This window comes from Cornus florida, unplaced genomic scaffold (assembly GCF_030987335.1).
Source record: "Cornus florida cultivar Cherokee Brave unplaced genomic scaffold, ASM3098733v1 CherokeeBrave_3.0.0_Hap2_Chr11, whole genome shotgun sequence".
Classification (NCBI taxonomy): Eukaryota; Viridiplantae; Streptophyta; class Magnoliopsida; order Cornales; family Cornaceae; genus Cornus; species Cornus florida.
In genome coordinates, this window is record NW_026775581.1 from 5,827,447 (window position 1) to 5,899,535 (window position 72,089).

The 72,089-nt window shown below is 36.1% G+C and overlaps 4 protein-coding genes across 7 annotated transcripts; 2 read left to right on the plus strand and 2 right to left on the minus strand.

The window, feature by feature from the left end:
- Positions 1-3,500: 3,500 nt before the first annotated feature.
- LOC132283387 (putative ribosome biogenesis protein C8F11.04) lies at positions 3,501-5,150 on the minus strand. The gene has a single exon (XM_059785328.1). The coding sequence runs from the start codon at positions 5,068-5,070 to the stop codon at positions 3,751-3,753; it is 1,320 nt and encodes a 439-aa protein (XP_059641311.1). The 5' UTR covers positions 5,071-5,150; the 3' UTR covers positions 3,501-3,750.
- Positions 5,151-6,578: 1,428 nt separating this feature from the next.
- LOC132285602 (uncharacterized) lies at positions 6,579-9,217 on the plus strand. 2 transcript variants are annotated; one of them, XM_059787791.1, is made up of 2 exons: positions 6,579-7,501; positions 8,746-9,217. In XM_059787791.1, the coding sequence occupies exons 1-2, from the start codon at positions 6,794-6,796 to the stop codon at positions 8,839-8,841; spliced, it is 804 nt and encodes a 267-aa protein (XP_059643774.1). In that variant the 5' UTR covers positions 6,579-6,793; the 3' UTR covers positions 8,842-9,217. The 2 variants fall into 2 exon arrangements, with proteins under 2 accessions (XP_059643774.1, XP_059643775.1); XM_059787792.1 differs by lacking the exon at positions 8,746-9,217 and adding an exon at positions 7,670-7,765 and having other exon boundaries at positions 6,581-7,501.
- Positions 9,218-10,577: 1,360 nt separating this feature from the next.
- LOC132285601 (26S proteasome non-ATPase regulatory subunit 8 homolog A-like) lies at positions 10,578-20,726 on the minus strand. The gene is made up of 6 exons (XM_059787790.1): positions 20,532-20,726; positions 19,207-19,285; positions 16,684-16,786; positions 13,714-13,977; positions 11,377-11,488; positions 10,578-11,062 (listed from the first exon to the last, which is right to left on the minus strand). Exons 1-6 carry the CDS (start codon positions 20,634-20,636, stop codon positions 10,922-10,924), a joined length of 804 nt encoding a protein of 267 aa, XP_059643773.1. The 5' UTR covers positions 20,637-20,726; the 3' UTR covers positions 10,578-10,921.
- A 44,340-nt stretch (positions 20,727-65,066) lies between these two features.
- Positions 65,067-68,812, plus strand: LOC132283034 (protein IQ-domain 26-like). Of its 3 annotated transcripts, none has more exons than XM_059784905.1 (4): positions 65,067-65,450; positions 66,577-67,036; positions 67,703-67,909; positions 67,996-68,812. In XM_059784905.1, the coding sequence occupies exons 2-4, from the start codon at positions 66,635-66,637 to the stop codon at positions 68,590-68,592; spliced, it is 1,206 nt and encodes a 401-aa protein (XP_059640888.1). In that variant the 5' UTR covers positions 65,067-65,450; positions 66,577-66,634; the 3' UTR covers positions 68,593-68,812. The 3 variants fall into 3 exon arrangements, with proteins under 3 accessions (XP_059640888.1, XP_059640887.1, XP_059640889.1); XM_059784904.1 differs by having other exon boundaries at positions 65,068-65,736; XM_059784906.1 differs by lacking the exon at positions 65,067-65,450 and adding an exon at positions 65,743-65,963.
- Positions 68,813-72,089: the final 3,277 nt, after the last annotated feature.

Genomic DNA, 72,089 nt, shown 5'->3' on the forward strand with positions numbered 1-72,089 from the left:
TACTCACTTGCACAGTAACATTCACATGCTGTGTCTTTCTACCCCCAACACTCCTATCGATTTTTCATGTCATCAACGGTCACATTTCCGTACAAAACAATTGACCTTAAAGCTGTTCTCGAATTTGAAGCTACCAGAGTTGTCATTCTTAACTATTTACCAAAAAAAAAAAATTTTGTCATTCTTAACTCTCATCACATTGTCGTTGAAAGAAGGTGATTGTCAGGTGACACGTGCGAAGTTTTGATGGAAACTGAGCTCCAGTTAGCTTTCGGGGAATTGATTCGCTAAGGCTATTCAGAAAACCAATATTGCTATGCTGTGCAACACAATAGCCACCAGGACGTACACCAAACACTCGAAAACAAAAATAAAGACAGAACTTAAGAATGGTCCATAACCTTAATTCTCTGCATATGTCGGTGTCAACACAGCTGATAGAACACCATTGACTAAAGATTAATCCACAGGATGGTTTTTAAATCCATCGGAAAAGGCAATCCACATACCCTTCCTTTCCCCATACTGGCTGATTTCAACATCTCATTCCAGTTATCAGGCCAGGTTCTAATGTTGTTTTTTATGCAAGGGATAAACCACCTTATCTCATAAGCAGGTTGCACAATTGACACCTTAAATCATGTACTGGGGAGAGAGCAATAATTATGAGCATGTGCAAATAATTGAAATGATAATGCTGGACTTACAAAATAGACATCTCGAGGCGCTAATAAAAATCATAACTGCTGATGATAATGAAGAAAACAAGCAAGTGTTGAAGCGAAATTTTCCATGCTACAATAGGAGAAGAAGATTTCAAGTTATGACATCACATGAGAACTTATGGCCATTGGAAGGATTAAAAAATAACTCATACTAACAAACAAATAAGTTGAGCTAAAGCCGATATCAACTGCTAGTTTCCCCTGATATTCTAAGTACAATGATAACAAACGGTCATATAAAACATAGGACCATGGGTTATGTAATATAAAGCTTTTTTGAGCAAATCTGTGACCTGCTCCAGCAACCATCAAGTTACAAGGTTTCCACCTACTGAACTGGAACTTGATGAATTGTTTCTCTTGCATCTTTATTTTCTTCTTCTCAACTAATCTTTCAAAATAAAGTTCTTTCTCTAGATTCACTTTAAAACAGAGAAATGAAGATTTTTTTTTTTTTTTAATGATATTTGTGTCAGCAGTGATTCCCAAATAATTGTGTCATTGTTTACAAGTATAAAAATTTGTTATCAGTAAGCCGCATGCATGACTATGCCTCCTAATGTTGCACCCACGATTTAACCTTTTAAAACTGCATAGAAAATCAATGTCTACTTGGATGCTAAATCCACAAAGTGAATGAACAACAGCGAGATCACCTCTTATCCATGACAAGTGGATGAGAAAAATTTTATAAAGAGAATTGGATGAAAATTTATATATCAATATTCATGTTATGCTTCTTAATTGACCAATTGGAATGCTAAATCTAAAGTTCGATAAAAGTACAACAATTCCATAAATAACAGTTATACATCTTAAGTAATCAAGCCTTCCAGTGATGCCTTAGCATAGAAAGTGTGAGTAATCATGAAAGAACCTTTCAAACTGCCCATTGTAAGCAAACTTGCAAAGTACGATATTCAATGTTATACCAAATTTTAATACAAGAATGCAGTAACTAAACCTGAACCTAACTTCCCCAAGAAGCACAATGAAATATAAGTTTTGATTCACAACTACCAGACATTTAAAATCACTCACAAACATGCAAGTCAAAATACCAAAGACAAGCTGACCAGTGAACGCCAAACTCTTGAATGTTAATAAAACTAACATGGAGACCATAACATAAATATCAAACTCTTTATGCTGTTCCATTTATAAATTCATAACTAAAATTATGGCTATCAGATTGTCCAATCTGCTGTCTAAATTGATAGCTTTCGAGCAGGCTGCTTTCATCAAGGGCAGAAAGATACAAAGTAATATCATTACTGCTCATGACATGTTGAAGGGCTTTGGCAAGCAAATCCAGAAATTCTTCTATGGCTTTCACAATAGATCTGGATAAAGCTTATGATGGAGATCAACGGCATCTTTAAAGGTGTATAAAAGGCGCCAGAAGGAGGATTCTAAAGATTCGATCTGGCATAGGCTACATAATATGGGTCCACATGGAGTTCCGAATAATTTGGAGATTTTGTCAACTTTTAGTTACTTTAACTATGCTATGTGGGAGTGGTTTTTCTCAATCTGCAATTGGGAGAGGTTTAATCTGCTGAGATCTTTCCAAGATTTGATCAATTGGTTTGTCAACTTCACTGATCATTTTCATATGAGAATTAAATTAACTAGAGGCTTCTTCAAATTCAATGCAATATTGTGGCAGATTTGGAGGGAGAGAAACCTAATAATACATGAAGACAAGTGCAGAGCTATTGCAGCTATTGGTAGAGAGATACGCGCTGAATGTCTTCAGTTTCTAGGATTATGTCTTGAAGATTTTCGTGTAATTTTTGGTTGACATTTTTGTTTTGGCTATTTCTTTCTTAGATAGCCTCCTTTCAGTTTGAGTTTGTCCTCTTTTCCACATTCAGGAGAAAACTTTAAAAAATAATAATAATAATAATCATAATAATAATAATAAAATAAAAGAGGAAGAGGAAGAAAAGCAAAGCAAATTTTTCATGGCTACTGAGAAGACTAAATGGGAGAAAATATCAACTTATGACAACACAAGGAAGAAATTATGGCAATTGGAAGAGCGAACAAAAATAACCAGCACTAAAAAACAAATAAGTTGAGCTAAAGCCGATATCAAGTGCTAGTTTCCCCTGACATTCTAAGTATAATGAATTAATGATAACAATCAGCCTACACTATTAAGCAAAAACCTAGGGCCATGGATTATGTAAGATGAAGCTTAAAGTGATCCTTCACTTTCTCAACTAATCCTTCAAAATAAAGTTCTTTGTCTATATCCACTTTAAAAGTATAGAGGAATGTTGTTTTTTAATGATGTTTGCATCAGCAGTGATTCCCAAATAATCGTGTCAATGTTTACCCGTCTAAAAATTTGTCATCAGTAAGCCGCATTCCTTCAGTCATGTCTCCATGCCTCCTAAATTCCTAATGTATAGCCCACGGTTTAACTTCTAAAACTGCATAGAAATTCAATGCCTACTCCGATGCTAAAGTGAATGAACAAAAGCGAGATCACCTCTTATCCATGAGAAGTGGATGGAAATTTATATATGAATATTCATGTTATGCTTCTTAAATGACCGATTGGAATGCTAAATCTACAAGTTCTGTGTGTAGTATAACAATTCCATGAATAACAGTTAAACATCTGCAGTAATCAAGCCTTCTAGTGATGCCTTTGCAAAGAAAAGCATTAGTAACCATGAAAGAACCTTTCAAACTGCCATTGTAGGCAAACTGGCAAAGTATGATATTCACTATCATATCAAATTTTCACACAACTACTGGACATTTTAAAGCACAAACAAACATGAAAGTAAAAATACCAAATAAGAGTTGACTAGTGAACGTCAAACTCTTGAATGTTAATAAGCTAACATGAAAATCAAACATAAATACCAAAATTAATATAATTAATTTAAAATTTGCAGAAGTACACCAAGAAACTACGAAACCTGAAGCTTAAAGTGCTGTGAAATCCCTATGGAATGTCACTTTGAGGCCTTGAGCTTACAAAAGTCAGCTGATTGAAAGACTGCCTTCAAACTGACTGTTTCTTCTTACTACTTTTCTTCACCTTCGCCTTCACTGTCTCATCCTTCAACTTGCCAAGTCCACTCTTCTTCTTCTTCTTCTTCTTCTCTTTCCTTCCACCAGACTCTTCTCCATCTTCCAAAATCAACAAACCACCTTTCTTATGTTCTTTCCCATCTCCATTCTCTACTTTAGCCAATTTCTTCGATGGTTTCAACTCACTAAGAACCTGACCCTTTGTTTTATAATCTCTCTTCTTTCTCTTCTTACCTTCAGAATCAGCACTACCCAATTCATCATCCCCACTCTGCTCACTCTCATAGTCATCTTTCTCATCGTCATCGCCGCCCAATTCTTGTTCTTGATCAATGTCAATAGCATCCATATACCGAACTTCATGAATCCTCCCCTTCTTAGAAGAAGAACCCTTCTTCTTACCTCCCAATTTCTCATCTTTCTTACTACTGTCCTCCTTGATTTCTTCCAACTCAACACCAACACTCTCTTCCTTCTCAGGCAATAAACCCTCTATTTTCAACTTCATATCAGGCAATGCTTGGTATATCGGCAATGCCAACGACTCCGAAAACTTCAAGTGAAGCGACCTCAAACCCGCCAATTTCTTGGGAACAACCTCCTCAACAGCCCCATCAATGGCTGCAATTACATTCTCAACAATCTCTCCTCTCTCCATCGAAACCTTCCCGACCCTCACAACACTACAAGTCCCCGTCCTCAAGTACAGCAACGCTGACGAACACCCCTTCTCAATTTGCTCCTTCCAGTTGTTGTGCGTCAAGTCCACCGGCACCGGAATCTTCTTTTTCTTGAAGAATTGCTTCCCCAGCAGCTTGGGAAGCAGCGGAACCACCCGCTTGTCGGCGAAGAACATGTCGTAGGAGTCGCAGAGCTTGCGCTTGGCCTCAAAGGGTTTGTAGTCGGACTTGAGCTTGGAGAGCTTGACGACTTTGCTGATCGGAATGTCCTCGGATTTGATCTTCTTCTTGGCGTCGTCGGAGGTGAGCTTTTTGGGGTTGTGTGGTCGGTCGTCGATGATGAGACAGAGCTCGGAGGTGGACGACTCGTGGAGAGGGTGTGGGAGGGGGATTTTGTAGGCGTTGGTTCGAGACTTCGGCGGGATTTTCTTGAGGGTTAGGACAAGGTACATGAAATCGTCTTGTTCTAAGAGTTGGGGCTTTTGGGTCTTCGATTTCGAGTCTTTCCATTTGAGAAGAGCATTCACTGCTCTTTCAACTGTTGCTGGAGTAACCCTAGAGCTAGCCGATGACTGAGGATGACGAAGAGCTCTACCAGTTGATAACGCCATGGTAGAGAGAGAGAGAGAGAGAGAGAGAGAGAATAGGCGACTGCTCTGTGTATTGCTAGGGTTCCGTGTATTTCAATTATGAATGGTTGGGCAGAGGACTGAAGAAGAGCGTTAGGTCTAACCTGAAGTGGGTTGGGCCAGGGCTAGACCCTATATTTGAAGGCCTAAATTTACTTAAGGCCCAAGTCCAGGACACTCATAATGTTTTAACTTTTAAACTAAAATGGGCTGGGCCACTGCTAGACCATACGTTTGAAAGTTTACTTTCATATTCATTTGGATTTTAATGGACCCAGGCCCAGGTTTCGGTTCGGGTTCAAAGTTCCCCGGTCTAATTTTTACGAACCGTTACGGTTCGATTATGTTCTGTTTTTACCTAGAATCAAATTGAACCGGACAGTGTGCTCATTGATACATTTTTCCCACTTGTTGAGAGATTAGCTGTCTACTTTGTTCAATTTGCGTTTGCTTTCTACTTAACTATTGTGTTTAAGAGCCAGAATGGTGGCTTAGAATTTGGCTAATTTAATTTCGGCTATCTACATTGCACAACACTTATCAACTGAACCAAGCATGTTATATCAATTAATTACTTCTTTGCTTATTGCAGAAAACAGAGTATTATGAAAAAGTGCAATTGGATTGGACTGAAGGGTGTAGAGTTAGTCCAGACAAGAGAAATTTACTACTTCTAAGATGCAAAATAAGGTAATAATATTATAGATAGCTCACTTTGTCTTGTTGAGATGAGATGAATGAGGTAGTTGTTATTATCAAATATAATAGTAACATTTTATTAAAGGACATTATTGTAAAATTAATAATAAGAGTGTTTAAAAAAATATTGTTAGCAAACAAATTAAAAAATATTTTATATAATATATTACCAAATAACTAACATGTTTTTTACTAACAACAATTTTTTAACAGTAACCCAAACACGCCTTGAATAAAAGGTCTAAACTGAAGTGGGCTGGGGAAGGACTAGACCATACATTTGAAGGCTCAAAGTTTTCTTTCATCTTGATTTGGATTTACGTTGACCCAGGCCCAAGTCTAGGATACTCTTAACTTTAACAGTCTAAACTAAAGTGGATTGGTCCAGTAGTAGGGCTAGACCATAGTTTGAAGGCCCAAACTGTACTTACCAGGCCCAGGCCCAGGCCCAGTCTGGAGCATACCCTGAGTACTCTCGCTCCCTCCTCCTCTGTTTCAATTTCAAAAAGACTCTTCAAAGTTCAACTCTTTTTTCTTCAATTCTAAGTTTCCCATCTCCCCTTTGTGTAAGAGAGAGAAATCTAGAGAGAGAAACGTATCCGAGCTTTCATGCTATCACACAACAACCAGTCATGCCTTCGATTTCAAAGAAGAGGCAAAAATCTGCCAAGAAACATACTAATAAACATATTACAACTACCACTCAATCTCCACCTACCTTTCAACTCCAAATAGGTTGGTTTTTTTCACTTGTCATTCTCATCTATAGACTATATATCATCAATTATATTTCACTTTTGGTCTCTCTCTCTCATTTGAACTTCCTCTTTTGATTTTTCTTATTGGGTATCTGCCAATTTTATGACTCATAAATTTTTTAATCATCCCTACAGTACCTGATGATCAGAAACTTTTTCAACACAGAGCGAACAGTTTAGATATCAAATCTCTGAAAGCTCAGAAACATCATCTGTCAGGTCAGTTTTTTCTTTCAAATCATAAAGAAATGGATGAATCTGAAAAAATTCACAATTTAGAAGACACGCACAAAGTGGAATTGGAATCTGAAGGGCGAATTATAGTGGTTGAGGGTGATGTTGCTGATGAAAACTCCGAGACGGTGAAAGAAACCCATGATGACAATTATGATGAGTCTACTGAGCCTGTTGTTGTGGATGCAGAGGAACCCAAGGAGGAGGAGAAAAGGGTTTTGCATTCAACTGAGCCTCCTGTTGAGTCATTGTCTGAAAAGTGTTCGACGAAAGTTCCAACAGAAGATGTTGTTGAATCAGAATCTAAAGAAATTGAGGTCAATGAGGCTGCTTCACCTGTTGCGAGTAATGGGGTTTTGGCACCTCTTGACATGGATGTGGTGTCAAAGGGAATTGAGCCGCCTTTGGATGAGAGTGAGACTAATGGGGTTCCTTCTGATATTGTAAAGAATTTGGTGCCAAAAGGAGTTGAGTCGTCTACAGATGAGAACAACGAGTGTGAGGCCTCTAATGGTGTATCGGATTCGATACCAGAGGAGGTGTTTGAGGAAACAGAATTGCCGGATTCAGATGGGAATGCAAGCTCAAGGGAGTTACCAGTTGCTGTTGAAAATGCTGCTAACATATTGCAGCCAGCTGATGACATTCCTGGTGTCCATGCTGATAATGGCGGTGAGAATTGCAATGCATCTGAAGGTCATGACAAAAACACAAACAAACAGGTTGGTGAATTTGATTTGGTTCTTCCTGGAAAGAATATATGCATTATGAAAACATTTTATGTTCTTTTTCCGTGTATTTTTATTATTTTCGGCAACATTTTTTAGCTTGTGCAATTATATGGGATTGGTTGATTTATTGGCTTCTTTATGTTTTGAACCATTTAACAGCCTTACATATCTTTGATTCCAAGTCCTGTACAACGGACTTCTTGGAGGGGTTGCTGTGGATTGTTTGAAGTTCTGAGACGTTCCAATTGCTAAATGGTAATTGTTGAAGGATTTATATATTTAAGTTACACCCTCTCTAGCAGTTTAAGCTTTTAGGGTAGATGGTTGTCAACATGGTATCAGAGTAGACAAGGTCCTCTGTTCAAACCTCTCCCTGATTTTAGAATAGATGGTTGTTAGCAGTAATGAAACTCAATTGGGTAACAATTTTCCTAGATATGTAACTGATGTTATGTCCCAAGCCTCTTTGTTATTTAGGAGATACACACTTCTTTCCAAGTAGTGCTGACGTGTAGATTCTGTTATCCTTTCTTAGAACATCTTTGCTCAATATCCGAGTGACAATCTTATCAGAGATTAATAGCCTGGATAATACTTTTGATTGTTTCTTCCAGTTTGAAATCACATCACTCATCTCTATTTTGTCTGTTATATTAAATTGGATTGACGTAGTTAGTGAAGAAACTATTAAAAACTGGTTTTATTTTTAAGTATTTTGGTGGCTGAAGACCTTTGTTGTTCATTATAATCTGCTGTCAGACTTATCAACCTTAGGTTTTCGAATAGTCTGCATGGAAATTTTAGAATTGTAGTGCTCATTGCTACATTTTTCCCACTGCAAAAATGTTCATGCATTGTTGAAAGATTAGCTAAATTTTAGTGTAATTTTGACTCATTTGGATGATATGTTTTATTATACAATTGAAGATATTTGGAGGGCCCATCCTGTGGCAAATCCTACATGACTGGACCACACAAATCTACTTTGTTCGATTTGCATCTGCTTTCTACACAACTATAGTGTTTAAGAACTAGAATGTTGGCTCAGAATTCAAGTTGCTGGACTGAACTTTTTGCTACAACGAAAAGATTTGACAAGCTATTTCATTTTTTGGCCATACTACATTGTAGGACACTCAACTACAACACTAATCAACTGAATCAAGCATGTTATCAATCAATGTGAAGCCCCTATGTTTAAATTTAGTAATTAATTACTTCTTTGCATATTGCAGAAAACAGAGTATTATGAAGAAGAACAATTGGATCTGAAGGGTGTTGGAGTTAGTCAGACGAGAAATTTACTAATTTTAAGATGCAAAATATGGTAAAACTTGTGTTCCACCGGTTTTAATATGTTCTCCATACGTATTTAATATTGTTGAAGAGGTTTGTCCTAATGAGTTGTGTTGAAATTGTGCTTAAGGCAGTACGTCTTTGGGAAGAGCCTTCTCTGTCTACTGGTCTTATTACAATATATTTTATGTGGTTTTTGAGTGTGATTATTCTGAATTTGTTAGAACAATTGCAATTGGGAGTAGTATTTTAGGGGAAGAGATTTCTGCTGTACTTATTACTATATTTTATGTGCTTTTCAAGAGTGATTATTCTGAATTTGTTAGAACGATTGTAATTGAGAGTTTGTTGGCCTAAGTACTATAGTTTCTTGTCATTGTTACAATATTAGCATCCTTGTGTTGTGTTGTATTTATTCTCTTCTATGCATTACTATGAACAGGGGTTCAAACTAATCAAATTTAATCCCAGGCTGTTTAGATATGTTAGTATGGTGTCATTTGTTTACGGAGCAAAAAATAATGACATGGATCACTGTCCGAAAGTGAGAATTTGTTAGAGAGTTGGTGATGCATATTCCCGCGCCACAATTGCTTACATTCACATCTGTTGAGGATGATGGTCTCAAGAACAGATACTAAACACGCCATTTTTGCTCCAAACTCTATACAACGATCGTACAATCACTTTAGCCATTGCCATAACCATTTCCACCACTAATGCTATAACCACCACCATTACCGACACCATCAAGAAGGCATGATCTTAGTATCCATGTTAGAATTTGTAATGTTGATGCATAAAACAAATAACCCGAGAGCCTAGACTATGCAGGGGTGGTCTTTCTGCCTTCTCTGGCTCCAAACTCTATGCAACGATCATACAATCACTTTAGCCATTGCCATAACCATTTATTGTCACTACTCTCAATCATATTCCAGCAACTGCTCCTGTTGACGACGCTGCCACTACTGGCCGGCAACTGCAGCTTGAATCCCTTCTCTCCATCTTCCATAACAACTAACTGCCTTGCCGCCATTTACACCTTCAATTGTCTTCTACTTTATACCCCATTTCTACCCCACTAATCATATTTCAGCTTATCCCAATTCCTTGTGTTATTGAGCAATCTGGGATTCCATCACCTTAGCCTTCTGCTCCGATCTCTTCAAAAGTGTTTGATGTTCATTCTTCACAATTTCCATTTTTTCTGTCTCCTTAAACGAACTCACAAACGTTGTCCATAACCACAGAACTAAATCCCCTAGCGAGACCCAACTTCTTGACTCTCACTCTTAGGGAAGTGGAAGTCTGTGACCTTATTTATGCCCGAGAACTGCAATACAAAGTACTTCACCAACAAAGCCAATGAAGATAAGCAGATTGGAGAGGTATGGATTTGAATAAGTTTCTTCTTCCCACCAACAGTTTGTTGTACAGTCATTTATGGTGCAGACTTATTTTATTTGTTTCCAATTACAATGAATGACAAAAACTGAAAATCTTTCAACACCGAAAAAGAGTCTTAAATACTTGTTGATGCATGCAAGACTGGAATTTGAATTAGGATCTATTGTAATGCACATGAACACGAGGGGTGTGAATATTCCCACCTGCAAAGTGAACTCCACACCATCTCCACCCTCCCCGTGGGTTGGGTACATCCTGCCATCCATCCGCGGGTTGAAGGATCAATGGACCGTAATACATTATTGTGAATTTAGAATAATTAAAATATAAGCTACTAGCAAAATCCACCAGACCCCTCTCATCAGTGGGTAAGAAATTCATATTGTCAGACTTCCAGCCATTTTCATCATATGGTTTACCTGTTAACATTGAGGAATACAATATATCCAAAGTTCCAAACGCAACACGCGTGATACAACCACCATTTTTTGATTAAAAAAAAAAATTAACTGCAAGCTGTTACTTTAATTTTGAGTTCATTCCTACTCAATGCTGTGAAACGAATTAAAATACTATCTCCACAAGCAATGAGAGAGCCAAGACACACAAGGTCCAAATGTTTGCTTCCAATGGAAACTAAACTAGAATTCAAAAAATGATCCCGACAACATTTTCCTTTCATCGGACTTGAGTTTTGTATTAGTCTCACACAATCCGCTCCAACTCCCTTGCGTAGCTGAGTGTCTGATTAATGAGCTGCAAAGATGGTATCTCCTTGCAAGGGGCGGATTCTTTTGCTTTCTGGAAAAATACAAACCCATTCTTTATCTCCCACTCGGGATGCTCCTGCAAAATTGCAAAGAAAATATTATTATTATTTTTTAAGCCATGAAGGATCCCTTTATCAGAAGTTTGCAATGATAATATCCTATTGGAATTTAAAGAATCCATAGAATAAGAATAGTGCACAATTCTAAAACCTCCCCAACGTACTTGAATTGCCTTTGTTCTCACAGTATTTGCCTCTTCCAACTACATATATGCTTTTTTTTTAGTTTTCAGAAATGGCTAGTAATTCATAGCTGGCTATTATTTTCAATGCTAAATAATTATTCAGCTTAGATGTATCAAAAAGTTCAAGCAACTGCACGAAAATATACCTCCTTGATATATTCAAAAAGTTCTTGGTCAGAAGAGAACAGCAACATTTGTCGAGCATCATTAATAGAAAGAGAGTCGTAAGCCTTTTCGCTGCACCCGGCTATTTCATCTCTACAATTACAAAATGAACTATTAATAAGCACACAAAAATTGCCACAGTTTAAGAGTTTGAATGATGTCATAAGGAGAGAATGTTTCTTTCAACTAACAACGTACAACCCAAGTGTTTAAGGCACACAGTTCATGCTTATTTCTCTAATTAAGATTTAATTTAGAGTCAAGATTGAAACCACCCACTTCAAACTCAAGCATGGAAATATAACACATACAAAATGAGGTAAGACAAATGCTATGGAAGACACTCTTAGAACAACCGGTACTACTAAACAAATAGAAGACAAGCACGTGGAAGCAGTTCCATTTGGCGATTGATTCCAATATTGACCTGGTTTAGCTCAAGATAGTGTATTTGGGGCTAATACAATGTATTGTAGGTACTAGTTGGAGAAATTTAAAAGTTGGGTGAAATACCCCGACCTCCCTGAAGTTTGGCCAAATATCTCCCCGCAGAAACTATTGTCAAAATAGTCCCCAACACCCCTTGAGGTTTGTCCCAATTTCTCTGACCAGGCCTGACGGCAGAGTTAAATGTGTCAATGGAATATTTTATTAATGCCCAAACTACCCTAAGTGAGAGAAAATAACTCAAATAACCTTGTTCGCATACCAAATAACCATTTCTTGTCAAAACAAAGTATTAAACAAATAATTCATATAATTCATCAAAATAGACATTGGCTAATAATAATTCATCAACAAACCACTTGTTCAAAAAAAATTTGTCGTCAATTGCCCACAAAAAAATATTTTCTCTGCAAAAACAATCCAAAAGGGTAGATATAAGAAAGGCTAGTTTTGTCCAATTAAATTTGGTTGAAATGGTTATTTGGTATTTTAACAAGGTCATTTGAGTCATTTTCTCTCACTTAAGGGTAGTTCAGGTATTTAGAAAATATTACATTGATTAACGTTAGGGGTGGTTAGAGAATTTGGACAAACCCCAAGGGGTGTCGGGGTTTATTTTGACAAATCTCAGGGGAGGTCAAGGGGCATTTTGACAATAGTTTTAGGTAAGAGATAGTTGGACAAACCTCAAGGGAGGTAAGGGTATTTCACCCTAAAAATTTCATGGTTTGTAAGGATGAAAGGAAAGGATAAGGTTTTGGGGTTTGAATTAGGCAAAGGAATATTGATGTTTCAAGGTTGTTCTGGACTGTGAACAGTACCCACAAACAATAATCAAGCACTGGTTGCATTTCTTTAATGCCCTAGGCTTAAATGATTGAATATGGGAAGAGATCGGGCCCTATTCTTTTTCTTTTTCCCTTAAAGAGCAATTTTGCTGGAATCTATGTCAAAGGTTCCTGAAATTTCTGCACAGCGCCTACTCCCTACTCGTATTTTGGGTATTATATATATATACTTTGTTGTGGTGGTGGTGTGGTGGGGGGGGTGTGAGGTGGGTTTTGGGTGGGGGATGAGAGAGAGAGCATGGGCCTAGAGCTGAATAGACAAAAAGAATGCTTGTAGCTGACCTAGGTAGATTCAAACCTCATTAGACATCTTTTAAAATGACAGTTGATTGTTGTATACAGAAAATTCTTGCCATATACAAAATTAAAGTAGCAAATGTGAGAAAGGAAGTATAATAACCAAGTACCAACACAATTAACATGGACTTGACTTGGCACAATTTTTAATGAAAAAGTCGTATCACTACCAAAAAAAAAAAATATATATATATATATATATATATACGCGATTAGGTAGTGTTATGACTAGTCGCTCGACTGTCTCCTTTACATGAAGCTAGGAGGAGTGGCCCCAACACAGACCCAACACTTGACTTTTTTTCATAAAAGTAACTGAAGCTTAGTAGTCCAAGGTATACCATTGCACTGAGTGTAACATACAAAGATCGTTCTTCTTTCAAGTGCCCATGAAAAGATTGATATTAATGCCAAACGTTTGATTCATGTAGGATATCGCCCAACTCCCCGCTAAGTTTAACTGTTGCCTGCAACTGTCCACTAACTACTACTCTTGCTACTCTTCTGTAGTTCTTGGGAGAATCTAAAGTTGTGGTACCATAGAAAACTCCTACCCCAAATAATTAAATAAGTCAAAAACACGCAAAACAGTAGCAAAGGTGCTGGTTTAATGTAACATATCTTTCAACTGTTCTCAAATCCTTTCAATTTTATTTTTTTTATTTTTTTATTTTGGGAATGTAAATCCTTTCAATAATTGCCATAAGTTGAAGTGAAACAATTTACCTCACTGTCTTTGCCAGCAAATCCATGAAATAAACATAAGTTTCATGGGGTACCGTCTGTCTAGCAGTCAACACTCGATTGTAAGCTCCTTCCATGAAGGATTGTTCCAGTTCTACAGCATGCTTAATACAAGGATTCTCCAGAGCAGCAGTGGATAGCAATTCCAGTTCGGTGTGAAATTCAGCAATTCTATTCTGCACAAGGAGTCTCAGAAGGTTGAGACCTAAGATCGGGTACTCCTGACGGGATGGTAGAAGACGACCACTGCTTCATCAAAGGAATCAGAAGTCATAAGCACTGCCTTTAAAATTTAAAAGGTGAGCAAGTCATACAAGAGAACTGGTAGCAGAAAAATATTAGCAGCAGGCTATTAAATGAGTAAAGATTTCATATATAAACATGATCCCTATAAGTTGTATTTGTACTTTCAAAGAGGACTTGCAGATAAAGCCACGTTGACATACCTAATTCATCAGTGAACCATATGAGATAATATGCAAATTCTGAGAATTTTCAAACACAAGCGATTGGAAAAATATATATTTATGTTGAGGTGCTTTTACCTATCTACAATTGTTTTGTTGAACATTTGTCAATGTGGTATGCTTCCAAAAGTGGCAGACACATGGTACACCATACATGCCTAAACATTCATCATATGCCAAAATCACATACACTCTTCAAGCTAAGTTAACAACTGCCATATATTCAGTATAGCACTTACATTCGTTCATAATTTAGGTAAGTTATATCAAAATCAGCATTCATGTGAAAGACAGAGAGGATATAACTTGAAAAAGAAGGCAGTTGACAACATGGTATTCTTCTCAGTTCTCACATAAGCAAATCGGTATTAAGTCTATTTTGGTCTCTATATTACGCATAAATACTATATTACTTTAAAGAACAAAATGAACACATTAAATAAAATGAATATTCACTCATTTGAAGTAATAATATAATAAAATATAATAATTGAATATATTTTTTAGGTGCACGTCGAAGCAAAAGTGTCAGACACATATCTCATACCCATGTCCGAATAATATGTGTCGGACACGGGTACTTCACCTACTTTGGAAGAGTCCATGTAACATAGGTATTTACTATGCATGCAGCATGGACAAATGAAAGTAGGGGTGCTGTTCTTGCCTAACCAATCTAACCAGTCTATGAAAGACACAGGTTATAACTTGAGGAACAAGGCAGTTAACAATATGGTATTCTTCTCACATAAGTAAATCAGGGTATTTGCTATGCATGCAGCATGGACAAATGAAAGTAGAGGTGCTGTTCTTGCCTAACCAGTCTACCTCAGCATGTAAAAGATGAAATTTGAAGAGAAAACCTGTTGTTGGAACAAAATTGAGTCCTATAACAATTGAATGTTAATATGATATCCAGCTCAAATTGGAACGGTCACGTCAAGCAACTGTATCACATAAATTTCTGCACCGGTCTATCCCAGGAAAGGAAAAGAAGGGGCACGGACCAGTGGCTGATCCAGGAACCTTTTCTTGTGAAGGCCAATATACATATAACATAACTCAAAAACAAAATAACTAAGAACTTGTCCCGAGTCCTGTTTCAAGGAAAAGAAGGGGCATGGACCAGTGGCTGATCCAGGAACCTTTTCTTGGGGAGGCCAATATACATATAACATAACTCAAAAACAAAATAAATAATAACTTGTCCCGAGTATTTGGGATCAGCTACCAGAGTCCTGTTTCAGTCAAACTATACCCTACCATATCTTTCTTTTTTCAGAAAAGTATTCTACCATACCATTTTACTATGTTGATACATGTTAATTTTGGTTTTTCCTTCCCCTAACATTACTCCAATGTGGATTACTACAACACTGTTCTTCGTTAGTGTAGTTATTGGTTTACTATAGGCAACGTTACACATGCCAAATCATTTTAGTCAATTTTCTCTTATTTAATCTCCAACTGGTGCCACTTCAAACCATTTAGTAAACATATTAAAATAATTGTTTCTAACTTCCCCCTTATTATTTCATCATACAGTAATCTACACATTTGCATTTCAACCATTTACTTTTTAGCCACCATCATTCTAGTGTATAAGGCATTGTTGGTCGAATAACCATTTTATACCTTCTATTTTGAGAGGTATACGTTGGCACACGATATTGATAGAAGAAGTCTTGCATTGCCCAGTGGCTCGTGATTGCTGGTGTTGGTTTTGGGCTTGTTTGGGGTTCAGTGGGTTACACCCAGGTCTTCCAGAGGGTTAGTTGAGGCTTGGAGAGGTTGTATAGTTGGGGCCCAAGTTCTTGATTTCTGGAGGGTCACGCCTTTGTGCTTCTAGTGGTGTTTATGGCTTGAAAGAAATAGGAGATCCTTTGAAAGAAAGGAGACTCCTATTGGTGCGCTTAAGTTTTCCATCATTAGTACTCTTTTTTGTTGGGTTCTAGGGAGAAATTGTAAATCAATGGAGGTATTTGGCCTTGGGCTGCTTTTGAGGGATGCGTTCCCCTTTTGATCGCCTTTTTAATAAAATCTTACTTATCAAAAAATAAATAAATAATAGCTCCAACCAAATCTTAATTTTTTACAAGTATTGAAACATCATATTTAGATGCGAAATTGCGAGGAATTCAAAATTTTCAAATGATAAATGAGATTAGAATCTAAAAAAAAAAAAAAAAAAATCCAAATGAGGCAAGAGTATGTAGAAAAGGATAGAAGAAATTCCAAAGTTAGAGCATTGAGGTGCATCTGATAACTTGTATTGATTTGGAAGGGGACCAATTCTCGCTCTTAGGGAGGACCGTGACAACTCCTTCCTCCACCAAACCCCGAAATAAGATCCACCATTTAGCATGGAAAGAGTGTTGTTGTTTATTATATGGCTCCAAGTCAAGCAAACCATGGGAATGGGCATTCCAGCCTCCAACCCATACCTTACTTGGAAATGACTGAGTTAAAGACAAGGAAATTTTACCCTGCATCTGTATAGTAAGGTTTCAGCTGAAAGAAGTCCCTCTCAAAGGCATCCTGATCTTCAATCTTCACACTTAGAACAACTGCATGCTCATATATATCCCCTGAAAATTGTCATGATAAGAGGAATCAGAAATGGAAACAACTTTGCGGAAAATGAAAGTGACTGCACCAGATATAATACATAAAACCTCAAATTGGAAGCTCATTGTAAGTCTTGGCTCATGCACTTTACAATGCATAATGAGATACCCTGTTATGCAAACTATTGTTCAACCTAACTTGTTATAGAGTTAACTTAATAAATAAAATAATTTATTTACCATCATTCCCCGAGGTTTGATATTCCAAAATAGTTAAAACACATACTTTGAATCCATGCCAGGGGTTCACACCCAAGCCCAAAGGAACAAAAAGCAACCCAACAACGTCAGTTATTGAAAGGACGTTGATTATCATTAATGCCAAAAAAAAAAAAAAAAATTTAAGGGTTAATTTCACTAACACCCCCTCAGGTTTGGCCAAATATCACCTTGAAACACCTTTCGAAAATAACTACCACTTAAGTCCAATTTTACTTTTCCGTTGTTGACACCGTTAAAAACGTGTGAAAAGACAACTTTGTCCCTAATTTTTTATATTCATTTTAATCCAAAATATCAGCAAACTTTATTGACAAAATTGCCCCATTAGTTTCTCTATCTAAAATTGATACACTCCTCTTCTGCACACCCGTGCCCCCGCCATCCCACCTCCACAAGGACCACCACCACCACTATATTAAACCACCTGCACCACCATCATCCCCACCCCTACAACCACTCTATGTTTAGGCAAAAAAAACCACTGCATGTATACTTTACAATATATATAAATATAATATATATATATATATATATATATATATATAGACACACATACATATCATTGTGAAATCTGAAGTTGAAGATTGGAGTATACGGAAGCAGAAAATGGGCATCGAGCAACTTACAGATAAAACTTTTCTAAGCGAGCCTACCAACTCCATCATGTTATAACAATAAAATAAAATTGGATGCCCACTGATGATAAACATGAATTAATTGCATATAAACTATGAACTAATCACTTTTGAATTGATTAAAGATATATTGTCAGATGGGCAAACTTTGTTTAATTTTGATTCTGATAGGTGAACAACTTTGTTTAATTTAAAGAGGCCCTTCAAATCTTCAACCCTAATTTGATCAAGCACTTACACAGAAAACATGCCCTCCTAATCAAGTTCAAATCATTACATGTTGCACTAATTGTATAAATGAAAGCCTACCAATTGATGAGTAACAGATAAAAAAAATCAAACAGATTATTAAATGCGACGGAACAATGTTCTGCAAGTGTGGATCTGCCAAACGCAATCGGGGGAGGAAAAAGAGGATGCTGGGAAGCGGCGGAGCTCCGCCGCCTAAGGGGTGGTGATGCTTCTTTTAAGTGTGAAGTGTGGACATGTCAGACCCTGTTAGTGGTGGTAATTGATTGGGGCATTGGTACTTTGATCGGCACAATTGTAGCTTGGTTTACAAAGTTGCTAGTTGGGAGGTGGAGGAGGAGGTTCGCCGGAGAAGAGGGGTTCGCCGACGAGTGGTGGCGCTGTGATGGGTTTTAACTTTGAACAATTGATTCACACAATCTCTCTAAATATATATATCATCACTACATATATACACACGCGCGCGTATATATATATATATATATATTAGTCTGGGTGGTTGTTGAAGATAAGTTATAGAGAGTGAGTGAGTAGAGAGAGTGGTAACTGGTGGCGGTCGGCGGCACTAGTGGTGGCGAGGGAGGGAGAAGAGGCTACATGATGTGTGTGTGTGTGTGTGTGTGTACATATTCATATATATAGATACTATATTCATATCATATATATAAATAATATAATTGTAAATTTGTAAAATATTTACGGTATTTTAGTCTTTTTATTTAATTATGTAAGTTAGAGAGCTCTTTTGACAAAGTTAAAGGTATATTTAAGTCATTTTATGAGCTCTGACACATGTGCAGGTTACGATTGGGGTGTGAGTGAAGGACGGAACAAACGTTTGCACTATGAGTGATAGAAATTTTCGAAAGTTTTTTCAATGTGATATTTGGCCAAACCTAAGAAACCCTTTCTTTAAACATAAAAGAAAATTTATGCCCCACCCGTTTAAATAACAGATTACTACTAACACTTTCCACTTCAGATCATTGGCAATTAGAAATATGAAAGAGAAATGTAACAGTTTTAGATTTCTAAGCATGTCCCACGGCAACAGAAGTACATAATCAATTACCATACAAGAAATAAGTTAAGAGGCACAAAAGAAGAGAAGACATAGATGGGTATGCATCTCTCTGTCTGAGACAAAGCCCAATACAGTAAGAAGCATGTGAATTGACAAAAAACAAGGTTCATCAACAAAAGCACAACAAAAAGAAAAAGGAAAAAACATAAAAGGAAAACAAACGATATATCTTATAGAGTCAAAAATCATACTTGCTATTGTCAACTCATTGATTGCATTAGGTGTTTCTTCAAACAATGGTGGAAGGCTTTTAAACTCTGTCAGTAAGACCTGCAAAATGAATTGAAGATCACTCGCAGCATATGCTGATATCAAGGACTTAAAATAATAACAATGAACTTGTAAACAAGAACTTCAGTTGTGTCAGCTTATTTTTATTCGCACCAAATTCAAAGTTGGCCAAAACTAGAGATTCTGGTACAAAATTTCCCAGATTTGCTAGTTGCAAGAGATTGATAAATAAAGACATTCTGAATCTAGCATGGCATTTGTAATGGTATCAATAAAGTCATAATCTACTGGAACTCTCACCATGCATCACTTCACCAAGAGCAGTGTATGTGCAATTTTCCTTTATTTTTTCTTTTTCGTTTTTCGTGTATCTTTCAAACAATGTGCTTTTATTTCTACCAATTATAGCCTCTCTTAGTAATGGGATGTCTGTCACGCCCCATGCCCTGCCTGGGACATGAGGTTTTTAAAAATTAAGATAATAATCTAAACTTTAATCAAGTGTGCAACAGTTCCATTTTAAATGAAATTTATTAAATAGGACAAACATTGAGTTGTTTCAACCTTGAATACTTGGTTCCTCTTTAATTTGGTAATCAAGTTTTTTTTTTCAAGTAATTAAAATAATCACAATTTCAAGTTGATGATGCAATTAAATGCTCCACCTAAGCTTTCAGCAGGAAAATACCAAATTTAAAGTTCCTGCAACTTGATTAGACTATTATGAAATGTACAACAGAGTATAATAACTTACAAAAGACATTCAAAATCACCCAAAAGAATAAATAAATGAAATCACCATACGTCGGATTCTTAAAACATACAAAACTAAGGTAACGTGCACTTAAGTACATGGTCCGATTGCTATATGCAAGCCATCAGCTATATTCTACATGAGAGTATTTTCGTTAATGGCTCTGAGTAACAAACTGCGTAATTATAGCTTTGGCAAAGAAACTAGGAATGGATATCAGGATGCTAAAAATATTTGATATGGCAGGATTAAATAATCATTGTAACCGAAACCCTAGGCTGTCTCAAATGTTAAAACTTCACTGGTAAATTTCTGCACATAATTAAGTATAGAAAGATGGAGACCTAAAGTTTCGATCAAAGCCCTATAAGTCGAGTTGGACAAAATAAAATTCTCAAGTATAGTTACTGCGAAGAAATCAAAAGATGATAACTAGTTCATAAATTAACCCCAAAATTGCAATAGATTTCAATAAAAAGAAATTAGGGTTTTGAAATTGGACAAAGCTGATTTTGGATTTGATCTTGTTACCTTGAGTTGAGAAAGGAGATTATCACAAGCATCAAAATCATTCCGAATGAAAGCTGCTTTGAATCGTTCGAACAGTTGTAAGACCTCTGTCTGCTTCGTCTCCATCTTTCACTCTTCTTCACGCTGTTTCTGACTCCTTGATTTATATAAAGCTTCCTTTCCTTTCCTTTCCTTTCCCCCCTCTCTCTTCTTCTTTATATAAAGCTTCCTTTCCTTTCCTCTCTCTCTTCTTCTTGCTGTTTCTCACTCCTTCATTTATCTAAGTCTTTGTTTGGATGCACATGAGTTCATTTGGATGCACGTGAGTTCATTTATATAAAGCTCCCTTTCCTCTCTCTCTTATTGTTGTTTCTCACTCCATGATTTATCTAAACTATCTTTCCCGTTGTTTTGTCTCCAAATCCCTTTGAATCCCTCAATTTAAAGGAAGCCTAAATTTTCCTTTCCTCCTTCACAAGACTTCCGACACTATGCTTTGTTGGGATTTGGAAAAGGAATAGGACTGAAATTTCATTGCAACAAGTTAGATTTGAAATGGGTATGAAATAAATATACTTTTATAATGATAAATTAAATATTTATTTTATTATAAATATATTCCAAAGTTACATCAAATATAAACAAACAAAGTGAATGACTAACTTATTTATTAAATAAACATAAAATCTATTTAACAAATTAATTAAAAAAGAATAATTATTTATTAATTAAAAAAAAAAAAAAAAAAAAAAACACTAACCTATTGCACTACCACCACCAACATATTTTTAAAAAAATGCTAAAATTTAACTTAAACCTAAGCATTGATTTAATTAATATTTTAAATAAGTTCATTTATTAAATACTGAGCATGTTTAATAAGTATATTAATTAGTTTGCAACAAAAATTACTCAGCATATCAAACAAAAGTTTATGTGTGTATATATATATATAGCATTGATTTAATTAATATTTTAAATAAGTTCATTTATTAAATACTGAGCATGTTTAATAAGTATATTAATTAGTTTGCAACAAAAATTACTCAGCATATCAAACAAAAGTTTATGTGTGTGTATATATATATATATATATTGATAACTAATTATTATATAATTTACTCAGCATAACAACTACTAGTAATAAAAAAGTATGCCACTCAGAAATTGATACACAACAATTTATACACTAAAAAATTAACTAGTATATTAATTGATGGCTATAGTTTCGATTATAGATTAAATTTTTAATTATTAATATATTTATTAATTTTTTATATAAAAGGCTTATGAACGTGACTTATAAAAATGTAATAATTTATTCAATTTATAACGTATAAATATAAGATTTGTTGCACATGGTGAATTGTGAATGATTGAATTATATGACTTTTGGTTACAAAATTCTGTCATATTATGTATATATATTTTAGGTACAAAAATACAAAACTGATGGTGGATCAATGTGCAGGATGTAGTTTGAGATATTGAAGAATACCAAATAAAAAACGATGATATTTGATTACTACTAACTTGTACATTGTTATATTCTCAAGATTCATAGATAAAGATATATATAGATTCCAACTATATTTAATAGGTTAGAGTTAATAGGGAGATTCTAATAGGTTAAGTAATATTTAATAAGATTAATTACGAAAATATCATATTAAACAATATTTATCTATCAAATCCTAGCGTTTTGCCTCGTTGGGTTGCTCCTTTTGGGTTAACTTTTAATCAATCTGAATGGCCCATTACACTTATTGTGGCCCTGTATATAATTTATAATTTATATATATTTATATAAACAAATAAATATATAAAATTGCTCCTTTTGGGTTAACTTTTAATCAATCTGAATGGCCCATTCCACTTATTGTGGCCCTATATATAATTTATAATTTATATATATTTATATAAACAAATAAATATATAAAAATCGCAATAATAACAATTGTGAAACCTTTGTAAGACATTTTAAAATGTGCATTGGGCATTCAAAATTCAAAACATTTCTTATAAGAAAACAATATTAACATTATTTAGTATAAAAGATGAGTTCAACTATTTCAAGATAAAATTACAAAGGACAATGCTTGAGTTCTGTCCTTTCTGGACAAATTTTGTCTTTCAGTGTTGTTAGGGTTGAATTTCGCCGTGGCCTGGTACAACACTATTTCCTGTAAAATAAAGACGGCTAAGTCCGGCACCAGTGTGGTGCTGGTCATAGACCTTCCAACAATTAAGTTAGTGGGGGTTTAGAGAGAGAGAATTAAATCATAATAGCTGAAATAAGATTTTTTGTATATCTACCTCATTCCCTCGTCCCTTGTATTTATGGTGTTTTGTCGATGTAGGCTGTTGAACAGAATCCTACTTGTAGAGATTCTGCTTATCATCAATAACCACTTCCAATATCGTCATTAACGGAATGTCGTCATCCCTATTTGGCGGCTGGTCCACACTTTTTATTTCTATCATTAAGTCAAAGTAGGTTTTATTTACCTTATCAGTTACCCTCTATTTCCAAGGACATTTCGGACCAAGGAAATACTGGTTAATATATATATATATATATATATTTATTTATTTATTTACCTCCCCCCCACCCCTTTTTTTTTCTTTATCTTTTTTTTTTTTTTTTTTTTTTTTTTTTTTTTTTTTTTTTGTTGTTGTTGTTGTTGTTGTTGTTGTCTAAAATCCTTTAAACTGGATCTTGACTTTGAGTTTTCTTATAGATCGTTGTAGTTATTATCATTTTTATTCTGGTTTTTCCAAACTTCAATTTGCGAGGTACGTAGTTGAGTCCAGACGTCTCTGTCGAGTCGTTGGTGTAATTCCATAGTGGTTTTGTTGTTTCCATGATATCCACAATCTCATCATGTCTGTGCATGAAGATAATTTGAATGTTGAATCCCAATCTCAAAACTCAAATTCTGAAAGTGTCGAAGAACTTGATCCTGATTATGTTGGCGAATCTGGTATTGATTACCCCTCAAGACCAAGGACTGCTTTTTCCAAGCAACCCATACATGAAGGAGAATACTCAATTAAGGATGAGAATTTACATAATTTTAGATTTAAATATTCTATTCATTCATCTATTCACCTTCATAAACCCAAACCAGAGGATAAATGTTCTTTTGTTCGTTTTGGTGAGGTATGCTTTTTCGAGTCGACCTTTACTGCTGGTTTGCGTTTTCCGATTCATCCATTTGTCGAAGATTTACTTTCCCATCTGAAGATAGTTCCTTCTCAAATTGCCCCTAATTCATGGAGAATTATTATAAGCTGTTTGATTATTTGGGGAAGGTGTGGCAATGGTCGCTTAACAGTAGATCAATTCTTGCATTTTTATTATCCAAAGAAAAAGGATGACTTTTGGTACTTCCAGTGTAGATCGAAGAAGATATTCCTCATTGAAAGCAATAAAGGCTGGAATAGTCGTTTCTTTTTTTATTTCCGGTGTGTATGGGAAATTTCCAAGATTTTGGAGTAATTCAGATCTTGCAGGTAAAGATTTTTTTTTTGGGCACTGTTCACGAGGTGAACATTGCCGTGGCTACTGTTCCCTACGATTTTTTTTATTTTAATTTAAAATTATTTGCAATGTCATTTTTATAATATTATTTTTTATTTTTTTAACCATTGGGCACTGTTCCGGAGGGAACAGTTCGATTTTTTATTTTTACCCTTAGGCAATGTTCGCGAGTACTGTTCCTGAGGGTACAGTTCGATTTTTTATTTTTTTCACCCTTGGGCACTGTTTACGGGTACTATTCATTTAAATTTTTTTGTGTATATAAAATTGTAACTTACAATTCTTTTTTCAGACTTCAAAGACAAACCAACTCTCTCAACCCTAGAGGAGAAAGATGTATGTAACGCCCTTGGTTACCCAATGAAGACCTTCAATGCTCTTGTGACTAATCAAACTTTACAGTTGTATGTACTAGCCACAAGCTCAATTGAAACTCCTATCCCTTTAGAGAAAGGTAAGAAAAATGAAGGTACCCATGTTTATATTTACTAGATTTAGTCAGTTTTTCATTAATTTGTTTAATTACTCTTTATTTAGGCAAGAAACTTAGTAAAAGACTTCTGACCCAAACCCGGTCAAGTAATCTTCCCTCTACTCCTGCTTCCAAAAATTACGAAAGGTAGGAGAGGAACATCAGGGTAGATCTTCAAGCTCTGGAGTGTTATTAGGACCTACTCCTATATCTTTAGGTTTCGGTAAATTTGGTAGGATTCCTACGGGATTCGAGAGTTTTGGTTCGGTGTCAACTTCCACCAACTAAGCCTTTTCCCAGGAGGAATCAGTTCTTGATAACGCTAGTGTCGTGTGTGACAGGTTATATAAAATGGTGGTAAAAAATGACTCTGCCAAATTACAGAACCTGCCGGTAGCTGAGCTTTCACTGAAATTTCTTCACCTAATTAGCCAAGTGAGACTTTACTCTTATTATGTACACCCCTTTCTTTTTTAACTATTTGCCACTATTTATTTATTTATTTTTAGGACACTACATACTCTATTGTCATTGCAAAAGAATACGAGAAGCTTTCCTTAGAGATAGCTTCCCTAAAGGCTAAATACGAAGGAGTTACTTTTACACTTAAAAACAAAGAAGATGACTTGGCTAATGCAAAATTAAGCTTTCAAGAGGAAAAAGTGAGACTTACCAAAGAATACTCTGATAAACTTGAACTTGAGAAGCCAGTTATCGTGGAGAGCTTTAAAATTTCAGATGAGTTCAAGGTGCTAATAGGCAAGGCTTGTTGTGATGGTTTCGACCAGTTCAAAGCCGTTGTCAGCAAAGATCGTCCAGACAGAGATTTTTCTATGTATAATATTCAAGTTGAGAGAAAAGAAGAAGATTGAGCTCCATATTAGTAGTGATTTATATATATATATATTAGGTTTTCTGCTTTCTTAGCATGTCGCTCCCTTAAAAACTTTTCAGAATTTTTCTTATTTCAGAAAGTAATTGTGTAGTTGTTTTTGACGTTTTGCCTTCTATGGTGTTGCTCCATATTTATTATTTCTTTATGTATAACTACTTCTCTATCGATACGGTTCTCCCTTTGTGGCATTGAACACACCTTTCTTAAAGGAATATTCAAACACATTTTCGGGCTTCACCCAACCTGTCCTTCTACTAAAAGAATGTGTTTTTATGAGCTTCACCCAGCTCATCCCTTTAATAAGGGAATGTCAATTCTTTCTTTTAATAAAGAAAGGGACTTAACATTTTACTAGTCCTTTCATGACTTAGTAACTTTAGTAGTAACATGGTTAGCAGTAGAAAAATATGAAACAAAGGCGAATAATAATCTTTATTGAAAAACTTATCAAAAATAATATTCGACAGTCGTTCATCAGCATTCATTAATGATGGTCTGCTTTATTGAAGTTAAAAACATACTATCACTTCAAAAATGAGATCACATAAAAAAATAAAAAACCATAATCTAGCATGAGCACCTACTGGTAATTTTTCCTTAAATGTTCTGCATTCCATGGGTGGGGAAGTTGGCTTCCGCCAAGTGTCTCCAGCCAATATGCCCCCTGTCTGTTACTCTGAGTTACTCGATAAGGGCCTTCCTAATTGGGAGCTAACTTTCCCTCTCCCTTTTCTTTAATAGCCGGGGACCTCGCAAAGCACCAGGTCTCCTAGCTCGAACCTCCTTAGCTTGACCTGGGTGTTGTAGTGCTTGGATACCATTCACTAGTAAGCTGCAACCTTAACTTAGGCTTTCTCTCTTTTTTCTTGTACCAGGTCTAAGTTTAACCGCAATTTCATCTCGTTCTATTGAGGTTCAAAATACTTGGTTCTGAAAGTGGCAAACTTTGTCTCTACCGAGATTACTGCTTCACTTCCAAAAGCTAACCCAAGGGGGGTCTCCCCAGTGGGGGTCCTCACGGTAGTGCGATATGCCCATAAGACTTTAGGTAATTGTTCAGCCCATAAGCCATTGGCCTTTTCTAGTCGTGTTTTGATCATTTTCAGTATCGTCCTATTCGTGACCTCAACTTGCCCATTGGCTTGAGGATGGGCAGGAAAAGAGAAATGAATTTTGATCCAAACTCATTATAAAAATCAATGAACTGCTTCCCATTATCTGTCACGATCACCCTTGGTGCTCTGAACCTGCTAATTATTGTCTTCCAAAAAAAATTTCTTTACTTAATTTGCTCTAATATGAGCTAATGGCTCATCCTTCATCCATTTAGTGAAGTAATCAATGGCCACAATTGCGTATTTGATTTGTCCCTTCCCCAGGGGTAAGGGGTCGATAAGGTCCGTTCCCCATTGGGCAAAAGGCCACCGCCCTGTAAGAGAGGTTAATTCTTCTGTGAGTCACTTTGGGACATTAGCGAATCTCTAGCACTTGTCACATTTCCTCACAAAATCAAACACATCTTTCTGCATAGTAGGCCAAAAGTATCCTTGTCGGGTAGCTTTATGTGCTAGTGATCTGCCCCAAGCATGGTTTCCACAAAGGCCTTCGTGTATGTCCTTTAGAATGTAGTTTGCCTCATCAGTGGAGATGCAACGTAAATAGGGTAGAGAAAATCCCTTATTGCAGAGAACCCCATCCATGAGGGAATATCTTGCTCCACATATCCTAACCTTTCGTGCTTTTATACGATTTTGCAGTAGCTTTTCGTTTTCTATGTACCTGATAATGGGTTCTGATAATTTCATGCCTTGGATCACTTGGTGTATTTTCTGTGGCCAATCTCAGACTGTGCTTAGCTCATCCAAATATTCTACGGGTGTGGCCTTATCTTCCTATGCGATTGTCAGTCGAGCTAAGGCATCTGCCTGCTCATTATCTTCTCAAGGGATCCGATGAATGGAAATTTTTTTAAAGCTACCATTGATATCTTCTATCTTGTAGAGATAGGTCTTCATCTTTTCATCATTGGCTTCATATTCCCCCTAGACTTGTCCAGCTATCAGTTGAGAATCAGTTTACACTATTAATCACTCGACTTCTAGGGCTTTAGCCATCATGAGGCCAGCCAGAAGGGCCTTATATTCCGCCTCATTATTAGTCACCTTAAATCTAAACCTGAGTGCATATTTGATGCTTTCCCCCTCTGGGGAGACAATTACTAGCCCTGTCCCACTCGCACGGGTGTTGACTGACGTATCCACATATAATGTCGAAGTAGATTCAGTTTTTTCTTGCTCATTTAAGCCATGCGTGTGCTCATCTTTTGGTGTGAACTCTACTATAACATCTGCTAGTACCTAGGTCTTTAAAGTCGTTTTGGGTTTGTATTGGATGTCAAACTCTCCAAGTTCTACCGACCACTTCGTAAGTCACCCCGAAGTATCTAGTTTGCGGAGGACTTGCCTGAGTGGTTGGTCTGTTAGTACTATTATTGTATGTGCTTGGATATAGGGTCTGAGTTTCCTTGCAGAAACAACTAACCCCCTGAATGCACGGCTAGTATAATATACTGGTTTCTGAATCCCCTTCTCTTAACGGACTAAGGTTGAGCTTACTGCCGATGAAGAAACCGCCAAGTACAAATATAGCTGCTCTCCTTGCATCGCCCGTGATAGTTGTAATACCCCTAAATTTTACAAGGCTTTTATTTATTTATTTTATTTGTCTGCATGGCTATTTAAATTGTTTGTGCATTTGTTTTAGGGTTTTAATTGTTTGTCATTTAAACGCTAATTATTTAGTGTTTATTTATTTATTATTTTTTTTTTTATCTACTTGGCTATTTGAATGGTGTGTGAAATTTGTTTTGGAGTATTTATTTATTTGTCATTTCAATGTTAATTATTTAGTAAAAATTCTTTAGTTCATTGTAATTTTTTTTCGTTGGTGTTATTTTATATATTTTTTAAGTTAGTTATATGAATGGATAAATATATATATATATATATATATATATATATATATATATATATATATATATTACTTGAATTATTTAGTTATTATGTTATTAACTATAAATTAACACCTAAATAAAGTAACCTATACAACATCAAATGACATGGCTGTTTTATTAGGATTAGTTTGTTTTGGTTTATTATGTTATTAAGTTAGTATATATTTGTTACTTAAATTATTTAGTTATTATGTTATTAACTATTAATTAACACCTACAATAAAGTAACCTATACAGAATCAAATGACACATTTGTGTTATTAGGAATAGTTTGTTTTGGTTTATGTTACACAAGTATTGACTCTAGAGGGGGGGTGAATAAAGTCAATGACAAATAATGGATAATTTTCGCAATATAGAAAAGCAATTTCAAGCAAAGTACTTAACATAGTTGTGCAATTATAAAGATATGAAATAAGTAATTAAATAACACAATTATAAGAGAGATAAGGGAAGAGAAATTACAAACTATAACACGGCAATTTTTGCGAGGTTCAGAAACTCCTACTTCTCGGCTCAAGACCCCTCTTGAGACTTCCCAATCAATTATGGCTTCTCCTTACAGGTGGAGAGCAAACCTTTACATAAAGCAACTCCTTGCTTCACCTTGCTAAGAGAACAACCTTCCTTTAGTCTTCCTTTGGGTCACACCAACCTAATGGGCCAAACCAACTCTTACAATAGATAGTAACAAGAACAATGAAGTACAAGAAATCTCTCAAAGATAGATGTACAACTTTTAGCTCACAACTAGAGTATTGATGAATATAAGTGAAGCTCAAACTCTATGAATGATATAAATGAGAGATGATGAAATAAGTGAAGAATAAAAGCTCTTATGAACTCAATAGGATCTTTCAAGTATAGAATAAAGCAAAAGCTCTTTAAATCCTTGGTTGAATCTCTCAAGTATAGTATATGAATGAATGAGAGAGATGAAGAGAAAATGTGAAAACAAAAGCTCTCTTTGATGCCTAATGAGGTCTCTTAAGGGTTGGCTCTCTTACTTACCCACAATGTGCATACAATGTGTATTTATAGGCCCTTAGAAGAATATAGCCATTTGGGGGCATCATGGTAGAGTTCCAAAGGGTCAAAGAGCCGTTGCAGTTTGAAATCTGCAGATTCGACAAGAACCGGTTGACATATGGCATAAACCGGTTGACCTCTTTGCATGAACCGATTGATGTATGCTACAAATCGGCTGACATTTTCTTCCTGAACCGATTGATGTATGCTACAAACTAGTCGTCGTAAATAACCTTCTTTTTGAGATTTTGCTACTGCCTAGATACCGGTTGACATGAGCTTAGTAGGCGTCGACATGAACAAGCTTCCTCTTGAAAATTTGCTATTGTACAGAAAAGAGCATGACTTCAAATGGACATAACTTAGTCCATTTAACTCCAAATGAGGTGAAATTTGAGTCTACCTTTATTGCCTTGAAGTCAGCTTTCTAATGCCACTGGCCTTACTCAAAAACTCCAACCACAGAAAATGGTTATGGCCGTTTAAGTGCAACCTGGTCAGAAATTTTGCAGACTAGAATCAGGTATCTTGTGATGGTTATATCTTACTTAATTCAAATCCTTTTTAGGTGAAATTTGAGTCTAAATTCAAGGGCTCGAAGTCAGCTTTCCAATGCCAGTGGCCTTACTTAAAAATTCCAACTACAAAAATAGTTATAACAGTTTTAGTACAGGCTGGTCTGGGGCTGAAAATTACTTCTTATGAGATATCCATCTTTCTAGCACCTAGGACTTTGATGAATGGTTCAATTAAGTTCAAGTCCTATTTCTAAGAGTCTAGGCACATATGAAGATGATAAATTTCAAGTGCATTGTGTCCTAGAGTCATTTACCAAATTATGGTAACAAAGGCTTTAAGGATGAAAATTTAATTTCAATGCCTTTTCCTTTTCTTTCTAGAGACCAAAATAAATATTATGATTAATGTGCATGGTCCTAGATTTTCTAGCTTAAGTGATGAGTTCTTTCAAAGCTTAAACAAGCTTGAACTAGCTCATTCTTTAGCAAAGACTCTACATGTCATCTATGATAAAGTTCATAGTCTATTGCTAATGAATATATGAATGATAATGATGATATAAATGATCCTATAGAGATGAGCTTCAAATAGATTCATAAATACTTTGATATTGAATCCTAAACACTCACCAACCTATTTACCCCTTTCTTCAAGCTTTGTCCATGATCGTATAGGCTTTGAGGTAGTACTGTTTTCTTCCTTCCTTTGAGTTGCTTTCTTACTTATTGTAGTCCAAGCTATCTTTAGATGGACTTTGCATTTTGTTCCTTGTAACTTCAACTCTTCTTTGTATTCATTTCTTTCATTGATGTGATCTTGAATAATAGAATACTTGAAATGATCTTTAGTACTTCATTGAGGTCATTCTTTGAATGTGAATAATCTATATAACACTCAATATAAACATTAGTCCTTAAACACTATTAATGGTTTGTTATCATCAAAATCTCTAGATTGTCCTTGAATGAAATCATTATGGTTAACAGTTTATTATGTTATTAGGTTAGTATATTGTTATATTATTATTTTTTTAGTGGTAGACGTTTTATTTGGTTAGTATTGGTGGGTTAGTGATTTTGTCTGGGCTTATTAGTGGGGTGTTAGGTTAGAAATAGGTTAGTTTATTGTTATTATATATGTTTGTATTGTTTTGTAGAACTGGGATTGCAAAGAAAACAAAAACAGAGAGGGGCAGTGAGAAAAGAGGAAGAAAGACAGAAAGCGGAAGAGAGAAAAAAGAGGAGAGCGGTGAGGCCGGCTGTTATGGGCAATTTTTGGAGCAGCAGAGGTAGACGACGGCAACTCGAAAGCCACCGACATCAAGGGGAAAATTGAGAAAAATAGTGTAGAGTTTCCGATTCGGAACTCATAAAAGGCAAGTCTTCTTCTATTCATTCTCTTAGACTTTGTATGCAGTACATATTTAGAATGATTATAGGGTTAATTTAAGGTTTGTATGCTAAAACAGATCATTACAAAGAGTTTAAGATTGTATATATAGGTATATATATTTATATATATTGAAGGAGTTAGTTTAATCTTTCTTAAATTTAATCGCCAAAAAGGAAGTTTCAATTGCGTTTAATGATTAACTGGTTTTGTGTTGGACCATTGGGTCACTCTGGAACCTATATATATCATAGGGATCTTAGCTATGGAGTTTAGGAAGAATTACAAAGTGTGAAATAAATAAATTAATTAATTAAAATACAAGGACTGAGCCAATGAAAATGGGACTTTGCTGGATAGATGCACATTGGATATACAAGATTCACTATATTTATATAAGGCCATACAAGATACAGTACCCAGTGTAAGCATCAAAGGCTGGCTCAGAAATTACATAGCTATCAACTGATATGTAGACGGTTTCTTCCATGAAGAAACCCGCTTAATTGCTTGGGTTGAGTTTTCTAGAATTTTGAAGATTATCCAGAGATGAATTATTGATTTTTATTTGAACTGTAAGTTGCTTATGCTGATTTTCATCAAAATGTTGTTACAGAAAATACTATTTAATATTTATCTTTTGTGAAAGATTAATTGACATAGTTGTAACAAGTATGAAATCAACTTGTAATGTGATATTAAAGTAGGCCTTCGTCAGTTCTCTAAATTATGTTAATTTGAGGACATTTAGAGTTATTGAAAAATTTAGAGAAAATTAATTAATTAGCTTAATTAATTTTACTTTAAGTGTTGTAGTCACTTAAATGAATGTTGGGTGTAATTTATGTGAAGACTATATCTTGTCCTTTAACATATATTAATTTGAGTCCGATGAGCAATGAAAAGTGTATATTTAAACCTCTTAAACTTAGGTATTCTAGCACATTTATCTATCTTACTTTACCATTTTAGATTGATTTCGTATTATTTCCATTTTCAGGCACTTATCCCGAAAATAAGCTAACTCAGCCAAATAAGAGCTTAATTGAAGCAATTCTGGGATTAAACAAAGAAAGGAGCAAAGTGGAGAAAGAAAGAAGCAAATGAAGCCAAAGGTGGGAAGCAGCAAAGTTCGATCGATCCACTTCAAGGTTCGATCGATCGAACAATGATCGATCTCAGCACTTCAAGATAGATCCAAGCCTTGGCCCCAAAGCATAAAGTCTAAAAGTTTGATCGATCCAACACCACCCTTCGATCAATTGAACACTTTTGTCCTTATTCAAATGATTGATCATATCCACAACTGTACCACCTATTAACCACTTTCGTCCTTTTCCCAATAATATCTCCCAAAATATCTCAGATTTGTCTTTTCCCAAAAAGCTCAGCCAGTTGGATCGATCCAGCCTAAGTTCGATGGATCTCAGCCAGTTCGATCGATCCAAGTCTAAGTTTCGATCAATCGAACTTCCTCCAATGCGAAAAAGTTAAATTTCCATCTCATTGAAAGTTGTCCTTTATCCAATCATTAGGGAATATTATGTGCACGACCTCAGCTCATTTTGGGTGTCATTTTGACTTATCTATATAAGGATAAGGATTGTTTTTTACAAAGGGGGGCCAATATCATTTTTCATATCATCTCTTGGAGAGCAAGCTTATAGAAGAGGAGGCTAGAGACATCATTGGAGTTCTTCATCAACAAGGAGCAGATTTCAACCATGGAATTAGCCCTTGAGGGTTGGGGCATCATCATCATGAGTGGCTAGACATCCTCTTGGGGCTAGAGTTAGCCCCAAACATACTTTCTATATCTTAATCTTGTGTATTATTGAGGGATTAGTGTTGTAATTAATGTTTTGACACTTTGATATATATAAATCTTGTTTATTCAATGATTTATGTGGTTTAATGCTTCCAATTGATCATTCCATTCTATCCATATGTCTATGTATGCTAGAATAGATGTTCATGTGTTTGCCTCTATTTCTTAAGTTATTGATACATGTCTATGTGTATTAATACTATAGATTTAAAGATTGTCAAAACATTGTGTTTAAAAGAATGCTCTTGCGATTTTCTAAATGGTCTATGCTCATTTTTTGATGGATTACGCCTCTCCCTTAGCTTAATTAGTTTAATTTCATGTCATTAGCTTAATTATAATGTAGTGATAGAATAGTTGTTAGATGAGAGGACAATCCATGCTAGTTGTTTGATGTTCTATACTTTTTAATGCAAGTAGCATATGTCTCTAACCTTGTGGTGTATTTGGCTTGTGAGCTTAATGAAATGATTAATGACTTGCTAGATATGTTGTGCTTTTCACATGCTATTTAGATAATATATACTTAATTGCTAGATATATTATGCTTTTCACATGTTGACTAGACAATGTATGCTTAATTGGTCACCCTTGCTAATTGAATCAACCAAACACACACACATGCCAATATTGCAACACACATTACCCTCATTAGTCACTAGTTAGAAGTGTAGAAAAGCATTGCTTGGTGGTGACCTCTAAACCCCAAGATTTCTCTCTCTCTCTCTTACTTACTCTTTGTTTCATTCAATTACTTAGTCTAAGTTAGTTGCTCTTTAGTTTAATTAACCAACCAACCATTTGTTTGATCACTCGACCTACTAACCCTTATTGTGATTCCACAATCAAGTACAACTCCAATCCCTTGGGACGATCCCTACTCACTCTTGCTACTTTAGTAGTAGTGTTGGTAGTGGTTTTTATAAATTTAAACTTGACTCGAAAGGCTTTTCTTGAACCGCACATTCACTACATCAATTTGGCGTGTAGGAGCGGCTTCTTCGTCAAATTTTGGCGCCATTGCCGGGGATTAGGTAACGTCGTATTTGTGGAATCAGTTAGGAATTAGTACTCTTTTGATCGTGTCTTTACTTTGTTTTTATTTTTTTTTAGATTACTTATTGTGTTTGTTCATCTTTGACAAGGAACATTGAGCTAGTAGGCAAACAAAGGAGCATCCAAGTAAAGGAGCTAAGCAAGCAAGGAAAAATGATAAAAATTTAAAAAATTGCTAAGCTAAGCTTTAAATTTAGAGTTGAAGTGCTAAAGGACCTTTGTGAGCTTTTTCTTACTCAAACCCTTAGTTAAATCGTCGGCCCGCATAGAGGCTAATTTTTAATTTCTTAGCTAAATCGTGAACCCGCGTAAAGGCAATTTACTTTTCTTTGCATTGTTATCAAAGCATGGGAGTATTGGAACATTGTATGTGGAGGAAGTTTGTTGATTGTTGATTTGTTGCGAATGAGGAGTGCTTTCTTGTTTTGTGGTGATTTGTGTGCCATTTGTAATGTTGCATAGACCTTGTCATACCATTCATTCCAGGCATTCACATGGAAAATCTAGAGGGTAATCTTGGCTACTTAGACCCACGTTTCATGCATAACCTACCTCTTAATTAACATGACCCCGGAGTTCAAGCTCCAATTCCTCCAATGGTCCTTCGTGATCATTATAATCTTCATGCATACCATGCACCTACTTGCATTGTGTTGCCTAATTTTGAGGCTAATCAATATGAAATCAAGCCCGAGACCATTCAAATGTGTCCACTCTTTTATGGCTTGATGAAGAGGAACCATATAGGCATCTTAATGAATTTCTTGAACTATGTTCCACCTTGAGGTACATGGATGTCCCGGAGGAAGTTCTTAAATTACTCCTCTTCCCTTTCACACTTAAAAATAAAGCAATGCATTGTTCAATACTTTAGGGGTAAATTCAATAACATCTTGGGCACAAATGCAAAATGAGTTTTTAAAAAAAATTTACCCCGTAAGTTTGTCTAATGTAATGTGCGCTTCAATTAGAGAATTTTCTCAAAGGGAATGAGAGTTGTTGCATGAGGCTTGGGAAAGATTGAATGACTTGGTAAGAAAGTGTCCACACCATGGTATTCCAAAATGGAAAGTTGTCCAATACTTCTATGAAAGCCTATCCGACATGCAAAAGGACATAGTTGATACCTCATGTGGAGGTTCATATTTTGGAAAACATGAATATGACATTTGGCACCTCTTTGAAAAAATGAGTGAAAATTCTTTGCACAAATATTACATTTCTCGGCTTGATCATAGTTTTACTAAAAAGGAGAAAAGTGTAACAGCGTGTCAAATTGAAAATTTAAGGAAAATTGTAGCCGAGGTTAAAACTCTTTCTCAAAAACTTGATCAATTCTTGTTGAATAAAAAACCGGCTATCAATGCATCTCCTTTTCATCCTATAACTCATCTTTGTGAGTCTTGTATGACATGTTCAAGTGTTTTACATACTACTTTCAATTGTTCCCATGGACATGCTGTTAATGAACACTTTGAACAAGTTAATGCCACATTTGCTCACCCTTATTCAAAAGCATATGTTCTATTGTGGAATGAAAGCCCTTATCAAGCTAAAAATCTTCAAAGAAAATACATTCCACCTCATAAAAGAAATGGAGGTTCTCAAGGGTTCGTCTCTTCTTCTTTCCATCATCAAAGAATAAATGACTTCTCACATCCTCAAATGTATAATTCCCAAGTTGGCCTCCATTATCCTCGAGCACCTTCTAGTAATTCCACATTTGAAGACAAGGTTTTGATGGCCTTGGGTAGCTTAGAAAAGGATACCAACTTGTTGCATTCCCATTCTCAATCTATATCAAAGCTTGAATCCCAAATTGGGACCATAGCTAATGCATTAAATGCAAGAGAAATTGGGTAATTGTCTAGACAACCCGAGAGGAATCCAAAGGCCCAATTTTGTGTGGAAGCAAACCCTACATCGGGGTATTCTTCCGAAGCTCAAGCGCAAGCCATCACCACCTTGAGAAGTGGTAAGCAAGTGGATAATAGGGTTGAGCTACCAAAGGAAGATAGTGAATCGGTGCAACCTAAAGTTGTCACCCATCCAATTTCCAATTCCACTCCTACTCCTTTGAATGAAAATGTTTCTAATCGAAATTCTCAATCTTCTCCATCATCCTCTCAAATTACAAAGTCTTGTGAGCCAAAAGCTCCATTCCCTTATGCTTTAAAAGAAACTTTGCCTTATGGGAGGCAAGAAGGGAAAACACATCACATGATCAAAGTTTTTAAGCAAGTCAATATCAATCTTCCTCTTTTGGATGCCACTAAGCAAATTCCACCTTATGCAAAATTCTTGAAAGATCTTTGCACACAAAAGAGGAAGAGCAAGGGACCAAGCCCTAAAAAAGTGTTCCTCACGGAGCAAGTGAGCTCCATTCTTCAACAAAACACTCCACTTAAGTTCAAAGATCCCGATGCTCCGACTATTTCTTGCGTAATTAGAACTCATGAAATTCGTAGAGCTCTTCTTGACTTAGGTGCGAGTGTCAATTTGATTCCTTACTCCGTATATATCCAATTAGGGTTGAATGAATTGAAGCCAACCTCGGTGATGCTTCAAATGGCCGATAGATCTGTCAAAACACCTAGGGGCATGGTTGAGGACATTCTTGTAAAGGTGGATAAATTCTACTTTCCGATTGATTTTGTAGTTCTTGATACCAAACCGGTTGCTAATCCCTCCAACCACATCCCAATCATCTTGGGAAGACCATTACTTGCCACCGCAAATGCAACAATTAATTGTAGATCCGAGATTATGGACCTCTCTTTTGGCAATATGATGATCAAACTTAATGTTTTCCATGCAAGTCGACATCCTATGGATGAAGATGAGTGTTGCCTTGTAGATGTGTTAGATGAGGTTGTTGAGGAATCGATTCTAATGATGCTAATGAAATAACCAATTGAGGATAGTCTTTCATCTCTTTTATCTGATGATCCTCTAACTTCTTGTCTTCTTGAAATGTATGGAAGTTGTGGATTTGATGATGAAAATTCAATAAATGAAGTAAGCAATCTCAGGGAATCTGTTGCAAGCTTAGATTCTCCATCTTGGAAAACTCTAATATAACCTTTTCCTCCACTCTCTAGCAGTCCACCGGTCTCATCTTTAGTCTCTCCACCAATTCTTGAGCTTAAAACTCTACCTTCCAATCTCAAGTATGCATTCTTAGGACCAAAAAGGACTCTTCCGGTTATCATTTCTTCAAGTCTTGAAAAAGACCAAGAAGATGCTCTCTTAAGTGTGATTAAAGAAAATAAGGAAGCCATATGATGGAGTGTGGTGGATCTTAAGGGAATTGACCCTTCTATTTGTATGCATCGCATACTTATGGAAGATGATGTAAAACCCTTTAGGGATGCCCAAAGGAGACTTAATCCAAACATGAAAGAGGTAGTTAAAAAGGAAGTTGTCAAACTCTTGGATACCGAAATCATTTACCCAATCTCCGATAGCAAATGGGTGAGTCCAACTCAAGTAGTTTCCAAAAAATCAGGGATTACTATGGTTGAGAATGCAAAGGGTGAGGAAATCTCTAAGCATACCGCCAATTCATGACGTGTATGCATTGATTACCGCAAATTGAATGCCGCCACTAGAAAGGATCACTTCCCCTTGCCATTTATTGATCAAATTCTAGAGAGATTGGCCGGGCAACAATATTATTGCTTCCTTGATGGCTATTCGGGGTACAATCAAGTAGCCCTTGACCCATTAGACCAAGAGAAAACCACATTTACATGTCCATTCGGCACATTTGCTTATAGACGGATGCCTTTTGGTTTGTACAATGCACCCGCCACATTCCAAAGGTGTATGATGTCAATTTTCTCGGATATGGTGAAAGAGTATCTAGAGGTCTTCATAGATGATTTTTCTGTTTTTGGGTCCTCATTTGATGCATGCCTCAAAAACTTAGATTTAGTGCTTAAGAGATGTCTTGAAACCAACCTTGTACTTAGCTAGGAAAAGAGCCATTTCATGGTTCAAGAGGGTATTGTTTTAGGTCACGTTATCTCAAAAAGAGGAATAGAGGTTGATAAAGCGAAGGTTGAGCTTATTTCTGAATTGCCTCCACCTTCAACGGTGAGAGAGGTTCGCTCCTTTCTAGGTCATGCTGGCTTTTACCGCCGTTTTATCAAAGACTTTAGCAAAATTGCTCGACTCTTGTGCAATCTTCTCGCCAAGGAAACTCCTTTTGTCTTTGACCAAGCATGCCTAGATGCTTTTCATAAATTGCGTGAATTATTATCATCTGCTCCTATCATGCAACCTGCCAATTGGTCATTGCCATTTGAAATCATGTGTGATGCTTCTGATTATGCTATGGGGGTAGTTTTGGGATAAAGAGTGGGTAAGCTTCCTTGTGCCATATACCATGTGAGTAAAACTTTCTCGGGAGCTCAATTGAATTACTCCACTACCGAGAAAGAATTACTTGCCGTAGTATATGCTCTTGATAAATTTCGTTCCTATCTCTTATGGTCCAAGGTTGTTGTTTATTCTAATCATGCCGCCTTGAGGCACCTATTGACAAAAAGGGAAACAAAACCTAGGCTAATTAGATGGATTTTGCTTCTTCAGGAATTCGATTTTGAAATCAAGGATAAGAAAGGCACCGAAAATGTGGTTGCCGATCATCTTTCTAGGTTATCGATAGAGCCTTTCCCTAGTCTACCAATTTGTGACTCTTTTCCGGATGAACAACTCTTCCAAATTTCTAATGGAAAAATGCCTTGGTTTGCCGACATTGTGAATTATTTGGCAGTAGGAAAGCTATCAACTTCTTGGTCGAAGAACGAAAAAAATCATTTTTTTGCCAACATCCGGAATTACTATTGGGAAGACCCTGTCTTATACCGATATTATCCGGATCAAATTGTGAGAAGATGCATTCCAGAGAGTGAAATTCCAAGCGTCCTAGTGTTTTGTCACACTCTTGCACGTGGTGGGCATTTTAGTACAAAGAAGACCGCCTTGAAGGTTCTTCAAAGTGGGCTCTTTTGGCCCACTATTCATAGAGATGTCTACAATTTTTGCAAATCATGTGAGAAATGTCAAAAGATGGGGACAATGTCTAGAAGAGATATGATGCCCTTGACCAATATCCTTGTTGTTGAGATCTTTAATATATGGGGCATTGATTTTATGGGTCCATTTCCTATGTCCTATGGTTTTCAATACATTCTTCTTGTCGTTGATTATATTTCTAAATGGGTGGAAGCATGTGCTACCAAAACAAATGACCACTCTGTGGTCATTCAATTCATCAAATCCAATATCTTCGCTTGTTTTGGTATGCCAAAGGCTATAATAAGTGATGGAGGAAAATATTTTTGCAATCAATTCTTGAGGCACTTATTTTTTAAGTACTCCGTCACTCATAAGGTAGCCACTCCCTACCATCCTCAAACAAACGGGCAAGTCGAAGTGTCTAACCGGGAAATTAAGCATATTCTTGAGAAAACGGTTAACACCGCCTGAAAGGATTGGTCAAGAAAGCTAAATGATGCTTTGTGGGCTTATCGGATGGCATATAAGACTCCCACTGGCATGTCTCCTTATAGACTTGTATATGGAAAGTCTTGCCATCTTCCGGTTGAGCTAGAGCATAAAGCCTTATGGGCAGTTAAAAAGCTCAATTTTGATCTTGATAAAGCCGGAGAGAATAGACTCCTTCAATTGAGTGAGTTAGAAGAGTTGAGACACAATGCTTATGATAATGCCAAAATCTACAAAGAACAAACCAAAGCCTTTCATGATAAGCATATTATGAAAAAGTCTTTGGAACCCGGTCAAAAAGTTTGGCTTTGCAACTCTAGACTGAAACTCTTTCCTGGGAAATTGAGAACCAAATGGGAGGGTCCTTATGAAATCATCTCTGTTGCACCTCATGGGGCGGTTGAAATCAAAAACTTGAAGAAGGGGGACATTTTCAAAGTTAATGGTCAAAGGTTGAAACCTTATATAGAGGGTCAAGTCTTTCAAAGACATTTGGAAGCTGCACATCTAGTTGACCCGGTGTATGAGCACATAAAAGATTGCATTGACAAGGGACCAAAAGCTCCTTTTGAGCTTAAACCAACAAGTTCTTCAAAGAACCATTTGTTGGGAAAAGTTCAAAGAACCATTCATCACCCCAATAAGGAGGCGATGCATAACAAGATCTTTGATCCGGGCTAAAGGAGCCCAACGTCTTGCTAGAGACGTTAAAAACTAGCAAAAGCATTCGTAGGGTGTCAAAACCCTATTCCTCCCTTATTTCTATCTTTCATTTCATTTTATGCGAAGTCTAGATACTTGTTTTTGGTTCTCATATGCATTGAAAGGAACTTTGGTGAGGATTGCATGAGCTTTCATGTCATTATTGAGCATTCTGCATAGTTCGATCGATCTCAAACCTGAGTTCGATCGATCGAACTCCATTCTGCATCCAACACTTAGAAAAAATTTTGACCTGCAGAAACCTGCATCCAAATCACCTTTCTGTCCCATCGTTCGAACTAACTCTTAGATCGATCAAGAAACCTTCGATCGATCCAACTTCCAAGTTCGATCAATCTTCAAGTTCTAACACTTAGCCAAATTTTGAACCAAAAACCTGCATATTTTTGCTCTTTATCTGATCGATCGAACTCTTGTTCTGATCGATCTTAATTCTCCATTTCATTGTTTAACTTTGTTTTGACTTTTCAAATCTCAAAAAAAAAAAAAAATACTTTATGAAGAGATCATTCAAAGTTCGATCAATCTGAGATTCTAGTTCGATCGATCGAACTTCTGAGCGACAGTTTTTAAATAGAGGATAAGGTCTCATTCTCCCCTATTTCCAAACCCTAGTTCCTACGCCGCCGTAACTTCACCCATCTCCTCCATCTCTGGCGAGATCTCCATAGTAAACTAGGTGTCGATCTCTCCCTCTTCTCGGATCTTCTTCCTCTTCACATTTCATCTCTCCTCTCTTGTCTTCAAGGCAAAATCCGAGACACCATTATTGATTTCACACCTCGATTTGTTAACAGTATGCTTTAAGTGTTTGATCCGTTCCAATATTCATGCTGATTGTGGCCATGGATAAAGTTTCAAGCTTTTCATGTCTATATGTCCATATACGTCTTTATGCCATATCCATTGTAATGAGTTGCTTTACTTTTTGTGGCGTCTAATTATCCAATTTTGTTATCTGATGTGTTTATCCAAGTGCCAATTTTCAGGACCACAGTTTATCCCAAGTTTGGAGGGGGCCATGTGTGATCCCCCTCGGATCCGAGACACGGGTTGATCAGGCCCAGGCCCAAACCCGAGGGAATATCAAACAATTAATATTTTATAATAAACACGGAATACAAAATAAATTAAGAAATGAAATTAAAGCTGGAAGGAACTAAAAATAGAATTCGCAAAATATTATAATTATTAAAATCCATCAAACCCAAACTCCAAAACTCCATCAGTTTACAATTTGGGAATCCATCTCTAGTGGACCCCTATTAAACATCCAAACGGAAGATAGAACAACTGTAATAAACGTCCAGAAATAAAACTATAGAGAGAGCCCTACATCGTCGGAAGAGTGAATAGAGACCTCTGCTCAGTACGAACACGTCTAAGCCTGGAACTGTCGTGTACCTAAAAAATAGAAGTGGGTCAGGCCCACGCGCAAGTTCTATACTACTACAATCCAAACAGAGACCCGATACGCATGTACATCCTAAACAATTCAACAATAGCTAATAGTCCGTAAATATATATATATAGTCACACTAAAGGACTCTCACTGGACTACAGGCCGGTCTCAACCTGAATAGAGGTAACATGCTAAAACGCACACGAAGTAGCCATATGTACCTATACCTAAATAGGGTACACCTCCAACCATCGTAGCCAACTACACATCCCGATGCATATACGCTCCCTAGCCATCGGTCCTGAGGCTCAAGCTCATACCGAGGCACCATAACAGTACATATATAAAATCCATCCAAAATCCCTGGTATTGCCGCTCAACAAGTAGTTGCCATGACAATACAAATCCACGGGACTTAACTTTTAGTTAATCCCATCCTTATTCCAAGTAGGTGGGTAATGGTATTGTTTTAAAAACCAAACCCATCCTTAGTATGCCACCGTCCCATACCGGTGCCTACTTTCCAATCCTCCAGTAGTCAATAATACCAATAAATCAAGTATATATCAACTAAATTCCAACATCCAACATTCAATGTTAGCAGTGATAAAATAAGCATTGATAAACAGGGTCACAACAACAACATATACATGCCCAATTTAAGTTGTTCCCTTTAGTCTGATATAAAGACAGAATTAATTAAAACTTCCATTTAACACCTTACAAATGACATACAGATATGTAGGGTATGTATCACAAAATCCTAACCTCCACAGTTGATACTAACTGTGATAATGTAAGCATTAAAACAATATTCACAGTATGTATGTAGACATGCTCAAATTATAGTGTTCCACAAAACCGATCTAGTGTTAAACTCAAATCCTCCTAGTATTTAAGTTCCAGCAGTTGCTATTATAGAAGTTAAGATAGCTATCATCTAGACCCATCCTTCCAATAATTTATACTAGCAGTGGTAAGGAAAAACGTGAACCACAGAACCACAATGCATCCACAAACATGCTCAGTCTAGGTTGAACAAGCATACAACACTACTGTAACTACCAATTTCATAGCAAAACAGATATCATTTTAGTTTGGTTTAATCTTTATTAATCCTGAAATCATTTAAGAGTGCAAAGAGTATGAAGCCTAAGGGAAAGAGTAAGAATAGAATTTTGCCTCAGAAACTTTTGTTCAAAGTTTCAACGTCGTCTTCTTAAAAAATCCCGGCGAGTTCCAAAACTCAGTTACTGTTCACGGGTACGAAACACTATTCCCAAACTCAAAATCTGATCTGTACCGTTCAGATTGTGCGACACTGAGACATGAACCTATCCTCCAAATTTCAGCTCGATCGGACCACGGAAGAAGCGGGATCGGATGTTTGATGAAATCTGGGCAGAATGGAAAAAAAAACCTGTGCGACCCGATTACTGTTCACGAGTACGAATCACTGTTCCCGAGGTCAAACTCTGATCTCCAACGTTTAAATTGTGCGTCACTGAGTCATGAACCTCTCCTCCAAATTTCAGCTCGATCAGACCACGGACGAAGCGGGATCGGATGTTTGATGAAATCTGGGCAGAATGGAAAAAACATGTGCGACTCAGTTACTGTTCACGAGTACGAATCACTGTTCCCGAGGTCAAACTCTGATCTCCACCATTCAGATTGTGCGTCACTGAGTCGTGAACCTTTTCTCCAAAATTTAGCTCGATCGGACCACGGACGAAGCGGGGTCAGAGCTTTGATCAAACCTTGGCAGAATGTGAAAAACTGTGTTTTTCCTTCTCCACTTCCACAAAACGTGTGCTTTGTTTAAAAAAAAACCCTACACAGACGTCTACCTTATACTTATAGAGTTTTCCTAAACCCTAGGTTCATTTAAGTCCAACTCACAATCCTAACCGGCCCATCCAATTAACGTAGAAACCTACGACGGTTATAATATAAAACCCTAATTTATACTGTAATTAAAACCCTAGTTAGATGTATTTACCTAATTACCCTATTCACCATTAAATACTTAACAAATAATCTAAGTGAACAAAATAATAATTAGTAAACCCAATTAAACCAAATAAGACACACATAAAATAAGACACACATAGAATAATTAAACTAATTACACTTAAACCATTAATGCCAATTAAATAATTAAAACACTAACAAGTAATTTCAATCAAATAACTAAACCAATTACACTTAAACCATTACTGCCAATTAAATAATTAAAACACTAACAAGTAATTCCAATCAAATAACTAAAAATAAATATCATTTAAATAAATTAAATCACCACAAAAGAAAATAATTAAGCACATAATAAAAAAAATAATGACACATAATCAAATAAAATGCATTTAAATAATAAATTAAATACCATTAAATACCAGGAATATCATTTTTAAAATTAGGGGTATTACACCATGCCACCCACTTCGGATACTTCAATCCCAATCATTCTATGCCTTAGTTGCACTGGTATACTCTTTCCTTTGTTCTCTTTGCACATTGAGGACATTGTGCCATTTAAGTTTGGGGGGAATGGTGCTTTACAGTGTTAGTTTTAAATTTAAAATTTTGAGCATGACTTGTGTAATTGAGGGATATTTCTATGATTGGTCCATATCTAGCTATGATTTTGATATTTTGAGGACTATATTGCTTAAAATTTAAAAATTGCTCAACTTAAGAGTCCAATATTCCTTGTATGCCTTATGGATGTCATTTAGGAGTAAATTTTTCGAAAGATTGATATCTTGCTTGCATTTGTGGTCCACATCATCCTGATTTTGTGATTATTTTGAGATTCACTCTAGTATTCTCCACTAGCACCGGCGCACACTAGCATTCATTTGTGGGGTACATGCTTTGTTGATTATTGAATTGGTTATATCCCAATTGGACAAGTAGTGCATTGAAAGCTTTCATTCTTGATAAAGGTGGATAACAACCCCTTTCACTAAGTAGCCGGGATTCTAGCCTCATTAAGCACTGAATTTCTCGCGCCGAAAGGTGGAGGGCCCAAACTCTAGGTTAATAAAAAATAAAAAAAATAAAAAAGAAGAAGTTGCAGAAGCAATAAAAAGTGAGGACTTCTCCCAAAAGTGAGAAATGGGAAATGATTAGATGGTTGTTGTCTTGATTTGTAGCCTAGTTGATTTGAGCTTGTAAGTCTGTAGGGGTATTTGAATGCGTAATGCCCTAAAGCCGTCTGGTTTGGGAGTCATTGACCTAACGCTCGACCTCATGAATTGCTAAAAAGCTTAATAGATCACTACATTGCACTATGCTTCCATCTTTGATCCTAAAAAAAAAATTCTAGTGAAAAGAATAAGCGCACCTAGAACAATAAAGCTTTAATAAAATGTCTACTTTTTGTCATGATCGGTACTAGATTTGTGTGCTAGTTTGAGGGTAAGGATATGATTAATTCTTTAGTTGGCTTAGATAGCAAAACATTTGATGCCGGTCCATTCAAAAGAATTCAAGAGTTGTTTCGATTTGCATGATCATTTTCTTGATGTGTGGAGGACCATACTTGCTTACTTGATGTTGAGTTTTGAGAGATTGCTCAGAAATGTTGTAGTTTTCTCCCAATGCTTGTTTGCAATATTGGTGCCTCTTTTGAAATAATGAGCTTAATGTTTGTGGGTACCATTTCTGGAAACCCTCACGAGACTTCACTCATCCAGTAGGGGTAACCTAGGGGTTTAAAAGGCTTGTTACATATACTAAGTGCAATCGTGTTCCCTACGAAAGTGGCGTTATCCATTTATTATTTTCTAGGTTCATACATGTATAGTTGTTCATTTCATTCCTTTACTTTCTAGTTCATTGCTAGGGACTAGCAATATTTAAGTTTGGGGGTGTGATGAGCGCTTAAAAGTGCGTATTTAAACCTCTTAAGCTTAGGCATTCTAGCACCTTTATCTATCTTACTTTACCATTTTAGATTGATTTCGTATTATTTTCATTTTCAGGTACTTATCCCAAAAATAAGCTAACTCAGCCAAATAAGAGCTTAATTGAAGCAATTCTGGGATTAAACAAAGAAAGGAGCAAAGTGGAGAAAGAAAGAAGCAAATGAAGCCAAAAGTGGGAAGCAACAAAGTTCGATCGATCCAACTTCAAGGTTTGATCGATCGAACAATGATCGATCTCAGCACTTTAAGATAGATCCAAGCCTTAGGCCAAAAGCATAAAGTCCAAAAGTTCGATCGCTCCAATACCACCCTTCGATCGATCGAACACTTTTGTCCTTATTCAAATTATTGATCCTATCCACAGCTATACCACCCACTAACCACTTTCGTCCTTTTCCTAATAATATTTCCCAAAATATCTCGGATTTGTCTTTTCCCAAAAAGCTCAGCCAGTTGGATCGATCCAGCCTAAGTTCGATAGATCTCAGCCAGTTCGATCGATCCAAGTCCAAGGTTCGATCGGTCGAACTTCCTCTAGTGCGAAAAAGTTAAATTTCCATCTTATTGAAAGTTATCCTTTATCCAATCATTAAGGAATATTGTGTGCACGACCCCAACTCATTTTGGGTGTCATTTTGACCTACCTATATAAAGATAAGGATTGCTTTTTACAAAGGGGGGCTAATATCATTTTTCATATCATCTCTTGGAGAGCAAGCTTATAGAGGAGGAGGCTAGAGACACCATTAGAGTTCTTCATCAACAAGGAGCAGATTTCAACCATGGAATTAGCCCTTGAGGCTTGGAGCATCATCACCATGAGTGGCTAGACATCCTCTTGGGGCTAGAGTTAGTCCCAAGCATGCTTTCTATATCTTAATCTTGTGTATTATTGAGGGATTAGTGTTGTAATTAATGTTTTGACACTTTGATATATATAAATCTTGTTTATTCAATGATTTATGTGGTTTAATGCTTTCAATTGATTATTCCATTCTATCCATATGTCTATGTATTTTAGAATAGATGTTCATGTGCTTGCCTCTATTTCTTAAGTTATTGATACATATCTATGTGTATTAATGTTATAGATTTAGAGATTGTCAAAACATTGTGTTTAAAAGAATGCTCTTGTGATTTTCTAGATGGTCCATGCTCATTTCTTGATGGATTATGCCTCTCCCTTAGCTTAATTAGTTTAATTTCATGTCATTAGCTTAATTGTAGTGTAGTGATAGCATAGTTGTTAGATGAAAGGACAATCCATGCTAGTTGTTTGATGTTCCATACTTTTTAATGCAAGTAGCATATGTCTCTAACCTTGTGGTGTATTTGGCTTTTGAGCTTAATGAAAGAATTAATGACTTGCTAGATATGTTGTGCTTTTCACATGCTATTTAGACAATATATACTTAATTACTAGATATATTGTGCTTTTCATATGTTGACTAGACAATATATGTTTAATTGGTCACCCTTGCTAATTGAATCAACCAAACACACACACACACCAATATTGCAACACACATTACCCTCATTAGTCACTAGTTAGAAGTGTAGAAAAACATTGCTTGGTGGTGACCTCTAAACCCCAAGATTTTTCTCTCTCTCTTACTTACTCTTTGTTTCATTCAATTACTTAGTCTAAGTTAGTTGCTCTCTAGTTTAATTAACCAATTAACCATTTGTTTGATCACTCGACCTACTAACCTTAATTGTGATTCTACAGTCAAGTACGACTCCAATCCCTTGGGACGATCCCTACTCACTCTTGCTACTTTAGTAGTGGTGTTGGTAGTGGTTTTTATAAATTTAAACTTGACTCGAAAGGCTTTTCTTGAACCGCACATTCACTACATCAATTTGGCGTGTAGGAGCGGCCTCGTCAGAGTTTATTTGGGATTAATTTGAAATTTAGAGACTTTTCATGTTAGGTTAAAAATCCCTTGAAATGTTGTGAAATTAATTACCTTGTGACCATATTACTAATTAGATGTAGAATTAGTACTTGGGGCCTCTTGAAATGGTAGTTGGACTTAGCATGATATAGAATATCATTGACTTGCATAACTTGTTTAAACATATCTTGTATAGGTATATAGTTTGTTAGAATACTATAATTATTTACCTTGAAATCTTGTTACTAAATTGAAGCTTATTTAGTACTTGTGGCTTATGATGGTAATGTGGCTCAATTGTTGTAAAATATTCTTACTTTGTGTATAAATTGCATATTGAGGACATGACATGTCATATGCTATTTAGATTTGAATTCTAGGACATGGTTTGTGTGGATTCAACCTTACTTGTGCATGGAATGTGGTAACTTGCATTTTGATTTTTTTTTTTAACTTATTGATTTTGGAAAGCTTGTGAGGACATAAATTAAGCGATGGCTAGGGTTTGGCTCTAGTACGGAGACAAGAGTCTTCTAAGTCATAAGTGCGCACTAGGTGATACCTTGTGGATCGTAATTACTCGAAAATACTTGCTTGGTCTAGCGACCGCATGTCCTAGTATTTCCACTATATGATTTTGTATTTAAATTCAAGTTGTTAATCATGGATTACTTGTAGTTTGAGAATTGATGCTTGCTTTGGATATTTGAATCCTATTTAGTATACTTGAACTTGTATACTTACTCCCTGAGTTTAAATTTCATTTAGTATACTTGTACCGTGTATACTTGTCTTATGTGTATTTTGTTTAGCTTAGTATACTTGTGTTTGTATAATTAATTTATGAATACTCTATATATGTTGAATACTTGTGTATGTGTATTAGATATTGCTTATCTTGTTTAACATGATTTAAGGTACTTTAACATGTATGTTTATATGTCGTGTATCATGTTTTAATACGGTTTAGTGTACTTGAGCATGTGTACTTGTATGTCGTAGTTCATTTCGATTGCATGAGTAGCTTAGGATGAGCCCCGAGTCTCACTTGACATAAATGTTAGGTGACATGAGCCCCTTTAACATGTTTCACCATAAGGTGATAAAAATGTAAAATGCTAAGTCGATGCATGCTCATTTCCTATGAGTAGCTTTATGTTACTCACCCCAAAGTTACTGGGATTTGTTTCAGGTACGAAGATTTGGTTCGTGATACTCATCATTCCTTGGATGACTTGTAACTTTTAAAATTCCCATTCATGTAAATGTTAGCATGAAATGTCATTTTGTAGTTTTATATATCAAAACTTGTATCCTTGATTCCAAATATGTAATGTGTACCTAAGTATACTTTTTGGATGCTTATTTTGTATGCATGACATGAGGCCAAGGGTCATTAATTCTAAAGTTTACAAATATATTTTTAAAACTTGAGATTTTAGTACTTAGTACTATTCATCGACTTTTTTTTGAAAAATGTGTCGACCGGTCTGAAACTTCTGGAGGTCTTGTGGGTGTATTTTAAGATTGCATTTTCAATTTAGGCAATTTAAAAAGCTCCTAAAGCCCCATTTCCTTTCCTTTGGCAGCAGCTCGGAAAGATTTTAAACTTCTTGACCTGATTTTCTTGGAGGTATTCTGGGCATTTTACAGTACATTTTCTTTATTTATGTTTACGTTGTCGGGTAGAAAACTTGATTTGGGGGGGGGGGGGGGGTTTCTTCTTCTTGTTTTTCCATAAAAATTAGTTTGATGACCCGTTCAGTTACGGACAGATCCTGTAGCAGCTTTTTGACCCTCTTGACCTCTTCTGATCTAGGGGCATTTTGGGTATTTCACAGTGAGTTTTTTTCATTTTCCTTCACGCATTCGGGTAGAAAACTCGATTTTAGGGGGGGAGGGGGGGGTTTCTTCTTCGTGTTTTTCTAGAAAAGGTCATTTCAGACCTCATTTCGGCTCTCAGTTCTGGTTAGAACTTTTCTTCCCCTAGCATGTCATAGTGCTTGTCGGGGTGCTCGTGGAGTGCTCGTCTCGACGTCATGACATCGACTTTTGTTTTTGTTCGTTCTCCTTTGTCCGGACTCCAAATTGAGTGAACTTTTTTTTGAACTTGACTAATTTTTTGCTATCTTTCCAACGTTGTGCTCGGTTGCACCCAGATCTTTCTGGATTATTACTCATTTTTCTTCGTCATGCCGTTTCTCCTTCGTCCAGATTCCGAATCATGCGATTCTTAAGTCCATCTTGATTAGTTTTTGGTTGTCTTTCTAGCGGTGTGCTCAATGGCACCCGAATCCATAGTTTTGGAAATGATTATTTTGCCCTTGGGGCTATTTTTGCTCAGTTTTTCTTGCTTTCCGCTTTTACTACTTTTTCTTTGAGTTTCGTGACTTCATGGGAGTCATGGATGTGTTTTAGGAATGATATACATTCTAGGGACATCTTTTCCATATAAAATGACTATTTTGCCCCTGGGGGCTTAATTGTTATTTTTTTTATCTTTTGCTTTCGCGTCAGTTCTCATTGAGGTCCACAACCTCATAGAAGGTCATCAAAGTGTCTTAGAGGTGTGTTGTATCTTGGGAGACCATTATCTTGTTTCTTGCTTCTGCATTCTGAATTCGTTATCGGATCTACGTTTGGTTCATCACAGGACGCGCTGGCTTAAAAACCAGGGCCATCACAAAAATAAATAAATTATTTTTAATTCTATATTAACATTTAAAAAAAATTACCTAATTAAGAAATTCCTAATAAAAATTGTCCTCCAATTCACAATTCATTTAACTCACCATTTGTCTAAAATAACATAAATTTACCAAGATTTAGTTCTATATATTCCATTGCTAGGATATGGCTGTGTTTTGGATGATGTGGATGTGCTGATTAATAAGCTTAGTCTCATCTCTTCGTGTCAGGTCACAAAACGATATAGATGACATACCATTGAAAGATTATGGCGGATAGTTTAATTTTATTGTTATGGATATGATATGGACTTATATATATATGGATATATGCCACGATATGAGCTTAAGATCTCAGAATCAGTGGTTAAGATGGAGGCGTATATTGCCAATTGAGATAGGTAGCTGAATTAGGGATGTGTATACCCTGGTAGATTGAGGACTCGTGACCACGTTTGTGTATGATTTGCATGAGATACCCACTACACGGTTGAGGCTGCCTTAATTTAGTGAGAGTTTTTAGTGTGTATATTTATATGCTTATCAACTATGTAACTATGGCATGAGTTAGCTTAAGATGTGTAGTTTTTAGGTCTCTATTTGTGTTAGTTGTAGAATGAACTTGTTTGTAAGCTTGACCCACTATTTATTTTTATGGTCCATAGGTTTATATACTTATCAACTATGTAACTATGGCATGAGTTAGCTTAAGATGTGTAGTTTTTAGGTCTTTATTTGTGTTAGTTGTAGAATGAACTTGTTTGTAAGCTTGACCCACTATTTATTTTTCAGGTCCATAGGTTTATTAGGTGTAGATATTATTTGTGTAGAGCAGAGACCAGTTATTATCATTCTTCCAGTCATCTACATAGGATTCTAGTTTATGTTTCGGTATTCAAATGTAGACAATTATTTTAGTTTGGGATTTTATAGGGATCCACATAGTATGGATTCTTAAGTTGTATTTTTGTAGAATTATTGTATTAGAGGAATTTATTATTTAATGAAATTTACTTTGAGGATTTAATTATTATTACTCCATATTATATGTATAATTTGATACATATACATATATATAACTTAACAGTTTGATTTAGTCCGGTTTGGTCTTAAAGGACCTCAAACCGTCAACAAACTGTATTTTTTCTTATTTAAATTTAAATATGAATTATACAATTTACCCCTTAACTTTATTATTAGAATTAATTTATCTTAAAAAAAAAAAAAAAATTATAACTACCATTTTATAAAATGATTAACTTAGTGGTGAATCATATGTCCTAAGTCTCTCTTCCTATCTTTAAACCCTATTTACTCTAATGTTAATTTCTATTGCATGTTCATTTAATTCAACATTAGTTTAATCAACCAAACAAACTTCCTTTCAATCTCACGTTCACTACGTCAAGTTAGATTCCAAGCCATATATCCCAGTGGATGATCCCTTTTCACTATATTCACGTATACGTGCTAAGTGGCTTTTAAATGTAAAAGTTGATACACATTTGACATATGAAATATAACACATTTTTGTGGTACACACCAAAGTGGCATCAACATTCAAAAGTTCTGCTAATATATTCAGAACTTCTAATTTATTATTTTGCTAATATATTCGTAATTGAAGTGAATTAGTAAACACTTTTAGAACTACTAATAGCCTAATATATTTTTAGAACTACTAATTCAACAAGAAATTAACATCTTAGTTCAAAAAATTAACCAACAATACTTAGCCACTATAGAATTATATTACTCCATATTATATGTATAATTTGATACATATACATATATATAACTTAACGGTTTGATTTGGTCGAGTTTAAAGGACCTCAAATCCTGAACAAATTGTAATTTTTTTTATATATATATTCTCTTATTTAAATTTAAATATGAATTATACAAATTACCCCTTAACTTTATTATTAGAATTCATTTATCATTAACAAAAAAAATTATAAATACCATTTTATAAAATGATTAACTTATTATTAGAACATCAGGGCATTTTTTGAAATAGGTGGTATTAGGCACAAAATATAATTCAAGGAAAGAGAGAAGAAAATCTGATATTTTCTCTTTAAGTCTGCTATTTATAGAAAAACCCTAAAAGTGCCCCGCTGGGTCCGGAAAAGTAGAATTTGAGCAGACGCGCAAAAACTGTGATACCCCTCGTTTCTAGAGCCACGGGTGATCAAGTCCGAGCACAGATCCGAGGGATACCAAACAATCAATATGTAAACAAGCAAGAATAAAACTGAAATAAGATTTAAATAATAATAAACAGAAAGAATACTAAAATGAAAATCCTCAAACCTTAAATAATAATTTAATATAATTTAAATCCGTACAACTCGGGATTCCACCTAGTGGACCCTTAAATCCAAATCATTAGATAAATTTACAGAATTAAAATCCAAAACCATAATAGAAAGAAAATCCTATGTAACCGGTAGAGTGAGTGTCTGTATCTGCAGCAACACGATCAAACTCTAAGTTAGAACTGGCGAATACCTAAAAAAAAAAGAGTGGGTCAGGCCCACATGCAAGTTCCAATCTACTACAATCCGTACATAAACCCGATACGCAGATACATCCTAGATAGCTCGGCAATATCTACAATAGTCCATATATATATAAATACACACTATAGGATGCTCACTAGCCTATAACATAGTTCAGTCTGGGTAGAAGGTGACATATAAAACACGCTTTTCAGCGGCCAAGTACCTAGACCTACCAGGGAACATTAGTTATATCCAGCTACTCAACCTTTGCAATATACGCACCCTAACCATGATCAAGAGACTCAAACTCGTATCACGGTACCATAAATATATATATAAATTCCTTCCTAGTGCAGAGATAAAACAAATATCCATTATGTCGTTCAACTGTTTTAGTTGACAGGACATGCATCCATATAGGATTTAACTATTTTAATTAATCCATTCCTTATGTATGAAGGGGTAAGATTTAGCTTTTTGATCTAATCAATCCCTGATATGTCACCGTCCCATACTGGTACATATAATGCAAATGATCCTTGAATGATGCAACATTTTCAACAGTTCATCAAATCATACCCACGTAATCCAAATAGTTGATATACAGAGTTTAAACAGTTCATCAACTTGCAATCCAGAATCCATCCATGTAATTAACGAGACAAAGTTTAATAATTCATCAAGTTAAGATTCAGTATCCATCCATATCATTGACAATTTAATTCATTTAATTAAATTTCAACTAACCCATAGTACAGTCTAGCAGTTGACAATATTAACAATAGTAAGAGTCAATTATAAAGCTGAGAATGCCAAACTATAACTCAGAAAAATCCACAGTACTAACCAATAGTTGCTGAAACATAAAGAACAGTTTAACCATTAAAATAACAATCTCCATTTAATTAATGGAACCTAATTTATTAGTTCCTTAATTAAAATCCAACATATGCACAAATAAGGTCTAATAAATACATAACCCTATTTTGTATCTAACATAGATTTTAAAACCATCCTCCAATCATCTAAGTTGCTAAATTAAATTTACACAACTAGATACTTTACAATCGCCAACAATGTGCGTCATTACTTAAAACTCCCACACTGTGAAAACCCTTAGCATAGTAGGATAAATTATTCATTGTGAGTCCTAATATAGCTTAATATCATGTTTAGATTCCATGCAATAGTCCGTTAAATTTTTAAAACAAAACTTAGCGCACTAGTCCTTCCTATCCGTTAGCAACGTACAAAGTCGCTTATTTTTACACTGTTTATTCCATTTGCCCTATGAACCAAAATATACAATTAGAGGAATTAAAAACCCTTGAAAATACTTTTAGAATTCTCATTCCAATCCCTAAAACCATTTAGAATTTCAAACTTAGCCCAAACAGTGCCCAAACAGCTCCAAAAATGCATCCAAACGTGTCTTAACCAAGGGAGCCTGCTCTAAAATAAAAGAGCAGGCTCTATTCTACCTAGAGCCGGCTCCCTAACCCCTTGGAGCCGGCTCTAAGAAGGGGGAGACGGCTCCCACAATTTGGAGCCCTCTCTCTCTCACTTTGAGCCTTCTCCTCTGCTCCAAACTCATCTCTGCTTCGTTCGGTTGCCTTCTGTGCTTTCGGCAAAGCTTTCCATCCTATCCCCAAACCTTTGTAGCATCTTTAGAACTCTATTTAAGTTTTTTATAGTCCTAGAACCCCTCATACTCCAGTGTAAATCAATCGACAGAAAGTAAACTCACAACAGAACAGTTTATGCAACAATAAGTTTAAACTTTTAAAAAAACCCCAGAACAGATTACAGAAAACATCTAGCATGCATAAAGTCCATTTTTAAAAGTTTAATTACGTTCCTGGAGTCTATATAAGATGCACAGAACACAAGTTTACAGGAGAGGAATAGACTGAAACTTGCCTTAAGATTCCAGTTTGAAATCTTCATCGTCGTCTCTAAGTTTCAGAGCTTCTCCAAGACTGTTCATTTCTCTAATCACTGCTCCAGTTCAATCTCACAGTAAACCATTCCTTCCTCCCTGATACGACCTTCAGTTACATTGCTGAAAGCCTTTCCCAGTTTTCCTCTCATGTTTTACCCCTCAGCCTCTCTGTTTCTCTTTTTCTCTAGTTACGGGAACAGAGTTTGTTTTTTTTAAAACCCTTGCCAGACCTACAACTTATATATATATAGGCTCCATTAAAACCCTAATCCTAATTTCCACGACTCATTATATGATGGCTATACAACATAAACCCTAAACTTAATTTACAAACCATATAGGCCATATACAACACACGTCAGTTAAAACCAATTAATCAATCAATTAAATTAAAACAAATAATCAATTAATTTAAAATACCAATTAATCATCCAATTAAATTAAAACAAATAAACAATTAATTTAACACAAAAACAATGCTAATTAAACATATAGCCAAATACTCACACAAAACACCAAATCCAAATAATGAAAAGAAAATTCAAAGAAAATTTAATTTAAATTCCAACTATATCCTTTTAAATATTAGGGGTATTACATTCTTCCCCCCTAACAAAAGGAATTCCGTCCTCGGAATTCACGAATCTCTGAATTCTTTTATTTTAAATTCAGTTCCGTTCCGTTGTGGATTCTGCCACTATGTATGGGCTCCACTGAATTCCATATCCTTATAGAAAATTTTATGGTACCGTTAGTTAAGAAATACCAAAAACTATCCTTATGTTGTATTACACAACAAATTATCCTTACCCAATATTCACATCAGGATACTTAGTCCATAATCCTTTAAGTGCCATAGAGTACACATAAAATTCCTAAACATGCAACGCTGAACATGTTGGTTATGTTGAACTATAGGCTATTGCCTAAATAGATACACAAAATCCATGAAAAGTCAATTTAATACGTAAAACTGACTTTCCTCCACAAACCACGTTGGTTTCTATATGGAAGACATCCCAACCAACCATTTCCAGATAGTAACTCAAAGACACGAGTTCAACCATTTACTAAATTCGACTACCGCCTTTAAACCATGCGCAATCCCCTACAAAAGAGGGTACGTCTCTCCGATGTATCCTTAAAGAAGACCAGGTCTTATTATATAACCTCGCTTCACGTCAGACCAACCAGTGAGAGGTCTGTACAACATACTATCCAAAATCCCAAACATTGTCGCACTAACCCCCTTGTACCAACAACATCACAAATAATAACTGAAAAGCTAAGTAACGCTTTCAATTACCCATGCCAACCTAGGATATATATCCTAAGCATATTTGCCATGATCTAATATTATAGTGCGATTAAAACTCCCATTTAGAGATGCGAAGCATAGTTGTTGCTCCAACACATTCAAAGACTCCGTTGCCATAGCAGTGTTTAATCCTTATAAGAGATAACCACCTACTACAACTCCGTTATTAGTGCAATGTAGAACTGACATAACATGCCAAAACAACACCACTCACAGTGATGTCCACCATCGAACTTGCTTATCCACAACTCTTAATCCATATGGAATGAAAATTCCAAACAATGTCGGTACTTTCTACCAACCATCTACCTCCTGATTAGTCCTACTTCCCTGTTGATATAGGAAGTGGCTAAAACCTCCAATGATATTCGAGCCTCAATTTTCCACCTTGTTAGCAGGTGATACACTTTGAGACAGTGATGTTCATGTCTCTATCCGTACCGGCTCACCAAGACGAATCTGGTAAGTCGTGTTGTAACTCCTATCCATTTGACTGCACCGTAAAATTTATGAATTTTACATCTCAGTCACTCCGACCGTCCGGGAATCAGTAAGACATCTACCAAGCCTCCTTCAGTACCTTAAACTCCTCTGAGTAAAGTACGACTTCCTGTGGGGTCAGCTCAAATATTCTAAGTTAACCGCCTCCCTTTCCCTGGTAACAACAAGCGTTAACATTTCCACATACTGAAACTTAATTACCTTCTCGGCTGATAAGATCATCCTCCTCCCTATTACTTTCACCAGATGAAGCTTAATGCAAAGTGTGAATCACCACATCTATCCATCCAAGCCGTTTCATAATTAATGCCATTCGTAGAAACTGATATCTTACTAGTTCCCAAAATAGACAAAGTAAAGCTGATTTAATTTTATCAATCAACCGATATCCCAACCAGAATCCTGACCCTAGTGTAGAATCAGAAATCTCTCACCCAGATCCGTGGAAACTACTCTGTCAGTCCCGCTCTAGCATGAGAAGTGGCCGTAAGGATATAATGATCTCTGACGGTCCATCTAGATTATTTACCAGACATCAGACTTTGAGACAGATATTAGATGTTCGGTCTCATCTTCAAGTCTTTGACATCTTACTTTTCTAACACAAGTAAGAGTCTATTAGACATCCCGTCTAACTGCAACCGCATATGGAAATCTTTTCATCCTCCAAATAGTCAACAATTTCCGAGCAACAACTACTTGTTGCGAACGGTAACCAAAAAAAATTTCCATATTATTTGTGTAGATGAGTGACTCTACCTCCTCCTTGATATGCATCTCCAGCACTTCCTCCTAATGACACCCCCTGATAAAAATAAAATTCTTGATTAAGAATTGACTGATGACTAGTAAATCCGTCTACTATCCTCAGTCGGTGTCATTCCAACAAGTACTTAAACCAGTACCAAAATCCTCCTACTAACTTAGGAACACCTGTTTAAAATTTTCCTAGAAGATATTCAGCCAAGCCAGTTCCTCTGATAAACCAGCATGACGTTACAGCTTATCAAATGAATCTATATCATTTGACTCAAATTGCTGGTTTTCTTATCCCATCCTGAACATATACTATAACCACGCATGTCTAGGTTCATTAGATTGGCTAAAGTTAGATATACTTACCAAATCCTATGATCACATGCCTTAAATCCTAGCGTAATTAACGTTATTCCTCCAAAACGGTAGTTAACTGATCACTCACTTGTGTCCCCAACTAAACCGTATTACCAATCCTGAATACTTGACGAAAAGAAACACATAAAGCACACACAATAAAACACAGTAAACCTCTACGTAAAACATCGTTCCTCCTAGCAAAGAAAATCTCTTTTAGAAATCAACTTTACCCGATTGGTTCACAATCTCCTTTCTACAGTTTCGGAGGTAATCATCCAACCTCGAAACATAGCTCAAAACAAACTCCATTTGCCTCAGCAAATGCCAAAGGCTTAACCTTCATCCTCCTTATACACAGAATACAAACCGTCTAATGTAACTGTATAAAGCAACTTAGATCGTCAAAACCTGATCCCCCTACTTCCCGGAACGTGCTATATAATATTTGCTTCGTTCTAAGAAGAACTCCATCCGATTTCTAAACCCCTAAAGAGTTCCCTTTATCTACCTCGTTTAAAGGTAATACACAAGGTTAGCTATCCACCTCAACTTTATGAGTATTGTTCACTATACTATTAGCGAACAAGATCACTTTCACGTGATCCTTGATTTTCAACATTCAATACCCTCTTTCTTGGGTATGTTGAAATCTCCCCCACTAGAATCCTCTTCGGAATCCTATTCCTCGGTTGTCTCCTTTATGAGAACAACTGAAATTGTGTTAGTCCCTTTATACGGTGACCTAAAACACACTCCTATATCCCTCATTGGCTTATACTTCGAAAAATAGCGCCAACCGGAACTAAACCTTCAATCCTAAATTCTGCTTCTGATAGAGAACTCAATAATGTACTCCTCTACTCCGTCGGGTCTGATTCGCTGTCGCCTTCGACCCCATTCTCCTTCTAGTGTCAACCATTCCATAATTATGGAATATAATTGACATCAGCTGCTCCTCCTAACGAACCGTAACAGAGTACAATGAATCCTGATACAGCTCTAAGTTTTTAAAAGACGCAACGTGGAAGACTTCTAATGAAAGACACTCCTAAGGACATTAGAACCTGGAGTGCTCTGATACCAACTATGATACCCCTCGTTTCTAGAGCCACGGGTGATCAAGTCCGAGCACAGATCCGAGGGATACCAAACAATCAATATTTAAACAAGCAGGAATAAAACTGAAATAAGATTTAAATAATAATAAACAGAAAGAATACTAAAATGAAAATCCTCAAACCTTAAATAATAATTTAATATAATTTAAATCCGTACAACTCGGGATTCCACCTAGTGAATCCTTAAATCCAAATCTTTAGATAAATTTACAGAATTAAAATCCAAAACCATAATAGAAAGAAAATCCTATGTAACCGGTAGAGTGAGTGTTTGTATCTGCAGCAACACGATCAAACTCTAAGTTAGAACTGGCGAATACCTGAAAAAAAAAGAGTGGGTCAGGCCCACATGCAAGTTCCAATCTACTACAATCCGTACATAAATCCGATACGCAGATACATCATAGATAGCTCGGCAATATCTACAATAGTCCATATATATATAAATACACACTATAGGATGCTCACTAGCCTATAACATAGTTCAGCCTGGGTAAAAGGTGACATATAAAATACGCTTTTCAGCGGCCAAGTACCTAGACCTACCAGGGAACATTAGTTATATCCAGCTACTCAACCTTTGCAATATACGCACCCTAACCATGATCAGAAGACTCAAGCTCGTATTACGGTACCATAAATATATATATAAATTCCTTCCTAGTGCAGAGATAAAACAAATATCCATTATGTCGTTCAACTGTTTTAGTTGACAGGACATGCATCCATGTAGGATTTAACTGTTTTAGTTAATCCATTCCTTATGTATGAAGGGGTAGGACTTAGCTTTTTGATCTAATCCATCCCTGATATGTCACCGTCCCATACCGGTACATATAATGCAAATGATCCTTGAATGATGCAACATTTTCAACAGTTCATCAAATCATACCCACGTAATCCAAATAGTTGATATACAGAGTTTGAACAGTTCATCAACTTGCAATCCAGAATCCATCCATATAATTAACGAGACAAAGTTTAATAATTCATCAAGTTAAGATTCAGTATCCATCCATGTCATTGACAATTTAATTCATTTAATTAAATTTCAACTAACCCATAGTACAGTCTAGCAGTTGACAATATTAACAATAGTAAGAGTCAATTATAAAGCTGAGAATGCCAAACTATAACTCAGAAAAATCCACAGTACTAACCAATAGTTGCTGAAACATAAAGAACAGTTTAACCATTAAAATAACAATCTCCATTTAATTAATGGAACCTAATTTATTAGTTCCTTAATTAAAATCCAACATATGCACAAATAAGGTCTAATAAATACATAACCCTATTCTGTATCTAACATAGATTTTAAAACCATCCTCCAGTCATCTAAGTTGCTAAATTAAATTTACACAACTAGATACTTTACAATCGCCAACAATGTGCGTCATTACTTAAAACTCCCACACTGTGAAAACCCTTAGCATAGTAGGATAAATTATTCATTGTGAGTCCTACTATAGCTTAATATCATGTTTAGATTCCATGCAATAGTCCGTTAAATTTTTAAAACAAAACTTAGCGCATTAGTCCTTCCTATCCGTTAGCAGCGTACAAAGTCGCTTATTTTTACACTGTTTATTCCATTTGCCCTATGAACCAAAATATACAATTAGAGGAATTAAAAACCCTTGAAAATACTTTTAAAATTCTCATTCCAGTCCCTAAAACCATTTAGAATTTCAAACTTAGCCTAAACAGTGCCCAAACAGCTCCAAAAATGCATCCAAACGTGTCTTAACCAAGGGAGCCTGCTCTAAAATAAAAGAGCAGGCTCTATTCTACCTAGAGCCGGCTCCCTAACCCCTTGGAGCCGACTCTAAGATGGGGGAGACGGCTCCCATAATTTGGAGCCCTCTCTCTCTCACTTTGAGCCTTCTCCTCTGCTCCAAACTCATCTCTACTTCGTTCGGTTGCCTTCTGTGCTTTCGGCAAAGCTTTCCATTTTATCCCCAAACCTTTGTAGCATCTTTAGAACTCTATTTAAGTTTCTTACAGTCCTAGAACCCCTCATACTCCAGTGTAAATCAATCGACAGAAAGTAAACTCACAACAGAACAGTTTATACAACAATAAGTTTAAACTTTTAAAAAAAAACCCCAGAACAGATTACAGAAAACATCTAGCATGCATAAAGTCCATTTTTAAAAGTTTAATTACGTTCCTGGAGTCTATATAAGATGCACAGAACACAAGTTTACAGGAGAGGAATAGACTGAAACTTGCCTTAAGATTCCGGTTTGAAATCTTCATCGTCGTCTCTAAGTTTCAGAGCTTCTCCAAGACTGTTCATTTCTCTAATCACTGCTCCAGTTCAATCTCACAGTAAACCATTCATTCCTCCCTGATACCACCTTCAGTTGCATTGCTGAAAGCCTTTCCCAGTTTTCCTCTCATGTTTTACCCCTCAGCCTCTCTGTTTCTCTTTTTCTTTAGTTACGGGAACAAAGTTTGTTTTTTTTAAAACCCTTGCCAGACCTACAACTTATATATATATAGGCTCCATTAAAACCCTAATCCTAATTTTCACGACTCATTATATGACGGCTATACAACATAAACCCTAAACTTAATTTACAAACCATATTAGCCATATACAACACACGTCAGTTAAAACCAATTAATCAATCAATTAAATTAAAACAAATAATCAATTAATTTAAAATACCAATTAATCATCCAATTAAATTAAAACAAATAAACAATTAATTTTACACAAAACAATGCTAATTAAACATATAGCCAAATACTCACACAAAACACAAAATCCAAATAATGAAAAGAAAATTCAAATAAAATTTAATTTAAATTCCAACTATATCTTTTTAAATATTAGGGGTATTACAAAAACGGTGAAGCTCCATGAATGAAAAAGATTCAAAATGAGAAAATATGAATAACGAAAGAAATGGCGTCAAAAACCAAGTCCCGAGCAGAGAGATATGCCCCGAACAAGTTCAGCGACAACCGAGGCCAGAAACCCTGAAACTGGAGAAAAATAACCAGAAAGAAATTCTATAAGTACACGAATCGAAGAAATGTGAAAACGAATCCTGTACGATAATCCAGGCTCAAAACAAGGTATTTTGCAATAACTTCCGTTAATTGCACAATGGCCCCTACAAAAATGGTTAACTGCAAAACTGCCCCAGAATGAAAATATCTTCCAAAAGATATTTTCTTAGATACCCCTAAAATAAAATATCTTCGAAAGATATTTATGAAAAACACCCCAAGAAAAGAAAAAGATTCTGAAAAACTATGCATCCATGCCCCTATGGACACCGGGAGCAACCAAAGTACTTTTCTGCAAAAGTAAAGATACGTATTTCGTGGAAATTACTTAGAATGAAGATACGTGAAGTCAAAAACCAGCTCCAAACACAAGGAGTGAGGTTATGCCAACCAATTGACAAACGGGGAAAAGACAAAATAGGGAAGAGGACAAAACAGGGAAAAAGACTAAAAGTGAATAGTGCCGAAAAACGAAAAATGTGGAAATAGCTTAGTCCTTAAAGGAAGTTATCAATCCAAAGGAAAGAGTCTCAGAAATCATTTCCGAGCACTCGAGATGACACTAAGTGACGAGAAACCAAACTCAGAAAAGAAATTTCAACGAACGAAAAAATTCATCTGTAAAATCCTAAGGAAAAAGGAATGGAAGAAAATGACCAGGTCATTACATCATATCGATAGTACAGATTTTTTTTTTTTTTTTTGGCACTTTACCCATTGCAAAAATCAAATCATAAACTGTTTTTTTATGGGTAATTTTTTTGTGTTTACCTTCTTGTAATTAAGATTTTCTAAGGTGTTTATATTTATATATATATATAATTTTCATCCTTTCTTTTTTCTTTTTTTTTTTTTTTTTTTTTTTCTTTCTACGTATTGATTATTAGTTGTAAGTTGTTACAATTCATCAATGGCCGCTTTTTAAATTGAAATAGTTTAACTATTCTTCTTTTCACTTCCTAGTAGACATATTCAATCATATAAATAAAAATGATCACAACTCACAAACAAAATATACAATTGTATGATTAAAAAAAATTAATAAGACTATAAAATAATTTAAGGTAAATAACAATAGAATCTGATTTAGAAAAGAGTAGTAATACTTGTATCAATTTGTTGTTGTGAATTACCCAACCGAATGTTATTAACGCTAGAAGAGACTAAAAATACATGGAATGACTGAGATGAGGAAGAGGAAAAAAAAAAAAAGTTGAGATAAGTAAATCTTTTGGGCCAATAGTTATGGTGCCATTAATATTTATCATGGATAATATCAAACTCTACATCAACTCATTCAAATTTAAAAAATCCAATCATAAACTCTTTTTTGATGGGTAATTTTTTGGGATAATTTCATAAAAATGGAATTTTGTGGGTCAAATGACAAAAGAATAGAGTCAAAATTAAGTTTTCCAAATTAATAAAAATTTGAAAAGTCTGAGGTGGACATGGAAATTTCCTGTACATCATCTTTTTATTCCCAAAATACCCTTCATTGTTATGGATCTCTTTCTGCCTCTACATTTGACTCATGTGCTTGAATGCCTCGAGCTTTTTTCTTTTCTTTGGGTGAAAGGCCTCTCTCCAGTGTAGTGGAATATTTTTAGTAGGTTCTCGCAGGGCATGGAGGTGACCAAACACCCGTAAGACTAGAAGTTTCAATTGTTCCAGAAGTTGCTCTAAAGCAAGCAAAAACAGCAAACCAATTTCATCATCAATCTCTCTCACATCCCTAAACCAGCCCCTTTTGAATGTGTTCATCTGCAATGGCAAAAACAAATCTTTCTTTTTGATTGGTCTCTTTTTCACCCACCTAACCAGCAAATCCGTTTAAAAAAAAAAAAAAAAAACAAAAATCCATTTAATCATTAGAAAAGTGTAAATGACCAGAAGTTTTGGATGAATTTCTCAAGTTTGTTGATTGTTCATTTGGGAAGAAGAGTTGTCATAGATGGGTTTCTCTCTCTAGATAGGAAGGGTAGTATCATAATTTCATAATAACAATAGAAAGGTATTTTGGAAATAAAAATATGATGTACAATAAATTTCCATGTCCACGTCAAATTTTGAAAAAATTCCATTAATTTGAAAATTTTGATTTTTATTCCATTCTTTTGTCTTTTGATCCCTAAAACTCTAATTTTATGAAATTATCCCCAATTTTTTTAGTGTTTACCTTTGGCTTCCTAAGGTTTTTTTTTTTTTTTTTTTTTAATAATTAAATTAACCCTTCACTTATTGAATTTCCATCTCCTTTTTTTTTTTTTTTTTTTCTTTTTTCTTTTTTTTTTTCTAAGTATTGATTATTAGTTGTAACCATGGTTTGTCGTATCATCCGATACGTGATGTATTGACTGATACGCGACCACTTTTAAATTTGATACACGACTCGTATATACTAGTTTATACTTATTTTGTCCAAGTGTATTACATCGCGATCATGATTGGCGAACCATGGTTGTAACGATTCATCAATGGCCCCTTTAAAAATTGAAATAGTTTAACTATTCTTCTTTTCACTTTCTTGTAGACATATTCAATCATATAAATAAAAATGATCACAACCCACAAACAAAATATACAATTTTATGATAAAAGACTATAGAATAATTTAAGGTAAATAATAATAGAATCTTATTTAGAAAAGAACAGTGATAATTGTACCAATTTGTTACTGTGTAACCGAATGTTTCGATTAGTTATTTATATACAATACAAGTTAGTGAATAGTCTCGCTCTTTTATTTGTCGCATAAATAAACAAATTAAAAAAGGAAAGTTTGAATTCATTCCAACAAATCTGCTTAAGTATCAAAAATCGAAGAGATGAGGGATATTATTGTAAAAAGAGAGGAGGAAAAGTACATGAGAAATAAGGAAAAAAAGATAAAAGTTTAGAGCGAAGAAGTTAGAGATAAGTAAATCTTTTGGATTCAATATTAAATTTTATTATTTAAAAAAATTATAATATATAAAAATAAAAAATTGAAAATGTCAGTAATATTTATCATGGATAACATCAAACTTTACATCAGCTCATTCAAATTTCAAAAATCAAATCATAATGTAAACAGCTACATCACTGGTGAGAGAGTAATTAGCGGACCATTTGTAAAATGTAGCCGAACTTTTATCATTTTCCATATCGTCCAATTTTATGGTATCCATATATAATGGCAACAAAATTATTAGCCTTTTAACCAAGAAAAAAAAAAAAACAAAATTATTAGCCCCAAATTTAGGAAATTGAATACCAGTCCTTTTAGCCTCTAAATTTAGAAAAAAATGAATACACCACACCAATTGTCGTCTCTCTCCACCATACCACATACATACCTATCTTAATTACTGTTGTCCCCATCCTCCAAATAGCACTCTGTTCCACACCACACTCTCAACCCTCTCTTCAGTTTCCACCAAAAAGCACAATCCTCTCGGAGATTCCTGCACAATCAATGCCAGAGATTTCTGGGTGTATCAGTAAGATTTGCTGAGCCCCCAAATCAAAAAGGTCTCTCTCTATCCTTCCTTTTTGGCCGGTACACAGACTTTCTTTAATGGCGGTTTCAGAGAGAAATCATAGTTTCTGAGACACCCATTTGATGATATATCTCATTTTGGGCTTTAAATGTTCGAGAAAAGGCGCAACAGAGTTGAAGCGCTTTACAGATTCAAAGAATGGTAGTAAAAGAAAGAAACTAATAAAAGGGGTTTTTGTGGTTGTGGAGTTTTAGAGAGAGAAACCATTAAAAAAATTTCAAAGAGATTCACGAGATTGTCAGCGGTTGAGAACCCAGGTGGGTTCTTTCATTTTTAGTACACGTTGCTCTAGAAAGCAATATATATATATATATATATATATATAGTATTTATTTATACTGTAGTATATAAATATATACAGGGTAGTGAGAGAAAGTGAGAATTTAGAGAGAGAAGTAAGAGGAAACTGGTAGTGCTTTCTGTAGGTTTTGAGAGTTTCTCATTGGAGGAAGAGAGATTTGAGTGCTTTTTTGAATTTCAGAAGGTGTGTTTGAGACCTTTTTGAGTTTTTCTCTGTGTGATGATTACTTCTTTTTCTATGGCTTTCATTGGATTTTGTCTGTAATTTCTGCTTACTTGTTTGACCAGAGAAGAAATGTGTTCTAGTGAGAGAAAGCAAGAGAGAGGAAAATGATTGTGCTTTTTGTAGGTGTTCTTTATGAGTTTTCACTGTAATGATTACTCTCTTTCTAAAACCCATATCACTTTTGCTGATATTTTGTCTGTAAATTCTTGTTTGTTCCATTGGTTGGGACTTGAGAGCTTTAAATCTCTTTTTTTAGATTTTAATTATTTTTCAAATCTGTTTATTTCTGTGACACCTTTTTTTGTCTTGTAATGCAGTTCTTCACGAGGTGGTGTCAGAATTTTTGTTTGAAAATTTTTTTTAAAAAAAAAAATTCAATCTTTCTCTTTCTCTCTCTATTATTTTAAGATTTGATGCTCTTTGTTAATCTTTTCCACCACACTGTGTTGTGTTCTGTTCTGTTCTCATCACATCTCTGCTTGCAACGTGTGTGGAGAGCATAAGTACCTCTTGGACATTTGTGTCATCACTTGTGTAGTAATCTTGATTCTCCTCTCTCTTCTGTTTGTAGGATATATTGTATTTCTCTCTCTAGACTTTTCAGTCCAGAGGTTTATTTTAGAGAGAAGATGGGGAAAGCTACCAGGTGGTTTAGAGGCTTGTTGGGTATGAAGAAAGAGAAGGAAAGAGTGGATAATTCAAGTTCCGGCGACCGCAAGGAGAAGAAAAGGTGGAGCTTTGGCAAATCCGGGAGGGATTCAGGGGTTGTGGGTCAGATTCCGTTCAGCGTTCCCGCGGCAACTGATTCTGCTTGGCTGAGATCTTACTTGTCCGAGACAGAGAAGGAGCAGAACAAGCACGCAATTGCTGTGGCCGCCGCCACTGCTGCCGCTGCCGACGCAGCTGTGGCGGCCGCTCAGGCGGCTGTGGCGGTTGTGAGGCTTACTAGCCATGGCAGAGGAACTCTGTTTGGTGGTGGGAGAGAGAGATGGGCTGCTGCTAAGATTCAGACTGTTTTTAGAGGTTATCTGGTAAGTGGGCTTTCATTTTCCTTTCGATCTATTCATATTTGCCGGTTCAATTTAATCTCATTCATATAGATTTCCTCTGTTTCTGTTCTGTTTTCAGTTGAAATGGCCTAATTTAAGTGTCAATTACATTTTTTTCTTCCTTTCTGCTGTTTGGTTACCAGTTTCTTGCTTTCCAATGCCACACCTTGCTTGAAACATGCTGACCAAACAGTAATTATGGATTTCCTTTTCTTCTCACTTCAAACCATTGATTGTGTTTTCTTTTCTCTCTCTTTCTCTCACTTCTTGCACAGTTATTCAGTTGTTTGATACCGTATGAGATTTTTGAAATTTGAAAGTTTGTATTTTGAACTGGGGTTATGATTAGGTTTTCATCTTTTTGATGATGTTTTTTTTTCCTGTGTGATTAGCAGTCCTCTTTTTTTGCTTCTATTTTTATCCTAAAACTGTGTAATGTCTGGTTCTTTTCACTAGTTTGAACTTTACTGCTCAAGATTGCATTTAGCTTTAACTTTTGGAATCATTGAATTTGGAATCTTCAAATGGTATGAAATTACTTTTTACCCAATTCGAGTTTCAATTTCAAGGCACTGATTTCATACTAACAAATGCTGCATAAGTGATTTTTGAATTCATGTATCGGATCTGATTTCGGTTCATTGTTAGGCTCGAAAAGCACTTAGAGCTCTAAAAGGACTGGTAAAATTACAAGCTCTTGTTCGAGGCTATCTAGTCCGAAAGCGAGCTGCTGCAACTCTTCATAGTATGCAAGCTCTTATAAGAGCTCAGGTCGCTGTTCGATCCCAGAGAGCTCGTCGTTCTATCAACAAAGAGAACCGTTTTCATCCTGAATTTCGTGCTCGAAAATCCATTGTAAGAGTTGATGCATATTACCATTCATTGGTTCAATCTTGTATTTGTTCAAATGGTTAATTGATCTTCATTGGATTGGTTTACAGGAAAGGTTTGAAGAACCAAGAAGTGAATTCCATAGTAAGAGACTGTCTGCATCTCTTGAAAATTCATATAATGTGTATGATGGTAGTCCGAAAATAGTTGAAATCGACACCTATAAGCCCAGATCCAGATCAACTCGAATCAACGCCAACCCATCCATGTCTGATTCCAGCGAAGACCCACATTACCAAACTATCTCATCACCCCTTCCGTGTCCGGTCCCAGCCCGTCTCTCAATCCCCGAGTGCCGGAACCTGCACGACTTCGAGTGGTGCTTCACGGGCGATGAATGCAGGTTCGCCACTGCTCAAAGCACGCCTCGGTTTGCAAATTCTGGAAGATCAGACGCTCCGGTGACACCAGCAAAGAGCGTATGTGCAGACAGCTTCTTCAGGCCTTACTCGAACTATCCTAATTACATGGCAAACACTCAGTCTTTTAGGGCGAAATTACGGTCCCACAGTGCTCCGAAGCAAAGACCAGAGCCGGGGCCAAAGAAGAGGCTTTCCCTTAATGAACTTATGGCGTCGAGGACTAGCCTTAGTGGTGTTAGGATGCAGAGGTCTTGTTCTCAAGTTCAAGAAGCTTTGAACTTTTGAGAAGTTTGTTCTGATGAATGGATTTGCATAGAAGATGGTTAAGGGAAATATAGAAGATGATGAAGTAACTGAACTTTTCTATGCTTAATTTTCTTTTTCCAATGTAGTGTTGAAAATCAACAGAAGGATAGAATAGGGTGCTAGCTTGTGTAAATTCTCTGACAGGGTTTGATTGAATCATGCCTTTTTTATGAATGGAAATGATAGTTTTTCATCTTTTCGTATTGCTAGTGTTATTTCGAATGTGTCGTGGTTCCAAAGAGTGAAACTACCTTTGGGGGGTTTGAATCTTTGTTGTGAACTTTTTATGTATTTAAATTACCATAACTTTGTGTGAATTTAGTAGTTTATTAGTGCAAATGTAATTAACTACAAAATTAAGTGGATGCTCACACACATGATAAATGGTTCATTTTGTTTTTTTAAATTTATTTCAAAACGAGTTGTGCTATTTGGTTGGACAAATACAAAATGAATATTTCACCAACTTCAGGTGACACAGTAAAATTAAGTCCTTTAAAACCAAATTATAAGATGCTTTTCTACTAAACAAGAACTCTCCAAAAATAAATATATTTGGAGAACAAAAATAACTCTTAAAAAAATAAATTTAAAAGAAATATTCAACAAAACAAAAACTCTCAAAGAATAAAACACGGTCTTGTTAATATTCAAAAATTTTAAATGAAATTTGTGTTCTAAATTTTTTTAAAATTAATTTCTTATAAAATTTTTATAGAAGAATTTCAATACATTCAAGAGATATGCAAACTCATGAAAATAAAAAATAAAAATATAGAAAGTTTGTTTTTCTGTTACTCTAATCAAAGGTAAAAAAAAAAATAATAATAAAAGAATTAAGTGCACTTTAACACCCCTTTTGTATACTCAGGGAACCACTTTCATCCCCTATCGTAAAAGTTGGGGGCAGTTGAGGATGCGGCAAGTGGCATGGGCCGGATATGGATCGCGGAAACAAGATCGGGTCGAATGATTGAAGAAGGATCCATGTCAAAGCACCCTGGAGTGGGCCGAACGTGGGGGGTCCACCGAGGAAGGTCAGGCCCATTACAAGACCCAGCCCAGAAGGAAGAGAACTTTGGGCTATAAGCCCAATGTAATTGGTTGACTGCAAAAGAGGGTCATGGCCTATAAATAGACCGGGACGGGTGGAAAGTAAGAGAGGAAGCTAGAGAGAGAGAGAGAGAGAGAAAGTTAGAGTGAGAGACATGAAACTGAATATTGTATCTTCAATTGGCGCCGTCTGTGGGAAACGAGGACGAAGATCAATTCGAGCCCGATCAGTGCCATATTAGTTCAATCGAGTTTGTGAATATGCAGTGTAACTTTTGGAAGTTGAATCCAGATCAGTGAGATTGTAGTTTGCTCCGAGAGAATTCTTGATTATTGTGGATTCTGAGGCATTTGCTTTGGAAGGACGCAATTGCGATTTGCTCAGTTGCAGTCAAATCCGACGAGTTTGAAGCTAGAAAAGTTCAGATCTAGCAAACAGCGATCACGATTAGGTAAAGTTAAGCCCAGATCTAGCGGAGTTTGCATCGGTAACGCTTAGATCTGTTTCGAAGTTCGTAATTCATGCCTTTGCTTCGATCCGGAATCATGATAGGGGGTGACAACTCTAATACGGTTGAGAACATCCAGCAAGTGAAACTCGATGAGTTGATGAACATGATCGAAGCTCTCCGGAGAGAAAATGCAGATTTAAGGAATGAAATACAGCGTCAAGAAGCTCCAGTAATTCCAAGACCACTTCCGGTAGGCGAAGAAGGTGCACGTACCGATGCAGCACATCACGGTGAAGAGGTTGAAAACAATCTAGTTGATCCTCACCGCGAGGAAATCCGGCGAGACGGTCTGCTGCCAAATCTTCGTCGTATGGATGATCGTGAAGGATCGATTCACATGGATCCACGGCGTGAGCAGATCAGGCGAAACGAAGCGATGACTTTTGATCCACATCAAGAAACGCTTAGCCGAGGTGAAGCAACAGAGTTGATTCGTCAGAAAGCTATGCCTCCATGGCGCAAGGACTTTGTTGAGGATAGATCATTCGATCCGACCTACTGGCCTTCCATGACGACGTTCGACTATCACAGCTCAGAGAGGAGATCAGTAGACCAGAGAGCAGCTGCGGGATTCCAGAGGGAGAATGAAACACTCTGTTCAGCAGCTCGAACGGTGGATTCATCGTTCACCGATGAGATTCTGAATGCTCCGAGTCCGAGGAAATTCTCCATGCCTGTTTTCATTCTATTCGACGGAACGACTGATCCGATCGATCATGTGTATCACATCCAGCTGAAAATGGCTCCAAACACTGAGAATGATTCTTTGATGTGCAAATGCTTTCCTACGAGTCTAGCCGGACCAGCTCTGAATTGGTTCAAGAACCTGCCGAGGGGTTCGGTGGATAGTTTCCGAAGCCTGTGCGATCGGTTCATAAGCCAATACTATGGAAACAAGCGTCCAGCGAAAGATATTTCGAGCTTATTCACAATGAAGCAACACGCTAAAGAGCGTCTCCAGGCTTTCCTAACCAGGTTTAACCTTACCAAGAGCATGGTTATTGAATGCCATCCTTCAACGGCAGTTCAAGCATTCATTCTGGCTATGAATCGTGGCACCCCGTTCCACACAAGTTTGGTGGTCAACACGCCGAGGACTATGGATGAACTCAACGAAAGAGCCGATGGATTTGTACGCTCAGAAGAAGAAAAGGTGGCAAACGCTCGGAAGACATCCGTTATATCCACGGAAGAAAAGACCAAAGCAAAGATCAAGCAAAAATAAGTCCAACCGCAACGCTCCTCGTGGAAATCTGAGAAGAGGCCCAGAGAGGAAGAGCTGATTACTCCATTGAAAGTTACCCTAGCAAGACTGTACCAAGAAAATAAAGATAAGTTCCGACCTCCTTTACCAATCAGGCAACCTCTCGAACAGAGGGATCAGTCTAAACACTGTGCATTTCATTCTGATTTTGGCCACCAGACTAACAAATGCAGGAATCTAAGGAGATAGGTAGAGATGCTGATAGCCAGAGGGGAGTTCGCTAGTTATATTCAAGGACCAGCGGTGGAGCAGAACCGGCCAATGGAATATGTAAAGAAGAATCAGAAATCGAATTCTCACAACACGCAACCAATTCGAGTAATTAATGCAATTCACGGTCGGCCAGAACCTGCTGAGGAATCAGATGAATTGCTTCGAACACGCCTTCGTCAGGCACGGATGAAGAGAATGATAGGCAGTGTAAACACTCTGAACCAGCAGAGCGCATCAACGTAGATAAAGTTTGACGCGACTGACTTGTTGCGTGTTCAGATCCCTCGTGAGGACCCGCTGGTCGTAAGTTTGACAGTGGCCAAATGCTTGGTGCACAGAGTTCTAATTAACCCTGGAAGTAGTGCGAACATCATGCCAAGAGATACATTCGATCGGCTCGAGATCAAACAGGATCAGCTGAAATCCACCGGGAA

Bases quoted from the DNA above. Each gene is read 5' to 3' on its own strand.
- LOC132283387 (XM_059785328.1), bottom strand. From the start codon at position 5,070: ATGGCGTTATCAACTGGTAGAGCTCTTCGTCATCCTCAGTCATCGGCT.
- LOC132285602 (XM_059787791.1), top strand. From the start codon at position 6,794: ATGGATGAATCTGAAAAAATTCACAATTTAGAAGACACGCACAAAGTG. The intron at 7,502-8,745 runs GTTGGTGAATTT...TGCATATTGCAG, and splicing joins ACAAAAACACAAACAAACAG to AAAACAGAGTATTATGAAGA.
- LOC132285601 (XM_059787790.1), bottom strand. From the start codon at position 20,636: ATGGAGACGAAGCAGACAGAGGTCTTACAACTGTTCGAACGATTCAAA. The intron at 16,787-19,206 runs GTATGATTTTTG...GACAATTTTCAG, and splicing joins CAATGAGTTGACAATAGCAA to GGGATATATATGAGCATGCA. The intron at 13,978-16,683 runs GTAAAATTTCCT...TTGATGAAGCAG, and splicing joins CCTTACTATACAGATGCAGG to TGGTCGTCTTCTACCATCCC.
- LOC132283034 (XM_059784905.1), top strand. From the start codon at position 66,635: ATGGGGAAAGCTACCAGGTGGTTTAGAGGCTTGTTGGGTATGAAGAAA. The intron at 67,037-67,702 runs GTAAGTGGGCTT...GTTCATTGTTAG, and splicing joins CTGTTTTTAGAGGTTATCTG to GCTCGAAAAGCACTTAGAGC. The intron at 67,910-67,995 runs GTAAGAGTTGAT...ATTGGTTTACAG, and splicing joins TTCGTGCTCGAAAATCCATT to GAAAGGTTTGAAGAACCAAG.